The sequence below is a fragment of the Bombus terrestris genome, chromosome 17 (assembly GCF_910591885.1).
Source record: "Bombus terrestris chromosome 17, iyBomTerr1.2, whole genome shotgun sequence".
NCBI lineage: Eukaryota > Metazoa > Arthropoda > Insecta > Hymenoptera > Apidae > Bombus > Bombus terrestris.
Window position 1 is genome coordinate 6,396,549 of NC_063285.1, and position 72,089 is coordinate 6,468,637.

The 72,089-nt window shown below is 36.1% G+C and overlaps 2 protein-coding genes and 2 long non-coding RNA genes across 4 annotated transcripts; 3 read left to right on the forward strand and 1 right to left on the reverse strand.

Annotated features, from left to right (window-relative positions):
* The first annotated feature begins 15,345 nt into the window (after window positions 1–15,345).
* On the forward strand, window positions 15,346–16,647 carry LOC125386661. The gene is made up of 2 exons (XR_007227010.1): window positions 15,346–15,525; window positions 15,586–16,647. It is a non-coding gene; the product is annotated as an uncharacterized LOC125386661 (long non-coding RNA).
* A 107-nt stretch (window positions 16,648–16,754) lies between these two features.
* On the reverse strand, window positions 16,755–20,618 carry LOC110120099. Its single transcript, XR_002308706.2, has 3 exons — window positions 19,054–20,618; window positions 18,262–18,483; window positions 16,755–18,155 (listed from the first exon to the last, which is right to left on the reverse strand). It is a non-coding gene; the product is annotated as an uncharacterized LOC110120099 (long non-coding RNA).
* Window positions 20,619–34,579: 13,961 nt separating this feature from the next.
* LOC100647400 (odorant receptor 4) lies at window positions 34,580–45,958 on the forward strand. Its single transcript, XM_048413672.1, has 5 exons — window positions 34,580–34,619; window positions 34,713–34,906; window positions 44,999–45,229; window positions 45,318–45,431; window positions 45,520–45,958. The coding sequence occupies exons 1-5, from the start codon at window positions 34,580–34,582 to the stop codon at window positions 45,694–45,696; spliced, it is 756 nt and encodes a 251-aa protein (XP_048269629.1). The 3' UTR covers window positions 45,697–45,958.
* Window positions 45,959–59,035: 13,077 nt separating this feature from the next.
* On the forward strand, window positions 59,036–70,741 carry LOC100647523 (odorant receptor 24a-like). The gene is made up of 6 exons (XM_003402331.3): window positions 59,036–59,329; window positions 59,399–59,805; window positions 68,749–68,848; window positions 68,912–69,013; window positions 69,100–69,255; window positions 69,342–70,741. The coding sequence occupies exons 1-6, from the start codon at window positions 59,036–59,038 to the stop codon at window positions 69,405–69,407; spliced, it is 1,125 nt and encodes a 374-aa protein (XP_003402379.3). The 3' UTR covers window positions 69,408–70,741.
* The last annotated feature ends 1,348 nt before the right edge of the window (window positions 70,742–72,089 follow it).

Sequence of the window (72,089 nt, forward strand, 5' to 3'; positions counted from 1 at the left end):
CAACCTCAAAAGTCATACGGAGGAGGATCCACAAACCACTATTACCACAACCGACAAGGAATACACCATACCTAAAACAACAGCACAAGAAATTAGAAACATAATCGATAAAACAAAAAACAACAAAGCACCAGGAATCGACCTAATCAATCAATGGTAAAATCTTGAAAAACCTTCCGACAAAAGCGATAAGACTAATGACAATAATATTCAATGCAATTCTAAGAATTCAATACTTCCCCAAACCATGGAAATTAGCATAGATCAAAATGTTACCTAAACCAGGCAAAGACCCACACCAAACTGCATCTTACAGACCAATATCACTGCTTCCAGTATTTTCCAAAATACTGGAAAAAATAATATATTACCGCATAAAAGCAATAATAGAGACAAAAAAACTAATACCGGATCACCAATTTGGTTTCAGAAACAAACACTCCACGATAGAGCAAATGCACAGGCTTATAAACGAAATAATAGTAGCACTAGAAAACAAGGAATACTGCACAGCCCTCTTTATGGACATGGAGAAAGCATTTGACAAAATTAACCATGAAAGTCTACTACAAACAATTAGGGAACAATTCCCGGAGCACCAATACACCACAATACACCAATTAATAAAATCCTACCTAAGCAGCAGAACCTTCGTAATAAAAATCAAGGACACACATTCTGAAGTTAAAGACATCAAGGCCGGGGTACCACAAGGAAGCGTCCTAGGCCCAATACTATACACATTATACACGGCGAACATACCAACAACTACCAACAGCACAGTATTGACATTCGCGGACGACACAGCTATACTAGTCAGGCATACTAACCCAGAAACGGCAGTCAAAATACTACAAGAACACATCGTAAAAATAGAAAATTGGCTACAAGAAAAACAAATAAAAGCAAACCCCAATAAATGCAACCATATTACATTCACGCTACGGAAAAAGACACCACCAAACATCCTATTGAACGGCACGCATATAACGCAAACAAAGCATGTCAAATACCTAGGACTCCACTTAGATCAAAAACTCACCTGGAAACTACACATCAAATCAATAGTAGAAAAAATACAGAAAACAAGAAGACAAATGCATTGGCTAACAAGCCGAAAATCCAAACTAAGCACAGAAAACAAGTTAAAAATATATAAAACGATCATAAAACCAATCTGGACGTACGGAATACCACTATGGGGGACGGCAGCAATGAGCCATATAAACAAAATAGAGGTAATACAGGCTAAAATCCTCAGGACAATAGTAAACGGACCTTGGTACGTCAGAAACGAAGATATACGAAGGGACCTGGGAATGCCAACGGTCAAGGAAGAAATCAACAGATACTCCGAGAAATACAAATTAAGAATAGCAACACACATAAACCGGCTAGCTGCGGAAACATACAAAATCACAAATATGGACAGAAGACTAAAAAGGAAGCACCCAGCAGACCTAATAAATGACATAACCTAAGAAACACGAGGATGGTACCCCGCTGGGGGTAGCCACCAACATGCTAAATTAACCGTTAAAAAATTCCACCAAATGTCCAAATTGGACAAATTGTGAATTTAACAAATAAATAAAAAAAAAATCTGAGCATTCCTTCTATACCTATCACGATATACCACTTCAGTACGTTAGAAACAAGGACATACGTAGGAACCTGGGAATACCAACGGTCAAAAAAGAAATTAGCAGATACGCAGAAAAATACAAAAAAAGAATAGCAACACATCCAAACCGACTAGCTGCGGAAACGATCAACACCTTAAACATGGAAAGAAGACCGAAAAGGAAACACCCAGCAGACGTCACAAAGGATATAACCTAACAAATATGAAGATGGTATCCCGCTGGGGGTAGTCACTCACATGATAATCAAACACTTAAAAAATTCTACCAAATGTTCAAATTGGACAAATTGAGAATGAAAAAAATTAAAAAAAGAATTAAAGAAAGAAAGGAAGGCCTAGGCCATCATGCGACGTTCATATACATATTAGGGAGGGGATACATACTTGTGTGTCTTTTGCTTTACTTTACTACTCTGTTACACGTACAATACAAATGTACTACATATTCAACAATATTATTTAACGAATTATTACGAATTATTAGTATTTCACGAATACTACGTTGACACGAATACGCGGCGGCCATTTTGATGAGGTTGTCCTAAGCATGCCTACGGCACCATGTCGGTGGTATCGCATTGTACTGCGATAGGCAGCCAAACGAACGGTACACGCTGATTGGTCCGCGTCAAACGTATTCCTATTGGCCCGCGAAGAACGTGTTCCTATTGGTCGGCGGTCAGGGGAAAAAAGAATGGCTGACATAGAAAGCTTCAGGACAGAATAAAATGAACATATTGTAAGGAAAAAAACCAGGGAAAACGCTGCCTTTCCTCTTACTACACTCCTCGCTAAAAAGATAACCCAGGTATGCTATCTGTAATTTCTCAATGACGCGTGTAAAGTTTTTCTTCTGCAACGCATAATATCCAAACATTATGAGCTCAGAATATGCGGTTCGTTGAAAATAATTAAAAATATTATGAGGTTTAGTGTGTAACAAAAAAATTGTTTTATTTTAAGAACGAAATGATAGCACACGTACAATAAGAAAATAATAATCAACATAAATTGTAACTAACAATAATTACTTATCAAACGTATATGCTTATTTAATAATGGCTACACCCCCCCCCCCTCTTTATTTTCTATTACTTCTATTGCACGATTTGCTATTGGTTGATATAGTTTCTGGATATAATTTTGATTTAACGTATTCCATTCGTGTATACGCCGTGAACAAATTCTGCCCAGCAATTTTTAATAATATTAAGGTCCCGGGAGCGTGCAGGCCACGGTAATGTCACGAAAAATAAAAAAAAGGGAGGCTCGAACGAAAAGAAAAAAAATTAAGGTAACAAAAAAACAAGAGAATTTATTTCTTGTATTCTGAATTTACACTGACTGCGATTTTGTTCCGAGCTCCAGCCGTGACTTTCCAAGACTGAAGCTCTTACAATTTGGCTTTCGGTGGGATCTGTTTCTTCTTTGTTTGTCATCCCTCAATATCCCCACTACCCTGTAGACGTACGTGACCGTTGCCACGCTTCTAGAACATTCGGTGGAAGGACCGTCAGGATATAGATGGCTCATTAGGCACTTCGGCGATATATATTGTCGCCAAGGCCGCCACATCTCTATCTCCATCATCGGTCCATCGGATTTGAAGTATGCCGGTCGTGACAGTAAAATAGATATATTATTTTCATTAAAATATAATTGGACTTGATGTGTGTGAAGTGGTATGTCGTGATAGGCGTAGAAGGAATGCTCAGATGTTTCAACAAAAAACGTTTATTAACTTAGTAACAACTAACGTCCAATAACAACTGGCAACAAACAACAATTAACAACAATTAACAATTAACAATTAGCAACGCTTGGTAACGATCAATGTTTGACGCAGGTTATAGGAAGTCGAGCGCTCGTTTCGCGTGATCCTTCGCACTTCGCAGCTCGGGGCAGACTGAATCTCATTGATTCAAAAGCCACGCCGATTCTTTTCTTCGTTAGCCATCGATATCGCGTGCGTTCGTTAGAAGTCCGCGACGACTGCCACGTGTGCGGTCTCCCGAAAATTCGGCGAAGGAGCCGTAGGGATATCGATGACACCTAAGGCTCGTCGGTATAGCGCTTTTAAGATAAAGCGCCTTGTGCCGCGAAACCGTTGGAAATTTCCGAGGTCGAGTGTCGCCACATGCCAATGCTTTGTTCAATTTAAAATTGGCCAATAAAAGAAATTGATTAGCGACTGATTATGAAAGTGGTGCAAATCCAATTTCTATAGACATGGGTGGTGGGGCATTATTTTGATTATTATGATATCATAAAATAATGTAGGCAAAATAACAAACTCGTTTTACTCGAAATGAAACGAGAAACTTTTATTTCAACAAAAAATCTACAAAACGTAATTTGAAAATGGGTAAGAAAAAATACTAACGGGGGAAACGTAAACTGGCTGAAAATATGTTGGATGAGGTTTCGCAAAAGTGCACCGTATACTATTTTATATAAAACATCGATAGAGGATACAGAATTTGAAAGAATTTGAAGAATCGAAAGAATGACATCTTTGCATAACGATGCCAGACCCACTACATACGAAAAAGGATATGGATCAGTTATCACTTTGTATAACTCCTGTGTATCATGAATATTACAAAACATCGCCACATACAGAGCATACATAAATAATATCAATATCTTATGTTAAGCTTAACAATATATATGTCGGGTTTCGTTAGAAATTTTAGGCGTGAAATAATTAATAAGTATACCAAAAGCTATTGACAATATTCCTGAGCTCAATTACGAATCCACGGTCAACGGGTAAACTCTTTGTACAATGGAATGCATTTTGTAGCACGCAGACCCGTTAACTCAGACGCTGGGTTACTTTCAGACAGACTCCAAGTCGATGACAGAAAACTCTCCAAGGAGATCGTAAAATAAAAGACAGATACAGTCACATATGTCAAATACATATCGATCGGGAATATCAACAAATTCCCAAGCGCCGTAACTAGGCAGTCCCGCGTAAACCAACATTGCTTCTGATCGAGACTTGATTGTTTATACAGCGTGTCCTCAACATCGGTACCTCCTCTGTAAGACATTTCGTTCATCCCGTGGCCGTGGCTACGTTCGGCGACCAGTTATGTCACCTCGAGCCCAAGTATTGGGGAAAGTCTTCCTAAAGAAAGGCCCATGTCCCTACATCTTCGACATATAAATACGATTAACGTTCAAAATAAAAAATACTACTCCTATTTTATTTCTTGTTATTATTTACAAAGAAAATTGGATTAATATAAAATATATTTTAAGTGATATTTAATTTCTTATAATTGAAACTAAATGACTTTTACAACTGACTAATTATGAAAATGGTGTAAGTCCATTTACAACCTGTAAATATATATTATTTTTGTTTTCACCTAATTCGCCCAAATGAAATTTATATAATCAAATTACATATCGATAAATTAGTGGAGACATTGACATAATTAATTTATATCTTTGAATTGACTAATATGATAACCTTTAATTTTCTGGGAACAACGAAAAATGGATTTTCATCACTTTCAAAATAAACGGTCCATATGTTACGGAAAAAATGACGATCTAAAAAATGTATCATGTATTGAGGAAAAATACAGTTTGGAGAAAATTCAAAAAAGAGACGTAGAAGATTACAGCCCCTTTCATGCAGCACACATGTTTTTCACCATCTAACAAAGTATAAGAAAAAAATTACTTAAATCAGTCATCAAGGATCGAAAGCTTGATTATTAAAGTCGTGAGAGATCTCGAAACTGTCGGGTTGGGTCAGGCCGAGAATTTTTTCCGGACCGGGACGAATCACGAAGCAATTTATTGGATCGAAAATACCAGAATTCCCGAGAATTTCAAGTACACGAAGCTCGTATCGAGACCAGTTCAAGTCGTATTTCACAAAATAACTTCCCTTTCGTTCGATTTTAAAAAGTTGTCCGAAAAGCGTCTTTCTTTTATAGCCCATCTTTTGCAACGATGCATCTTTATACAAATGCATCTTTATGAAACCTAATTCATTGAACGTTGTGATCTTTATTTTGATAGAACAAAATGGATCATACGTAATTCGATAAAATAATATAAAACGGAAAGTGTTGGGCGTTCATTATTTCCTTATAAAACGAAAGAAACATTTCTGACAACCTAATACATAAAATGACACATAAAAAATATAATTTAGTCCATTAGATAGGTATCACAGTATTTTTCTGCAGTGTGGGATTATCGTAAACGAATCGAATTAAGTACCAGGTATGTAAATATGAAACCGGAATTTTTGTATAGAAAATACACGTTTATTGTATGAAAATGATTAAAAATATTTTATTCGAAGTATTGCCCATCGCTAGCTATACATTTTTCCCACCTGTCTGGCAATTGGTGGATGCCACGCCAAAAAAACTGCCGCTCTTTTGAGGCAAACCAGTCATCGAGCCATTTTCGTACATTTTCGTAAGAAGTGAAGTGCTGGTCAGAAAGTGCGTGTCCCATCGATGCAAATAAATAGTAATCGGACGGAGCCAAGTCTGGTGAGTAAGCCGCGTGCGAAAGTATTTCCCAACTGAACGCTTCGATCGTTTCCTTGACCGGTTTTGCTGTATGTCATGGTGCATTATCATGAAGCAAAATTACTTTGTGTTGCCTTTTTTGATATTCTGGTCGTTTTTCATGCAAAGCTTGATTCAAATCGATCATTGGTAGCGCTCATCGGTAGCAATCAGTATTAACGGTTTCGCCAGGTTTTAACAGCTCATAATAGATCACGTTCCACGTTCCACGTTCTTCGTTCCTCACGTCAAAATTGTCACTTCTGAATTTTTAAACCAGTCAAAGCACTGTGATTTACCAAGAGCATGCTCACCGTAAGCTTCGACAAGCATTCGATGCGATTCTGCAGCAGTTTTCTTCAAATGGTAACAGAAAATCAATGCTGTCCGCAAATCGTAATTTCCAGGCACAAAATTCGACATGTTCAACGCTATTACAAATTATGCTATTGTATGAAACTTGTATTGTTCTGAGTCGAAAATGTTTGTGAGGTGTCAACAAAGACTTTTGGCATCAATGACGCAGTTTAGTGATAACTACATTATCAGCTAGGGCCATCTACAAGCAAATTCCGGTTTCATACTTACAGACCTGATATATGTATCATGACGTACGTGTGTCTTTCTTTAATGAATTCTAAGTATTAAATAATTATTTCCAGTTCTAACTCCATTCATTAGGTGAAAAGTTGTTATGTTTGAACAGCTTCTAACTTACTGGTCATTTTTTTATGTTAGTACCATAGTATTTAGTTTTCTTTACCAGTCTTCAGTTTTCGGATTTCTCGAACTAAAACTCCCTTTTCTCCACTCGAGTTTTATATCTACAATCCTGTAACCTGGCTAGAAACGTCGACTTTAAGTCATTACTTAATATCGTGGATCTACGCTCCAAAATATCGTGTCAGTCCACATTCTCCAGTTTGCTGGTGAGTGCCGAAGCGTGCAGACGTGTGTCCAGTGTCCTGCGAAGTCCACAAAACAGCACGTGACCATCCAGTTGCTGCTGAGTGCCGAAACGTGCAGACGTGTGTCCAGTGCCCTCTGAAGTCCACAAAACTCCACGTGACGCCCATCTGTCGAAAGCGAACCCAACAAACGTAGCTAAGGATTAACAGCCTCTCGACTAGTTCTTTCACACCGAATTAACTAGCTCGATGATGGCTCTAACATTCCAAACAGGCTCTCCGGAACTAAATTATAACACCGTCGTATTTCCTCCCCCGTGGCAAGGGGGCAACACATCTCTCCTGGTTAACGACCATCGCTCGAAAAAACGCAAGCGGGAACCAACCAAGACAAATGTGAATAAGAGTCAAGCTAAACCACCAGCCAGCCAGGTCACCACCTTCAATAGATTCTCAATACTGGAGACTACGGAAGACTCCATGAATACAACCGAAAAGGTAAATAATCTCCATACCCAAAAAATTCCCCCTCCCCCACCAATATTCATTGACGACGTAATCGACGTACAGTCAAGGACCATTGAAAAAGACATCAGCAAAGAGGACTACAAGTTAAAAATTAACAACAACCACGTGAAAGTTCTGCCGACCCACCCAGACGCCTATGGAAAGTTAACTAAGTTGCTAAAAACGTTAAACGCAAAATTCCACACATATCAGCTCAAACAAGAAAGACCTTTTCGTGTGGTGCTACGCAACATCCATCACTCAGTCGACCTAGATGAACTAAAGTACGAACTTCAAAATCTTGGCCATGAGGTAACAAACATAAGCAACATTAAACATAGAATCTCAAAAAATCCACTATCACTATTTTTCATAGATTTAAAACAAAAAGGGAATAACAAAGAAATCTACAACGTCAACCGGCTGATGAACTCCATAGTTAAGTTCGAACCACCTCTTGTAAAGAAAGAAATAGTACAATGTAAAAGGTGCCAAAGGTACGGCCACACGCAGAAATACTGCAACCATAACTTCCGGTGCGTAAAATGTGCAGGTAATCACCCCACTGACCAATGCACTAAATCCCCTGAAACCTCCGCTAAGTGCATCCACTGTCAAGGAGAGCATCCTGCGAACTACAAAGGATGCTCAGCCTATAAAACACTACATAAGTATCTTAAGTAGTACATTAAGTACATTAAGTACATAGTAAGTACATTAAGTATCCAAAAGTGAGACCCAAGGAGATAACCATACAAGAACCTAGACCCCAAAAACTCACCTTACCATCAGTATCCTATGCGCAGGCAACACAAGGAAACGCAAACAACTCGAAAACTCACAGTGTACACACAGAAAATAGTATTCCCACCCCACAAAACACAGACAACTTCACCAGACTCGAAAAACTTATCGAGAAGCAAACTGAGTAAATTAACAACTTGCTGTCACTACTCACACTCCTCATGGACAAATTCATACGCACAGAAGCAAAATAAAACCAATGCGAATAGCTCTGTGGAACGCCAACGGTCTAGCTCAGCACAAATTTGAACTAGAACTATTCTTAAAACAACAGCAAATCGATGTGATGCTCATATCCGAAACCCACTTCACCGACAAAAACTACCTCAAAATACACGGCTACAACTTCTACCACACCCAACACCCCAGCGGAAAGGCCCACGGCGGCACCGGAATCATAATCAAATCAATCATTAAGCACTACGAACTTCCACCATTCCAGAAAGACTACCTCCAAGCAACAAACGTAGCAATAGAAGACTGTCATGGTACAATCACCACTTCAGCTGTATACTGCCCTCCCAGACACTCCATCGCCAAAAAAGACTTTGACAACTTCCTGGACACCCTGGGCAATAGATTCATAGCTGGAGGAGACTACAACGCCAAACACACCCAATGGGGCAGCAGACTGGTTACAGTAAGAGGCAAAAACCTCCTCAACAGCATAATAACCAACAACCTCAACTACCTTACCACATACGAACCCACATACTGGCCCACCGACACAAACAAAATACCCGATCTTCTTGATTTCCTCATAACTAAAAATATCTCGTCAAGACACGTCCAAGTCAATTCCTCGGCTGATCTCTCCTCTGATCATTCCCCCGTGATAGTAACAGTCAGTTCAACTATCATCGAGAATACACCTAATGGCTCCATTCATAACCAACACACCAACTGGCAGCTCTTTAGAGAAGTCTTTACCCACACAACTTCAGCCTCAATTTCACTAAAAACAAAGGAAGATATTGAAACAGCCACGGAATACTTAAACACGAGCATAATAAACGCTATCCGCTCCTCCACACTTACTAAGACTTCTATCAGCAAACACGAATATCCCCATTACATATTAAACAAAATCACAGAAAAACGAAGACTAAGAAGAGTATGGCAGACCCATAGAACACCGGACGACAAACGCAAACTAAACAACGCAACCAGGAAGTTAACCAAAATCATGAAAAAATACAAAAATGACTGTTTTCAAAAGTATCTCGTCAATTTGTCCCCCTCTGCCGACTTCAACTACTCACTATGGAAAGCTTCCAGGAAACTCACGTGTCCTCCGCAAATAATCCCTCCAATTCGCTATCCGCAAGGCGGATGGGCACGAAGCCCTATAGAAAAAGCCAACCTGTTCGCTAACTATCTATCCAACATCTAACAAGTTAAGTTGGTTTTTTAACAATACATTTGGCTTTCCATGAATAAGAAGAACTCACGCTAGACGACGCCTGCATTCTCTGCCAGTGAGTCAAGCTATGCCGTTATGTCCACACGTAACCGTAGTCCTTCGCAGAGTTTGACCACTATTTCGACCACGTACACATTGACCTTATCAGAGGTATAAATCACACCAAAAAGAAAAAAAAATAGAAATAGAATGTGTTACTGTAATACAAATTTCTTTAGATAATTCCGATCACGAAACAGGTACGGAAATGGAGTCACTAAAAATTTGATACGTAAATCAATAAAACGGTCGAAAATATCACATTTCATTATTTTTGGTGGAGAAATATCTAGTTGTTTATCGTTAGAGGTGCAAGATATTTCGCGGTTGTGTTTCTTTCGTTACAAAATATGTATGCACTCTTTCTTCTTTTATTCGAATCAACGAAATTCATTTGAGATGTGGGAAGAAATAAGACTCCTATATCCCAATTTATATGTATATTATAACACAAAAGCTTCTTTCGCCTGAACTTTTATCAGTGCTAGCAGAAAGATTATTTTCAAAAGCTGGTTTAACAATGACTCAACGTAGAATCATTTGATTGAAAACATCTTAAGGAAATTAGTACATTCAAATAGTTTATCAGATAAATGTTGGGCTGACGAAATAAGCCAAATAAGTTAAACTTAAACTTTACCTTAGTGGGCCAAAAATTACTAATTAATTTTTTAATCACCTGATAGTTTTCGCCTTGTAGAATCATGATACACAATTTAGGAATTCACTGGTTAAAGAGATAACATAACATTATTGTTGAGAACCATGTTGTGGAATAAACGTGAGGAAAAAGACTTAATTCTATTGGATGATGATAATTAAAATTTTGGATTATCTTCTCGTTACACTCTGTTCGTCCTCTGAATATATATGACAGGCGCCTTGAAATCATATACTGTTGACCGCACAATATAGGGATGATAATCTTAAAGAAAAAAAAACTCTACATATCGCTAATCTATGCTAAAATTCCTAGCATTTTTTAACTGATGGATTCCTAAACTCTAAACTAGTATTTTTGAATTCTATTCGTTGAATATTATCAATATATTATTATTATGTACATAAAAAGAAGTCGATAATTATTTATCGCTAAAAGTTAAATTTAGTCATTAAAATCAATGCATCTCCACACAGTCAAAAAATATTGCAAACGAATGTAAGGCTTTAAACACCTGAAGCGATTGCCTGTCTTCACCTCCCCCATTTTTAAGAAAAGTGTTACGTTCGGAATAAAATTTTGCTTTTTCTCTTTCATCAGCTTGAATACACATTGATTACGTTTCTGATATACTGGGAACGCCCTAATTGAGAACAGCAACGGTCTTTGGGGTTTATAACATAGTTTATCGCATTGGTGACACGAATCAGTTGTTCAAAACAAGCATTCTCTCTTTGGAATCGTCGTGGTCTTACACTCGAATTACCTAATTGCCTAACGTAAACCAATGCCTCTCATGTGATTCGATAATGCTAAAACGTCCTTGAGTTCCGGATTCTCCTCTCCATTCAAGATTCCCCGGAATCCTCCATTGGATTCCCGCGAAGAGAATTTCGAATCATATTTAATACTGGTGTGGCGCCACAGGAGTCAAAGGATGACACGAGTCGAGAGCGACTCGTGCTGTTGTTTTGCCTCAGGACATTGACTTAGCCTTGACTCAGAAATGTAACGATAAACAAACTCCGGGCAAAACAATGTCGCCGCTACATGCAACCGTCAAATGAAGACGAATATGAATTTTCTGATTCTCCCTCGACCAGTATAAATAAACGGACGCGATCGTGAGCGATTTAGTATTGAACAGTATCGTAGAGTATCATACAGTATCGACAGAATATCTCCGAGTATCTATCAAGTTACGCGACGAGCATTAACAATATTTATTCCGCGATTTATATTTTGTACTAACGCCTCGCGTTTACATTTGTATATTAATTTATTTATTTATCCGAAATATATTTGACGGGTTGCGACAGCAATATCTCGCTCTCGTTATTTCACGATATCTATCCTCGACTAATCCTCCACACTGGCTTAAATTTTGTAATAGAAACGTTGCGCGTTCTATATCCGTCGTTGCACATTAGTCAGTTCATATGAGATTTTATATAATCTGTAATAATTTGTACCTATATAACTGGGTTGGAATTGTTCATAAGGAAAGGCATTGTTGTTGAGGGAATGTTAGGTTCGTATGATCACTAGTTCCTAGATGCTAAATTGGTACGATTTCTAACGACGCTCCTTTGTCTTAGGCGTCGACCACGTGTTAATTATTTAAGTGCATCCGGTGTGTTCATATGGCTGTACATAGTGGTGAAATACAAAACGTAAAAACTGAATCTGTGTGAATCAATTAAATATCAAACTCTAAAACCTATTTAATAACAATTGTTAAAACAAAATTTCTTTTATAGAATACTATTGTAAAGCACGACATTGTGGGGAAACCTTACCACGAGTATTTCTTGATGTATTTCTCAAAAGTGAACATTAATGTTAATATTAGGTATATCCTCTCTTTCTATTAATAACATATTTCATTTTGAATGCGGAGTTACTGGTATGAACTCGAATCAGCATTTATGTTAAACACATATATATGTCGGAGATGTAGGAACATCGGGCCTTTCTTTAGGAAGATCCCCAATACTTGGGCTCGAGGTGACATAACTGGTCGCCGAACGTAACCACGGTCACGTGATGAACGAAATGTCTTACAGAGGAGGTACCAGTGTTGAGGGATACGCTGTATAAACAATCAAGTCTCGATCAGGAGCAATGTTGGTTTAAGCGGGACTGCCTAGTTACGGCGCTTGGGAATTTGTTGATATTCCCGATCAATATGTAATTGACAAATGTGACTGTATCTGTCTTTTATTTTGCAATCACTTGGAGAGTTTACTGTTGGACGTTTACTGAACGTGTCTGCGTCCTACAAAATGTATTCCATTGTACAAAGAGTTTACCCGTTGATCGTGGATTCGTTATTGGGCGCAGAAACATTGTCAGTAGCTTTTGTTATACTTATTAATACTTATTAATGTTATACTTATTATGATTAAGGTTAGGAGTGCAAAGTGAATCTTCATTTGGATTAGATATTGTTGTTATGCAATAGAGACGATATTTACTAGCGCAAATACGATTATTACAGAATTTGACAAGTAACCGTGGTAATTAGATACTCGAGATGCTAATGACAATGATCCTAAGTTCAATAACGAATCCGCGGTCAACGAGATAACAAAATCTGCTTTCTTACAAAGTCTAAGTTGTACTCAACTTGCTTGTCAACGGTACAAGTATTACTGAACTAACTCTTTGTTAAAACGTAGAATATCCACCAAGCGTAAAGACGCTATGTATCTCGCTAATGCGATCCCACGAGAGAATGACTTTCCGTCACGAGGATGCTGCAGAGGAAAACTATGATGGGGTATGTCTAAGGACACGAGATCATCGGATTCGTCGAGGAAAGTCTCCATTCGGAAAGTGAGGGGAATAGACGTTCCTGTTAATTGGTTAATTTCTATGTTAGTGGTTGAAGAAGGATGCTAACCGCCCTTGAGAGAAAGTTGCCAACGGGTAGCGTCGTTCGTGAGAAAAGCAGATTTCCCGTATCTTCTCGTAGTAGGTGGAAGATTTAGGGACTGTTAGAATAAAGACTGTTTGTCCGTTTGAAGGACTTTAGTTAACTAAATCCTGAGATTCATAGCGACTCCTTAAGCTAGCCGAACATCATACAGGATGATCCAGGTGCTCATGGGACACGGCGTGTTCGGCGAATACTTGAGGAAAATCGGATGGGAGACGACGGACATCTGTCACCACTGCGGAGAGAGCAGGGACACAGCGCAGCACACGCTGGAGCTTTGTTCGGCGTGGGAACTGTCTCGCTACATCCAGCGGCACGTCATAGGCGAAAGATTGACTCCCTCAGCGATTGTAGAAGCGATGTTGAGCGGGCCACAGGAATACGAGGCTGTCCGCCTCTTCTGCTCGCGATTTATGCTCGCAAAGAAGCGAGCAGAAAGGGAGAGAAATAAAAACTCTCACCTTTGTAGGATAATGCGATGTAGGGGGATGGCGGTCAGGCGGCCTAAAGCCGTTTCATCGCCACCCCAACGGACCATGACTAGAAGGGGGGATAGCGCTAGGGGCAATGCCCCCCCCCTAACGCCAAATCAACAGTCGGAAAATTATTAGGACTGACTCGAATGGTTTTTGTCTTCGACTCCGTTGACAAAGAAATGTGCGTACCAAGTCTACATATACGAATTCGTATGAGGATTACATAATTTTGTCTAAAGTTCAATCTCAGTTAAGGCGCTGTCCAGAATTGTTACATGCTATATTCCCGCAACACTGAAATATAAATCTGTGAAAGCAATAATATTAAACCATTTTCGTAAACATTATTTGCAACCTTCAAAGTGATACGTAGTTTGATAATGAAAGAGCAAATGATACCTAATCGATCATCAGTTTTCTTTTTTGACTAATACACTTAGAAGGTGGGAAAGAATGGAACCGTCATAATTTCTTTTTTTCGTTTATGTATCATTTGTCTGTAGCGTTGGTAGGTGCACGTTTTGTTATACGCACGCTATTCTACTTTTTTTTTTTTTTTTTTTTTTAACTTCATAACGATTTCCACAAATTATTCATATTCCCAATCGCATGGACAGATGTTACAAGCTCAAAACGTTGCTATGCCACCAGTGATCCTACATAAAATTTTCAATAATATGATAACTGTTACGCCACGAGGCTTACCACAGGCTGTATTTTCTAACCGTCGCTCGCGGCCCTACAACGTCGCAGTCAGATCGTCTTATCTGACCGCCGGATCATATACAATGTATCGACGAGCGCATAGTTGTCGCCAAGCAGCGAGCTCTCGAAACGTCGAATTTTGTCCGTTACGTTTTCCACGCAAGAACAGACATACGTGATCATAGGCGCGAACGGTGGCGTGACCTAAGTGTATAGTGGGGGTCGTCTTAAAAATGAGACAAAGAAATCATCTAAAGACGAACAGTTCCTTGTGACGCGTCGAACGTTACACATTGAATCAAATCTAACGCCTAACGTCTATCTCAAGCTGCGAAGTGCGACAGGTCTCGTTATAAACAAACCATTAACCGAATCTTGACTGTTATATTTTCGTTTTTAATTGTTTATCGTTGACTGAAGTTGTTGATTCGTTATTTTTTATTAAACTTTTATTAACAAATCCAGTGTAGTTGTTCGTATGCACTCAAACCTAACCACCTCTATTCTCGTAATAGAAATAGGGGATCAATCAGTTCGTGGCGTCGATTGTTTAATCGTAACGAGAATTTACGACTCTCGTTGACGCGTTATCTCGCGATCGCGTCTCTCCGCGAACGGTTGAAACAATAACTAATATCCGTATCTTCAGATTTATTAAAAATATTTCAAATATATGTTGATGTAGAACATATTACAATATAAGGTTTTGTCTAAGGACTTCTTAGATATGCTACAATTCAGCATGAATTCTTTTTCACCACTGAATGCAACTTTTCTTTAAAGCTTCCTACACTGGGGACACGTCTACACGGGGGAACAAAAAGATTTATAGACGGAAGAGATCATTTCGGATATTACAGTATCGGAGAGTAAGAATTTAACCTTGTTAAGAAAAGGAACAAAGGAAGATGACAATCCCTTTATTCCAGAAAGAAGCCTAGCGAGAAGTCCAGTTAACTAAAACAAATATACTGATGAAAGTGAATTGGATATCGACATACCTTTGAAATGTTCCGAACATAGTTGATTATAGCACCCTAATAGCGATAAAAACAAAAAGAATTAAGGAACCATTAATCTATCGGCTACGAGGAGGCAGAAAAATATAAAAGATCTTACGAAAAGGGATAGTGAGGAAGAAAGGAGAATCAAAAAGAGAAATAGAATACTCCATTAAACAATTGGAGGTGGATGTGTTAATTAATACACTAATCGAAGTGATCTTAAACACAAACAAAATAAATACGAGATTCCACTTATAATCCAAAAAAGATCAGGAAATAGCCAGTCACTAAAAATAACGGACATGCAAGTGGCATTTCTGAGTGGATCCAAAGATTAAATAAAAAAAGAGGAGCAAGGATTATATCGATCAAGGAAATGGTTATTCATAGAAAGCTGGTGGTAACCCAAACGTCGCCTCCTAAAACAGAACATAGTAGCTACAAAATACAGACTGATACAAAAAGGAAAGAACACTACCAACTCAGTGAAAGGATACAGACCTTCCCAGCAGAAAACAAAGAGGAGGAATTTAAGGAAAAGAGCAAGGAAAGGAGAGTTGGCATACGCGGACGTATGCAAAAAGATTAAAAAGAAAAGAAATCAACGAATATCAACATCAACCCAAAAGGAACATTAGAGAAGCAAGAAATCAGCAAAGAATCCACAATAGACCGGAGGCAATACTCGTTGAGGTCGAAAGAGGAAGAGAATGACTCGAAGCCTATAGAGAACTTATAGGAGCAAAGGAAGCTCTCAAGGAAACGACAGGCGTAGGAATTAAAAGCTAAAGCACCAACGAGTGAAATATTTGAGAAACTAAAAACGGTGGCATTGATCCACTGACGAGCAAATAAGAGCTCAGTAGTGATATTTGTCGAGATTTAGACATAAGTAACACGAACTGTATCGACGTCAAGACACTACAAATAATTCTATGGGGAACACAACAGTTGTTACCCCACATCAACTGTACCTACTGATTATAACACTCTAAAAATCAGAACGGGATTAACAATAACAAATATAACAATTTTGCCGAAAATCAGTAGATGTTTTAAGTGCCATAAAATTGGACACACTTCAAATCATATAAGTCAGCCCAGGAAAGGAGCTCTGCAAGAAATGTGGAGCTAGGGACAACAATAAGGCATATTGCAATAACGAATCGTACTGCACCACGTGCAGTGCACAAGAATCAAAAAATAAAATACACGTCACTGGGTCATTGACGTGCATTATATACAGAAGAGCGATGAAAGAGGGCAATATTAGACTAAAAAGATAAAGATCTTGCAGATCAATTTAAATCGCTGCAAGTTAGCGCAGGATTTAATGTACCAATACGCTTGCGAAGTTAGAGCAGTATTGTTACCATCTCTGAACTTAATAAAAAACAGACGTACTGATACAACGACACAAAAGGAGATGCATCCATATGGGTTATGTTATTTAATGGCGCATACCCATGTGAAGATACCATAATTCAGGAACACGATATGGTGGGAATAAGAATAGGAGAATTTTACTGTGTGAGTGGATATTGTTCCCTAACATCAACAAAGATAGCTATTACAAATACATTAATAAACTAGAAAGTTTAATTAAAAAGATATATAAAAAACAAAGAAAAATAATTATTACTGCCGATTATAATGCAAAATCGGCAGCGCGGGGCAGAGATAAAACCGACAAAAGAGGTAGTACCTTCGCTAGGTTTAGCTAGGGTTAACTAGGCTTTATAAAAGAACAAACATCCCACAAATTTTTAATACTTCAGGTCACCTTTATGCATTACACGAATTTTAAAATACGACGATCAACAGAAATTGAGGTCATTATAAATTTTCGTCAGAGGCCTTTGATTCGGACAGGTTTACTAATAAATTTGACGAAATAAAAAACAATCTAATAATAAATTTTATAATTGACAGGACGAATCATGGAGAAGTTCTCCAAAATATTATATAAAAAACGTGTGAAGTCAAATTAAAAAAGTCTTCCCATCAAGGGGTAAGAAGAACGAAAACTATTGGTAGAATGAGGATATAGCCTCACTTAGAGAAATAGTGAATAAAAGTAGAGGGGTTGCCCAATGAACCTGTATTAATCTTAGTCAGCAATGCAGAGGATCTTACTAAGATATGTAAGCAAAAAAAAAGAAGAAACTGAAAATATTAATTCAGAAAAACAAAAAGCAAGCATGGAAGGAATTCGTTGCAACCTTAAAATGGGATCCATGGGGTAAACCCTATAGAAGCATTATAAGTAAACTAAAAAACAAGAAACCAACAGATAACGAACTCAAATAAAATTAATAGCATTATAGATACACTTTTCACCACAAAAATAAACATAACTGCCGAAGAAAGGAGATGGGATAGCAAATACGAGGAAGTAACAAGCGACAATGTATGTGTCACCGTCCAAATGGAGGAGTTAGCGAATGCCATCAGACAATTAAATTCTACAAAGACGGCTGGCATGGATGGGGTTCCTGGAACAGTAATTAAATTATTCTTTGAGCGTGAAGCTCACAACATACTAAGCATGATTAATACTATATATAAAATAGATAAAATACATAAAAAATGGAAAATTACCAGAGTAGTATTGCTAGCAAAATCAGGAAAGGATCCTCTCCTTCCTACTTTCTATTGCCCCATAAGTATCCTACCTGTGATGAGCAAGGTATGGGAGAATACTTTTAAATCCTCTATTAAGAAATAACTGGAACAGGATCCACATCACAAAAACCGATATGGTTTTCACAGATGCAGGAGCATGGTCGATGCCATCACAAAAGTTAGCAAATTTGCAGATTTCTGAAAAAAGAAAAATTTAGTGTGTATCCTGATGGCTCTCAACATTAAAAATGCTTTGCACGCCCTTTGATGGGATACATTAATTAACAAAACCAGGCAAAGAAAACTTCCAAGATACTTGTTGACATTATTATATGATTACCTGAAGGATAGGGAGATTATAATTAAAAGCATAAATAGAAAATTTGAAAGTAATGTCCACATAGGAGTCTCACAAAGTTCCCTAGTAGGACCGTTATTATGGAACTTAGTGTACGTTGGACTTCTTAATAAATTTACTACTATAAAAAATTTTAAAACTGTAGCTTTTGCAGATGATTTAGCAATTCTAATGGATTTCAATAAAGAAGAAACCATAAAAAATAAAATAAACATAAACATAAGCAAAATTATGACTTTAATAACGCTGGATTGCAAATTACAAAAGAAAAAGCAGAGATTATTCTATTGACTGGTATGCGAATACCTAAGATAATAAATGTAAATATTATAAATATGCTAATTACTACAAATAACACTATTAAGTACTTGGGAGTAGCAATTGACAACATCAATAAGTACACTATGTACCTGGAAACAGTATGCGATAGAGCCGATGCATTAGTCGGAGTTCTGAGAGGACTCCTTACCAACGTAAATGGCCCCACTAATCTCGTTAGAAAATTGTACTACAATGTCTGGGAATTGGTGATACTATAAACCTCTCCTGTATGGGCTGAGGTTCTAAAAATGACTAAAAGTAAAAAAATATTTAAAAAAGCACAAAGATCGACCCTAATATGGACATCAATAGCTTATAATGGCAACATGTCAATATACATTAAAGCACAGCTGCAAGGAAAGGTGTATGAGGTGAAAAAAGGCACACATTAAAGACGGTAGGAAACATAACTGATAAGGTGCAAATGTCACTCAGGTAAAAGATAGAATAATTGGAAGAAACAGCAATAGAGGATCAGAGGAAGGAATGGACCCTGTATAAGAAAGATAATTAGACAAGAAAATTGATAGACAATGCAGCCATCTTTATAAAGAATAAAAAACTTATTAAACATTGTACAATGCAAATGCTTACCAGACATGGTATCTTTAACATATACAGAATAACAATAAATAAAGAAAACAATAACCAATGCTGGTATTGTAAAGAAGAGCTAGATGATGCTGAACACCCATTGTTTAAATATCCAAGATGGGCCTCCCAACGTACAGCTCTTGAAAACCATGCCAGTGATACTTTAAACACCAAGAATATAATTACCTTAGTTACAGCAGACAGTGACATATGGAATCACTTCCAAGCATTTTGTGGTTCCATAATAAAGGCTAGGCAACCAAATGAAACAGAATATAAACTTTCTATAAGGCTTAGATACAGGGTATAGCTCATAAAAACTATTTTAACCAACAAGTAAGAAAATTAATTATCTGTGATCTACTTTTATCTATTCTGTTTTGTCCATCTATTTAATTAACTACTGTAATTATTTATTTAGTAATCTTTTATATATTGGTTATTAATTAATTAATTAATTTATAATTTGAATTGCATGAACAATACGTTATATGATTAGCTATTTGTGGATGAATACAGTGAGCTGACAAAAATACTCAACTAAATAACATATAAGAATAATAACATAATTTAATAAATAATTAATTATATACACAATTTAAAAACTATTTTGCTATGTTATTTATTTATCTAGTATTTGTATATACACTTATAATTACTTAATGGATGGAAAAATAATACAGATTGATATATTCCATAACTTAACCTATACAGAATGGAATGGTAGTAGCACTGTTATAATAAATTGAAAGTCTAGTAAACTAAACACTGTTTATCGACATTACATTCACCCGCGATCAGCGATGACTACTTAGAAATCAAGTGACCACTTAATTGATGTATGAAAGTTTAATTGTAAATGTTATATCTAGTTAGAAACTAGATATAAAACTAGCACGTGGTGTTACAGAATGCCACTAGTTATATTGAAAGCATTGAATACGAATATAACCAACGTGACTAGTTAATCAATCATCGCAATATTGTCACCAGTAATTATTTATTTATTAATTGTTAATTAGTGATGCTTTATCTACCAGTTAACGTCTAAACAAATGCCATTAATTTAGATATATATTTACACTACTAGAAATTATTCAATTAGTAATTTCTCTTTTCTGGGGTATTTTCATTTATAGGTACTTTACATTCGAACAAACGTAATAATTTAGACATATGTTACATATTACCAGCAACTTAGATACTTTATTACATTTTATTAGTTATTTTATTTATTTTAATATTTAACCTATTTAATATTTAATAATAACGAATTCTGAATGTACTCGTTTCAATGATATAAATTAGTTAGTTAAACTAGAAAACGTTGAATTATTATCTTAGCTATCGAACAAAGTGCCGCAAATTTAGACATATATAACACGTTGATACTAAATTATTCTAAATAATTATTATTTATTTTGCTGACTCATTTTATTACGTAGCACGTTGCTAACAACATAGCTATTTTATTATAGCCATTTGTTTTATTCTTTCATTTTAATTGTAACGAGTACTGATAATAATACTCACATTAATTACATAAACTAGTTTGTTAAATTGATAAATTAGTTAACTTTGAATTATTATTTTAATAAATGAACAAAGTGCCACGAATTTAGACTTATGCGACTCTTGTTGGTAAACTACATTTCATTACATACATGCTGAGCTGGGGAAAAATAATAGAGGTAGTAAATCAAAGGAAATTTCCCCTAAAAATAAAGAAATTAATTTGCAACTACTTATTAGACAGGGGGATTATTGTCAACAACGCGCACCGTATGGTGGAAAGCTGGGTATATGTGGGTGTACCGCAGGGATTGCGCTGGGATCGTTATTGTGGAACATGGTTTATGATGAGCTGTTAGAAAATTAAGTAACATAAATAAATTAATAGCAATAGTATTTGCAGATGATTTAGCGCTCGCATTTGTAATGAAAAAGGAAGGAAATATTGGCATCAGAGTAAATGAAGCCATGAATATCGTTAATAGATGTGAGGTGATGTGCGTGATAGGTGTAGAAGAATTACTCGATATTGTTCAACAATAAATATTTATTAGCCTTTGTTCGTGATATACACTTATGCGTAGAACACGCGATACAATTATTGGTTCGCGGTTACAAGTTCGAACTCGGTGCGATACGCTTTGCGGTGCGATTCAAGTTGGGAGATGATTGCACCAGAAGTCGAGAAATTCGGATTCGTTATCACGGCCAACTACCAGTGATCAATTCGAATAGGCGGCTCACAATTCGTCTAGCGACTCACGACGGACTCACTTTTCGTCACCATGCTGCTGCTTAGGAAAACTGTGATTGGGTGTGTCTAAGGATACGGAATCATCGGATTCGTTAAGGAAAGTGTTGGTTCGGAAAGTGAGGGAAATGGGCGTCGCTGTTAATTGGCTACATTTTGAGCTGGAGGTTGGAAAAGGATGTTAACCGCCCTTGAGAGAAAGTTGCGTGCGAGAAGCGTCATATGTGAGGAACAGCAGATTTCCTGTGTCTTCCCGTAGTGGGTAGTATGTGTAGGGACTGTTGAGACAAAGACTATTTGTCCCTTTGGATAACCTTAGCTAAATAAATCCTAAGATTTATAACGGATCCTCAGGCTGGCTGAAAATATTTGGTGAGAAAGTATCGACATCTGGCAATCATCTTGTTCGAAGGGTAAAGTCTTTGTGTAGCGAGCCACGGGACAGAAACCGTTGGAAAGATTGCTGTCGAATTTTTTTTTTTATTTATTTATTGAAATTCACAATTTGTCCAATTTGGACATTTGGTGGAATTTTTTAACAGTTATATTAGCATGTTGGTGGCTACCCCCAGCGGGGTACCATCCTCGTGTTTGCTAGGTTATGTCCTTTATAAGGTCTGCTGGGTGCTTCCTTTTTAGTCTTCTGTCCATGTTTATGGTTTTGTACGTTTCCGCAGCTAGCCGGTTTGGATGTGTTGCTATTCTTGATTTGTATTTTTCTGAGTATCTGCTAATTTCTTCCTTGACCGTTGGGATTCCCAGGTCCCTCCGTATGTCTTCATTTCTGACGTACCAAGGTCCGTTTACTATTGTTCTAAGGATTTTAGCCTGTATTACCTCTATTTTATTTATATGGCTCATTGCTGCCGTCCCCCATAATGGTATTCCGTACGTCCAGATTGGTTTTATGATCGTTTTATATATTTTTAATTTATTTTCTATGCTTAATTTGGATTTTCGGCTTGTTAGAAAATGCATTTGTCTCCTTGTTTTCTGTATTTTTTCTACTATTGATTTGATACGTAGTTTCCATGTGAGTTGTGTATCTAAGTGGAGTTCTAGGTATTTGACATGCTTTATTTGTGATATATGCGTGCCGTTCAGAAGGATGTTTGGTGGTATCTTTTTTTCGTAGCGTGAATGTAATATGGTTGCATTTATTGGGGTTTGCTTTCATTTGTTTTTCTTGTAGCCACTTTTCTATTTTTATGATATGTTTTTGTAGTAATTTGACTGCCGTTTCTGGGTTCGTATGCCTGACTAGTATAGCTGTGTCGTCCGCGAATGTCAGTACTGTGCTATTGGTAGTTGTTGGTACGTTCGCTGTGTATAACGTGTATCGTATTGGGCCTAGGACGCTTCCTTGTGGTACCCCGGCCTTGATGTCTTTAACTTCAGAATGTGTGTCCTTGATTTTTATTACGAAGGTTCTGCTGCTTAGGTAGGATTTTATTAATTGGTGTATTGTGGTGTATTGGTGCTCCGGGAATTGTTCCCTAATTGTTTGTAGTAGACTTTCATGGTTAATTTTGTCAAATGCTTTCTCCATGTCCATAAAGAGGGCTGTGCAGTATTCCTTGTTTTCTAGTGCTACTATTATTTCGTTTATAAGCCTGTGCATTTGCTCTATCGTGGAGTGTTTGTTTCTGAAACCAAATTGGTGATCCGGTATTAGTTTTTTTGTCTCTATTATTGCTTTTATGCGGTAATATATTATTTTTTCCAGTATTTTGGAAAATACTGGAAGCAGTGATATTGGTCTGTAAGATGCAGTTTGGTGTGGGTCTTTGCCTGGTTTAGGTAACATTTTGATCTATGCTAATTTCCATGGTTTGGGGAAGTATTGAATTCTTAGAATTGCATTGAATATTATTGTCATTAGTCTTATCGCTTTTGTCGGAAGGTTTTTCAAGATTTTACCATTGATTGATTAGGTCGATTCCTGGTGCTTTGTTGTTTTTTGTTTTATCGATTATGTTTCTAATTTCTTGTGCTGTTGTTTTAGGTATGGTGTATTCCTTGTCGGTTGTGGTAATAGTGGTTTGTGGATCCTCCTCCGTATGACTTTTGAGGTTGCCGTTGTTGATAATGTGTGGTGTGAATGTGTTGCAGAGGTGGTTGGAGAATTCTTCAGCTTGTTCTTCGTTGCTTCTTGCCCATGTGTTATCTGCTTTTCTGATTGCTGGGACGGGTATTATTGGCTTCTTTATTTTTTTCGTGGCTTTCCATAGTGAGTAGTTGGAGTTCTCGTGTGTAGAGAGTGTCCCTATGAACTTTGCGAATTCGTTATTGTTGTGCTCTTTTATTTTGTTCTTTATTTCCTTTGCAAGTTTGTTTAGGTGTTTTTTGTTTTCTCGAGTTCTGTGTTTTTGCCATTTTGCTTTCGCTTTTCTTTTTTCTCTAATTTTGTCGAGTATTTCTTGCGGAATTGTTATTGTTTGTCTGCCGGTTGATTCGGGTGTAGTGGTTGTCCTTGTTGCTTCTTGAATAGTTGCTGTCAATGTTGCTACTGCCTGTTCTATGTGTTCAGGAGTTTTCAACGGGATGTTGCAGTTTATTTTGCTTTCTATTATTTCTTTGAAAGTTTGCCATTTGGTGGTTTTATTGCATAGTGTTTCTGGTTTGCTATAGTGTATTGGTTTGTTTCTGTATTCAATTATTATGGGTGTATGATCGGAGCTGAGCTCGAGGTTGGGTGTTATTTTTAGTTTGTTTGTATTTAGTCCCCTTGTAACTGCAAAGTCCAGAAGATCTGGTTTTCTGTTCAGGTCACTCGGCCAATATGTCGGTGTATGTCGGGATATAATGAAGATCGAATTTTAGCGGCTTTTTATTTAATATTTTATACTTTAGTATTTTCTTTGCCAATATTATATTTAATTTTTAAATTATTAGAAAATAGTGGAAGAATACATTTTTTTATTAGAGGTAATAGAAATTAAATCGGATCATTTTAATTTTGTGTATTTGTTAATATTTTTTTTTATTCCAATATATATACGACCAAGTATAATTGATGGCTCTCTGAAAGGACCATGTTCTGGTTGGTTAGAGAATATTTCTGCATTGACTTTCATAAATCTTTTTCATTGATAATTCAATACTCCTTAATGATTCGTTGCATGCTATGTTACGCTATATCGTGATAATGAAGTTACGGTTGAAAATTGCAGGCGTAACGCATTTTTTCCACCAATGTAATTTGATTGTTAAAGTATTCTAAAAGTTTCAGTTTATTTAAGTACAATGAAAGCGCAAACAAATGTAGAATACAAAAGTCCACTTTTACTCTCAATACGTTAATTTAGAAAAATAGTGATATAATGTAACATTTATTTAAATTGCATAATATTTCCTGAGATACTCGGATAGTACTAAATTTTACCTTAAGCGTAATTCCATTGATTGTACAAATGTAAATGTTTCAATTGACAAGATGGGGTCAGTGGAAAGATACCATTGTGAAATATAGCATAGAAACGTCACTGAACGACACGGTATGGTACTCGGGTTGTCCAAGAGTAGCTATTAGATATATTTGCGACGTTCTGAGTATAATTCTGCATGTTTTGCGTTTGTCATAAATATCCAATGTCAAAGATTACCAATGTGAGTATTCTGTCGATTCTCGAACAAGAAGAACAATCTTTTTGTAATTATTTCTGTTCTCATCTATAATAATAATTAAAAGTGATATTTCAGAATGATAAAACTTTTCAAACATGGCTATAAGTTGTTCACACCGGTAGAATATTTCACCTTGCACGAATGGAATTTCCAAAGGAGTAATTTTTCCGACTTGGTGAAGAATGTGAAAATGTTGAACGACAGTGATATCGTCAAATTAAAATTACATGATATGAATTGGGAATAGTAAGTTGCAATTTATATGATAGGAATTAGGAAATTTATTCTGAAAGAAGATTTTAATAGCCCCCGACAACGGTTATTAAGGTGCATATAAATGTATCTTGATATAAAAAGATAGAAATTAATATAAATAATTGTATATGTATATTCGATTAATGATATTTTCAGTTGTTTCAAGTTGTACTGAATACATCAGATAACTAAAATGTCTGATATAACAATTTTGCTATGGATAATATACTGTATCGTGTACTGACTATTTGAACGTTATTCTTTCTGTTTGAAGCAAAAACGACATAAATAAAGTTTTATGAAGGAAGGATTCATCAACCGTTTCATTTTACCATTTCATTCGTCTCGTTTCAAAATCTAGTCTCCTCCTAATAATTCAGGACCTAGGCACTTTGGATAACCGAATATTTCGGATAATAGAACCTCACCTCACCCGTGAGCTATCTCCACCCGTTGTATCATAAAAGTACTACTTTTACTAGATAATGCACCATTTCATTCCGTTTTAGAATTAAATGCATTAAGAAATGAAATGTTTAACATAATGTTTCTTCCACCAAAGGTAACATCGCTAATACAATCGATGGATCAGAGTGTAATCGAAAAATTGAAGCGACTGTATTAAAAAAAATTTCTTAAAAAGATGGTGTTTGAAGACGCAGAAAACATAAATGTAGTATTATTTGCAAATAATTTAACATTAAGAGATTGTTGTTATATATATGTCGGGTTGGCGTTAAGATTAGAGTTAGGGATGAGGGCGTGAAACGAATCTCTATTGACCCCAGACGTGATCATTATGCAATAGAGGAGATATTTACTAGTGCAAATATGACTATGATGGAATTGGACAAGTAATCGCGATAATTATATACTCGAGAAGCTAATGACAATGATCCTAGGCTCAATAACGAATCCACGGTCAACGGGATGACGAACTCTACTCTTCTTTAGCGTCTAAGTTGTACTCAATGTTAATGGGGCAATCACTACGTATCTGAGAGTTACTTGAATCGTCGTCGAGATCGTACGGGAGAGTGACTCTCCCCGTCTCGATGATGCCGTCGAGAAAAACTATAATGGGTGCGTCTAAGGACATGAGATCCTCGGATTCGTCAAAGAAAGCTTTCGTTCCAAAGGTGAGGGAAATTAGCGCTGTTGCTAATTGGTCGATCTCCATATCGGCGTTTTGAAAGAGATGCTGGCCACCCTTGAGGGGAGGTTGTTGACGGGCGGCATCGTTCGTGGAAGATAGGTTTCTCCTATCTTCCCGTAGTTGCAACAAAATCTATTTGAAGGACTTCGCTTGACTAAATCCTAAGATTTATAGCGGGTCCTCACGTTAGCTAAACATACACTGCAAAGGCATGTCGACACCCGGCGATCATCTTACCCGGAGGACAAAATCTGCGTGTGGCGGGCCGCGGGACAGAAACCATTGAAGTATTTACTGCCACGTGTCGCTACGACTATTTCTTTTAAGGAGAGGTATAGAGTTATTCTGTGCCTTTGTTAGATAAAACGTTCATCCCTTTGACCGCGGCTACGTTCGGAGACTGATTGTCGCCTCGAGCCCAAGCTCATAATTATAAATCTCGAACAATCGGAGCGGCATTTGTTTAATCTAAGTTACAACGTTACGGTATTCCCGCGAATCCAAGGAGGGGTTCCGGTGTTCTTTCATCTCCGACATATATATTGACACGTTGACGCCGGCGTACATTATCGATGGGTCATACGAGTCTATCCCATGAGGCGGCGCGCGTCGCGTTAGGTCACACTTGAATTTCACAACATAGGTTTATGTTATTTTATCTCAACATTATAAACAGACATTCAATAGTAAAAACATAACAATTCAATATTATAAACTTAACATAATTATTTACTTTTTCAGTGCAATTTTTTAAAACATGTTAGACAGAGTGCCGGCTGGCCCTTACAACGATCACAATATGTTGTTACTTTTTTCGCTTTATTCGCGGCATACTCTCTACTATTTATTCAAGAAATGCGTTTATAACATTGTTTACACCGCCATCTCGTTTTATATGAATGTTTTTCGGGCAGTACTTCATTTTTACTTGGCATTTCTTTGTGGGGATTCACTGTACTTTCAAAAGGTGATCAATAACTTTTTTCCCTGAACAATAACACACGTGTGATTTTCGGAAATCCATTTCAAAAATTTAACGTAACCTAACACTATTTTCGTCGTGCATGTTCCTTACGCGCGCTGTCGTTCTCCGACGAACATGCATGACTATTCCTTTTTTCCTGTCCGGAATTAAAAAATTTTTTTGATTCGCGTTATGAACGTTTCTTATATAAAAATTTCACAGAATTGCGTGTGATGGTCAGAATTCTCGTCAGACCTCTGCTTTTTGAGAAAAATCGAAAAGAGTACTCCGGAATTAGGGCCAAAGCTAGTCCCGTCAGCTTTACTTAACAGTTACAGATATGCAAATTGATATTGCCAAACTATTTGATATCAATGTATTATTTGAAGTCCGCGGAATTTATTGAACTCGACAGGAATCGTATAGATTTTGTAATTTTGCTATAAATTGGGATCAAATTTGAAAAATTGCGATGGTGTTGACGCTACGCTGGCCCACGAAGTAGACCGTGCATTCGAGCGCCGCCTGACAAAGAAAATCGTGATTATCTGCACCAGCGTCAACGATGCATGCATTTATTGATAACGGAAAATCTTCATACAGCATGCAGGAAACTTCATTCCGAGGAAATAGAAGAAGAAGTGATCGAAAGGAATAATGATAGAGAGGAAATTTCAGATATTCATCAAATTGATTTTTATCGATGTATCTCTTCCTATGCAGATTACGAAATAGAGAATTTTCCATTTTGCAGAATGGACTAAAAGTGATAGAAATGAGCAAAGCCACAAAATTTTAAACGATGAAAAAATTATATGGAAAGTTACAGGACATAACACACCTACTGACGAATTAAAAGAAGAAGAAGAAGAAGAAGAAGAATAAAGGAAAGAAGTAGAGGAAGCAGAATGTAGTACTAACAGCAATGATGAACAAACTTCTACCGACATGGATGCATTAGATGCTTCAAATACAGATATACAATGGTTTCAAATATAGCCAGAATCGAATACAACTCATTTATAATAGAAATCCTTAAATATATAAAGAAACTCGCAAGGCTAAAGATTTCAAATAGAAGTTAATTATTTTCATAGATATTAATTATATTATTTACTACTTTTCTTAATAAAAAGTGGCCTTTTCATTACGATTTTTATTGTTATTAGGAATTAAATATTTTGTAAAAATTGCAACTGAATATTGTACCATATATGTATGTATTAAATAGCAAAAATTTTGGAAAAATTATGTAAGAACAGTGATTTTCACAGAATACACATTCGTATAACCGAGATTTAATTAAAAAAGATTTAATTAAAAAGATTTAAGATTTAAGATTTAATTAAAAATCTTTTACGTACTATCCTTTTAAGTATTACATAAATCCTTTTAAATACTATGCAAGTTACTCTGAAACTAATGGTTCTTGAATCTATATTTATTAAAATCCGTTTACTTGTTTTTATCAGTACTACCAGAGAAGAAATTTCGAAAGGTAGGTTCCTTCTGAAGCGAGGGAGAAGACAAAGAGGAAACAACAAAATCGAAAGACGCAGTAAAGGACACAGAAGGAATAAAACTGTTGGAAATAGTGGAAGAGAACGGATGAGATATTCTAGACGAGAATATGGAAGGAGATGAAGTAGATTATAATTCCATCGGCGAGACAGACAGTTCAGTAACCGATTACGTAATAATGGGGCCAATGACAAAATAACAAATTAGAAGTATCAGAAGGGAGCATAGTGTAGAATCAGACCACTTACCGATGGGGGTGCAGAAATATAGAAGAAGTAGCTTGAAAATTCAAAGTGAAGAGCAATGGAAAGAAGGAAGGTATGGACGGGAGAAGGAGTAGAATAGATTTCGAAAAAGAAGAAATAAGCGAAATGATGGAAGAAACGATAGGAAAAATAAAAGAAGTGACACTACAAAGAGTAACAAAATTAAGAAAATAAAAGTAGATTTGGAAAAGTAGTGACAGAAAGAAAATGGAAGCAAAGAAAGAGAGAAGCTACTGTTCTGGATTTGTATTTATTACCCACCGACTGCATTTATCGAGAGAGCGTGCCATCAAGGGGGATCAAGTAGCTGCGACGCTGGTGTCATGTAGAAGACACAAGAAATCACTAAATTAACTGATCACCGGTGATCTCCACGCGTTGTAGTTCGAACGTTTCACAAGTAAGGTAAAAAATATTCGGACTTTAGATATGATAGTAAAATTTATTGTACGAATCCAACAGAGTAACAGTTCAGAGTGTTATGACGGAGTGTTAACGGTTCAAAATCTCGCAATAGAGTGTGTGGAGTGATGATTTTGGGAACGTTTATATGCTAGGGTTTGGACCCTCTGGAGGGGTTGCCGTCAGACGCAGGTCAGAAGCGCCCATCCTACAACTGTTCCCTGGGTCTGGCACACCATCTGGTCACTGCCTAGATAGCCGTGGCCCTGCAGGACGTTTGTAGCGGCACATGAGTTAGAGGACAATTCAAATCATGCTGTTGTCTTGCCTCGGATTATCAAGATCGTTAGGATACACGTAATGTAAGAATAAATAAACTCCGAACAAAACAATGTCGCCGCTACGTGCAACCGTCGAACAAAGACGAATTCGAATTTTCAGACTCCCCCCGATCAGTATAAATAAACGGACGCAACCGAAAAGAGTTACAGTCAGTTGTCGATCAGTTATCACTCAGTTATCAACGAATTATCAGCGATCTAATTAACGAGTCATTAGCAATCCTATTTTACGACTTGTACACAGTACGAGCGTCTCGGCGAACATAACCTGTGTATTAATTTATTATTTTTAAATACATTCGACGGTTTCAACAACGAGCAATCTCGTCTAATAAATCTCACGATCAAACATCCTCTACACAAGTCCTCTACTACTGTATCGTATTGCTTATTATATCGCGCAAAGAACTTTTTTTCATTCTTTATTTATTTATTTATTGTGCGGCACCTGTTGAGAAACGTTAAGTTGGTGTCACGTAACTTGAGGGTTGGATAAAATAAGGTAGCTGTGTCGTAACACAACTATTACTTTTAGTTGAACTTTATTGCGAATTCAGCAGTCACAACGGAATACACACTAAGTTACAATGTTAAATACGCGACTGTTATAAGAGTAGAGACCGGTAAGGATAAGTTGACTATTCCAAGAGCATAGAATAAGTGCCTCTTACTGACGATACTGTGTCTGAGGAAAGCTAGACGTGGGCGTGTCTAAGGACACGGAACTATCGGATTTGTTGATGGTAATTTTGGTTAAGGAAGTGAGGGCAGTAGACACCGTCTCCGATTGGATAATAAGATGGTTGGTGGACCAGGAAGGGTTTTTAGCTACCCTCGGGAAAAAGTTGTTAACGGAATATACTAGATGTGAGGAAGGCCAACTTTCCGTGTTAATCTACAGATACTACGGTAAACAATAATCGTAGAAGTAATTTAGAAGATCCTCGCTTGATCTGAAGAACCTTAACCATAAAGTTCCATGGTGGATACTTAAGATAATTGCAAACATGCGGGTGCCATCCTGCCCGCGGTATGTAGCCTGGTCTCTGATGTAAATTGACGTTACATTAGCGTGATCGCCAGTTTCTACAAGCTAAGTTGGTACGACTTCTAACGATGCTCCTTTGTCACGTGGAGTCGACCACGTGTTAATTATCTAAGTGTATCCGGTGAATTTAGACGTTTTATACAAGGTGATGAAATATAGAAAGTAAAATTCAATCTGTGTGATTCTATTAAATATCAACCCCAAACCTATATTAACAGCAATTAAGTTAATAACAGCACCTACCTCGGTTCAAATCGAATAAAGATTTGTTGTGTTTTGCATCGCACGAAATCCATCGTCGCCATTCCTCTCTTCATCGTAAATCATTCCGAGTCGAGTAAACGACTAGATTTTCGATTCTCGTGATTTCCTTTGGGTTAGATTATTCGCCAGGAAATTTTAAGTGACGATCTCTTATTTTTAAAATCGCGTTTTCGTAACAGCGTACGACCTATCACAAGATGTTGGTCAAAGCTTCGTTTCACGAAGCCACCGAAGATTCTGCATCGCTCAGTAGTGAATATCTCTTCAATTGATTTATTTGTGTAATTTTCACATGCAATTTAATGCCTTATATGAATCCGAAAAGAAATGTTAGATATTTCAGTTGAAAACTCGATGAGAAGGTAAAGTAACAACACACCGATTACAGCTCTGTATGTCTTTGTGGAAATTGTGCAACCTTTGGAACATTTTTTCGTGCAACAAATAATTCGCTTATTAATTCACTGGTCATTTGAAGTCGTCATGTATGAGTCATCGTATGTACAGAATATTATTATAGTCTTTCCTTCAGAAGTTAGGAGTATCGCTATAAAATTCGTGATAATGCGAACGCAAGCAAGATTACATGCTCTTATCGCTTCAATTATAAATGAGTGGACTTCTTTCTTTTCTTAAAGTTGCAGTTATGGAAAATAAGTCATTTCGCTTTTATTATTGATACCTTAGGATTATTAGTGTAATAATGCTAGGTAATTTCATCTAATCGATAAGAACACTGAGAAAAGTTTAGTATATAGTGGACATTCAACCTGTGCAACCTGCAACTACGTTAGAGAAATTACTTCAACCTGCACTATCGATTTTATTTGAATTGTCACTACAGCGGTATTACTCGAAAAGATTTTGGAAAAGATTAATTAAGCTGAGGAAAATGTTAAATAAATAAATAATAATACGAGGTCTCCTACAACGAGTTTTCGAGATAACGAAATTGTTTGACTTTTTAAGTTTTACATATAATATTAATTGATATGATATTTAGTGTCAAATTCCGTGCTTTATTATCGCATATTAATAAATCAGTGCGATTACAGCTATAGTAATTATTAAACTGGTATTACATTCTGTTTTAACGTAGACCAAAAGTTGATGAAGATGACTTCGAAAAGTATGATCAATCGTCCTTTGGAATATAGTCTTCGCTTGTTCGGTGTTTGGCCAGATTCTTCTTATCCAATATTAAAAATTATCATTTGGACGACAGTAATGTTAACGTTTCTAGTATTTCAATATTGGTATTGTATTACACATATTAAATCGAGTTTAATTGAATTATTAGATGGATTGAGCATTACTTTATCAAATTCACTTTTTTTCCTCAAATTTACCATTATTTGGCTTCATAAACGGTAAGATATAAATATATTGTATAACCTATTTACTTTTTATAAGTAAATAAACGAAATATATTCATTAGGTTACGGTTATACTGGATGCGTATGCGGACGATCAGATCTATGACACGGATTTAACAAATGTTTACTATTTCTTACTAGTTAAACCTAATCGCATAACATCGCACTTCATTTTAACGAGAAATACCGCGTTAATATGTTAATGAATTTTTGATTAACAAGAGCCAAAAATAAAAAGTCCGTTGGCTGCATTAGCGTTGTTTCGCCTGAGATGTAGGCTTTTAATCTATTATGACTGTCGTGACTGTCGATCACTCCATCTCTTCTTTCTCTGCTGTCTGTTTCTACGTCCGTCGATGCAAAATATAATTTGAATGTGTGTGTGTGTGTGTGTGTGTGTGTGTGTGTGTGTGTGTGTGTGTGTGTGTGTGTGTGTGTGTGTGTGTGTGTGTGTGTGTGTGTGTGTGTGTGTGTGTGTGTGTGTGTGTGTGTGTGTGTGTGTGTGTGTGTGTGTGTGTGTGTGTGTGTGTGCAAGTGTATATAAATATTTTGTAGCGGTCCCAAATTTTCAAGCTTTATGAAGACTTTATTGTAAACTGCAAATTTCAGACTTGTACTTGCATGCGCTCACACATACTTGTCACATTCATCATGAAAGTTTCTAATTGTGGGCGTCAATTATTTGTGCAACGCAAAAATATCTATACATACAACGTCTATTTCTAAAATTATTCAAATCTTTCACTTCTTACATTGATCTTCCATTTTTCTCACATCGTGAACAATTTCAAATAGGAAGCTCGCTTGAAAAATGCGGGTTATATATCTTCAGTCGCAACAAATTGGACGAAAGGATCGAATTGATTTGATGCTTTGCGTGTAAAGACGATATTGGACGTCCAGTGTCCAGACGACAAACTAATCATATTCCTAGTCGCAAGAAGTTGAACGAAAAAATCAAAGTGATTTGGACGATCAATCGTACGTATACGGTTCAACAGCACACGTACGTTCGATCGGCAGCTCAGACGCAGATTCTCCCCGGCGCCGCCTCTGTTTCAGTTTATACTCTCCAATACCATTCTTTTCGTTCATCGTGAACGGTAAGTTTTTCAAATTGGTATAAAATTGCGGGAGCTTACAAAGCAACGCAACTGACGCAACTGAGCAAGGTACTTTGGTACTAAATAACAAATTACTGCTCAAATAATGAGATAAATTGTTGGCGACAAAAAGCCGATTAATAGGTTATCGGTCGGTAAGCGTCGGCGACAAAAAACCGGTTAATCGGCTATCGGTCGGAAAAGTGTTAAGACTTTCAATAGATTGGTCGTATATGAACGGCGAGCTAGTCGTTCCAATACGCATCCAGTATAACCGTATATTCATTTAGATGAAACAAGTATCACGTCAAAATTACAGTGGCACTGATAATTGAGAAACGTTTAACGGAATTCAATTTTCGGTATATATTTCTTATACTTGATTTAAAGAAAATATTATTTTGCAACAGAACGTTTTATGAAATCCTGACGACCATGTTTGAAGACTGGAATGTTGATAACTCTACCGCTCGAAGTAAACGAATAATGTCGGATAAGGCTATATTATCTTTTCGCATTTCGAATTTTTTAATTGGTTATTTCGCGATTACTTTCTTCGTATATGCAGGACTTGCTTTAACATTATTTGACGAAGATCAACTTGCATCAGACTCAAAACAAAGGAAGTTCTTAATCAGAATGGAATTTCCATTCGCAGCAACAATCTCTCCACGTTACGAGGTTATTCTAGCTATACAGTTTATATTCGAATCAGTCATGGTTTATGGAGCAGCCACGTCGATAGCACTAATTGCAGCATTAGTAAGTAATTCTTTCCTATTATGTTTTCATAAATTGATGTTGTAAAATGTTGCATAAAATGCATTTATAACAAAGAGGTAAACAATGCAGATACTATTATTGCTATTCTATTCAATTTCGTAATTCGAATGTGTAACATTTGATATATAAATTAATATGATTACCATATCATTGTGTTGGAACAAAAGTTCATAGCGTTTGTTAGGTGAGATTCGAATACAATACGTAGATTTAGATACATAGATTTTCTGTACATATATTTATTCAACAACGTATGTAACATTTCTCGTGTGACTTAAACTTCTGAAATGCTATTTTAAACGTGTTGGTTTGTTTTATAGAGAAAGGAGTAGTAAAATTGTAATAGTCAATTATATTGAAATCAATGTAAGTACAAGTACAGAAATACTGTATGCCGGTTGTAATCGTCGCTCGCTCGAAATTCATATATCGATAACAATTCAACTCTGCTACTCGCTAACTATTCAATTATTATGTCGACAGATGTTATTATAAAAAGTTCAAAGTTAGATTTCATATGTAATTCCGGTTGACGATTACAAATAACGACAATAATATTTTGTCTGAAGTTTGTTTGCCTTTAGACTTTGCAAACCAAAACAACGTTGGTATTCCAAAGCACAATAATACGAGTCTCTCCCGATTCAAATCTTCCGTTGGCTCGTGTGCCTCTACAGTCCTTTCAATTAGTGTTACGATTTGGTCATCATCAACGACTGTAGGCCACCTCATCAACATATCCACTTCGAAACTGGACTAACTCTAGAAGGTATTCTCACCTCCAACACTATTTGTATAAACGGTACATTTTTCCTCTTCTGTATTAAAAGAGCATCAAACGACGAAAATGTACCTCGCTTCTCTACATTTTTACTTATAAATACGCTTGAAACTTGTAACTTAGAATTCACAAATACATGCATAAACAATCGAGAGCGGCGCGTTTAAATATCATTTTTCACGATATGAATATGTATGATTCATTTCTATTGTAAACGTAGACGTTCCAAACGCGGTCATTCAAAAACGCTGCGAACTTTTGTTACGACTTAATACAGAGAATTAAATTTTGTATTTACAGTGTTTCACAAATATTTGTAAATGTCGCCAATACGTAATGTGTTCGACGAACTAAAAATTAGACGAAATTGTCATAGATTCTTAAATGAAATACAAAGAAGCAATTTTTGTGACTAATATTATACTTTCTGGACAATCGACCATTGCGTAGTTACTGATTAAATACAGCTATAAATAATACCTACGAAATAACTAGGCACTGATTTATTCGAATACAATGATTTTTTCGGAAATATTTTATTATTTAGCTATCGAAAATAAAATTTTCTATATATTTTATTTAAAAAAAATTTTCCCAATATAATTTCTGAAACAATTTCTCCAAACAATGTCAACATCGGAAATACATTCTATAATCATCTTGTTAATAGGTAATTTAAGAGAGAACAATTCTGACTATGTTAGCGAATGTTATGATACAAAATAATTCGGCGCGTGAAATTAAGAAAAATGTAAAAATTAAAATTATCTGTGACAGATGGCTTCTTATTATTAAAAATAATTCTGTTATCGAACCCTGCGCCATTTCGCGATTTTAAAATGCCACTCGCTTGTTTTTTTATTCACGCACTATTTTGATCGACAACAAAAAAAGGGTATACATATGTCCACATAAACAAAAAGACGGAATGGAATTCTTTATGCAGCCATTTCTCTCTGTATGTGCGATTATTATATGAAAATTAATCCAAAGATTAATCCAAAAATTAATCCAAAGAATTAATCCAAATGTATTAAAATACATTTCTCTTTCCCAACCTTTACCTTAATCTGAGTCTAGGTTAAACGCTATATGTCGCAGTATTACGCGAAATTATAAACAATTTCAATAATATAATTTCGTCTATGTTCACAGTTCCAAACACATAGTTCACTCTGATATATCAGTAGTCACCGAATGCATGTCATATTGAGATGTTAATATATGTCTCGACTTGATGTGAATGCCCCCATTTGTATCAATGTTTGCAGTGATACGGTAAAAGCTAACAATTTCACCTCTGGTTACCTCACTTGTAGGATAGCAGGTAGATAATTTAGAATTTTTTGTTTCGACTTCTGATTGTATCATTCATCTAGCAGATCGAAGACCTACTAATTCATTGATCCCTTTTACCGGATAAGTTACTGCATCTATTCGGTGAAACTTGAGCTGTGTTATTATGCACCACTCTTTTGTGAACTAAAGGCGCTTAATCATTCTGTAGATCCCAGTTAGCACCGCGAGAAAATAAGGCGAAAGAGATCAAGTAAAATAGACACCTCAATTCCGCCATGGATTTTGATCTATGCGAAAAGGTTAGGAAATCTCGTTTCGTATAGTTGACTTTATACATATAAACATGATAATGATAAGTATCGATAACTTATTGATGCAACATGTACGCAGCAATGATTGGTAGAAAATTTAATAAGTAAGTCAAATTAAGACGGAACTAAATACATGGAGTAAAAAAAATGCACAGTTCTAGGTTATGTTTATTAGTTCTTAACATTCAGAAGTTGACCTAAATATCTCTGAAATGTGACATCACCCTAGATGAAAGATGTACAGAGCAAAAGAACCATACTCTTTCCACTGCTTTTTAAAAGATGGAATGCTTTTAAATGCTTTTTAAAAGATAAGAGCATTTCGATAACCAAAACAAAACATTGGACGAACTAGTCGATGCTACAGTTTAAATATGTCTTTTATATATAATTTATTTTCCTGTACCTTTGAAATTTTCCTATTCTTTTACTTTTTATTTCATTTGTATACGTACGTATGTATGTGAATATCATACTGTGTAGTGATTATTATCTCTCGGGTATTTTTATGCGTATGTATAGCATGCATAATGTAAATACAGCACAATGTACATGCTTTGCATATGCAGCGTGGTGTGTTCTGGATCGATGAAGGTTTGTTACAAAGGCTAGCCGCAGAATGTGATATTCAAGGTTAACGTCTTTTGCTCTTTCGAAAAATGTCAACAAATCGATTGATTTGCGATCTATAGTTCATCATTCCATTCAACATCATTCCAATCTCTACAGTACTAACTGTCCCATTTGTAAGGATTGTCACGTGCCTATACGGCACGTAGCGCGCGCAAGCAAAAGTTCGCTCGGGCTGTGCAAGGCGTAAATATTGTAGTATCGTGGACAGATTGTCTAAGAAATATCGGGTGATCCATAAACAATGTTGTGCCGACAGGTCAAAAGGGTCTGGAAATTTCAATGGAATAGTTGCGCGGAAAAAAGGCCTACATGACGATGGCCGCGGATCTTAAGTGAGATCTTTAAGGGAGAAAGACGAGTTAACAGTCAATCGTGAGTTGAGAAGTTCGAGTGTGGTCAGCGTTGTCGAGGAGGGTGGTCCGCGTGAAAGAGAGCGTTGGAACCGTGGCGACGAGAATTGTAAATTAACTATTTAGTTGTCTTAGTTATGGTACATTACTGTATTTAGTTCACGTTAAATAACCATCATTTCCTGTTTAATCCACTTTTAAATAAATAAAAAATCCTACAATATACATGCGTTTTGCGTGCAGTACGGGAGAGTGTGTAGGTATCTCATCCTGGAACAGACGTATGTCAACGCCCGGACAAGCACAATATATCCTAACTAAACGAAATAATTTAGGAAACGAAAATAAACTACTTTAAATATAGCTGTAAGATAAGGTTAATCTGCGGAAAGTTTGTAAGTTCGAAAATATTCTAGTCCCATACGAGTCCTATTCACGAGATCGCTGTTTGATGAGTGGGGTTGTTAGAAATAAAATAAGATAAATGGAATATTAATTTCAATGTATATTGCGATCAAAAAAAAAAATATTTAAAGTATAATGAACGAAAAAAGTAAAAGTGTTACGATAATTACTGTATATACCGAGAATAAAGAAGAAAGAAAACGGTTGAGATACAATAAGGCACCTCACGAAATTCATGTTTTTAGATAGATCAGTTTTAAAACATATAAATTATCTCAGCCCTCGTATTGACTACAATACGAGGCACTAGTCTGGTTCATCTTCGGATTTGGTGGTGAACAACGAAAGTTGTTTATCTAAGAACGATAAGAAGCCGAACTTGTATTTTTTTTTATTATTATATGTCGGAGATGTAGGGACATCGGGCCTTTCTTTTGGAAGATTCCCCAATACTTGGGCTCGAGGTGACATAACTGGTCGCCGAACGTAGCCACGGTCACGGGATGAACGAAATGTCTTACAGAGGAGGTACCAGTGTTGAGGGATACGCTGTATAAACAATCAAGTCTTGATCAGGAGCAATGCTGGTTTACGTGGAACTGCCTAGCTACGGCGCTTGGGAATTTGTTGATATTCCCGATCGATATGTATTTGACATGTGTGACTGTATCTGTCTTTTATTTTGCAATCTCCTTGGAGAGTTTTCTGTCATTGACTTGGAGTCAGTCTGAAAGTAACCCAGCGTCTGAGTTAACGTGTCTGCGTGCTACAAAATGTATTCCATTGTACAAAGAGTTTACCCGTTGACCCGTTGACCGGATTCGTAATTGAGCCCAGGAACATTGTCAATAGCTTTTGGTATACTTATTAATTATTTCACGCCTAAAATTTCTAACGAAATCCGACATTGTTACTATAATTGTTTTTATTATTGTTGCTATTATTGTTACTATTATTGTTACTATAACTGTTACTATTATTGTTTCTATTATTGTTTCTATTATTTGTTACTATTATTGTTTCTATTATTGTTACTATTATTGTTTCTATTATTGTTTCTATTATTTGTTACTATTATTGTTTCTATTATTGTTTCTATTATTGTTTCTATTATTGTTTCTATTATTCTTACTATTATTACTATTATTATTATTACCTTATTTATAAAATTTCTAACGAAATTCGACATATATTATTTATGTCAAAATATCGGAAAATATTTAAATTCTGAATAAAAATAACAGTTAAGAATATTTTTATTATTGTATAATAATAAATAATAGTGAAAATAATATTTAAGCACTAATTTTGCTTTATTTCTACAAAATGTATCGTGTGTTCAAAAATGATTTCTCCCGAGCATCATAGCCTTATTCTACACTTATAGGTCAGTGTAAGAACTGCATCGATAAGAACAGCAAAGGAAGTAGCTGCACGTTGACTTTCGCCTTCAATTCATGGCGAAATTCTCTTATTGCTTTGTGTTCTAGTCATCGTGAGGATAAAAAGTCTGAAAGGAACCATGGGTCTCAACGTAACCGTTCTCTTGGAAAAAAATGTTAAAGTATGATTAGCTTCCGAACTCACTCTATTTGTAATGTGCTTATATTTTGCAATCGGATGAATAGATAATGGCATCTATTGTCGCGCGTAGATAACTCAGATCCACCATTATACAGAATGTAATTGAACTGGTGGTACTAGCGAAAAGGAGATAATTTTACGTGAACGAAACAAGTTAGAAATATACAACAAATGTTTTTTTGATTGACGCTTCGTTTTTGACGAAATGAAAATTTATCAAGTATACTTAAATTTGATGAATTACCTACTTAATATGAGTAAACAATCAGGCGGAGGTTATTCTACATCCGAAAGCAAGTCAGAAATGTAAAATAAAATTCTTATTTTTGCAGATCTTCACCGATCCAAAGGTGTGGAGTAACGCCGTGATGCTGTACGAATCAGTGCTTTGAGTACAAAGTGGAGACTCTGTATCAGCAAAGATTTTCGTAAGGCAGCGGTGTTTATGTGAAAATGTTTATCAATATTACCTGCAACGTCGCAATCGCCTATTATACCCGTGATTTAGTGCTCAAGCTATCATCGATGTTTATATATAAATATCAGTAAGATAAAAGCAAAAGTGAAATTTATTAATAGCGAAAAAAGATATGCTGTTAGTTTATGGTCCGTGCGGTGAAAATGCAACAGCAGCTCGAGCCATCTATTTATAAATGCGGTTAAATATGTCAAAGAGACGTATAAGTAAATTCAATTAAATTTTTCATGAATATCGTGGATACTAAGGCCAAGCGGCAATGACATGTATAGCGAAAAGTTATTCAGAATGTTGATCTTGACAAGATATTTCAAGGTCATCGAAATCGGTGAGGTGTTCTCTGAAGTAAGTGATCATTCATTAATAAAGTATTAATTGGTTGCCGAGTATGCCACACTACATATTACTTTTACTATTAACGCTCCATTGACATTGGTAGTCCAACTTCGTTAAGTCAGTGAGGATTTTGTAGTATCCAGTTGTACATGTTTCTCAAATTAATGTCCCCGCAATTACTAAATATTGCTTCCTCGATAAGTAACATTTTTGTAAAAAAAAATCATCATTGTGTCATTGATCCAGAAAACACTGGGCGGATTCGTTCCGTTCAGCTCCTAATGAGGAACTAGGCGATATATTAGGTCATCCCATAAGTTCGTGCCGACTTTTGTGTATACATTTCATGTGTCGATTTATAAACATACGGCGATAAGGGACCAATGCACTTGAGCTTAGCTGATCGAGAACAGGCTAGAGCAGATTTCGTGGGTATAAGATCGTAATATAGTGAACACAGTGACTTCTAACAGTAAAAAATCATGAGTGAAATGCGTATCCATTTTCGACATCTCACGTTATATGAATTTCGGAAAGGAAGTTCTGTAACAATTGCCACGAAAAACATATGTACTGTTTACGGAGAAAATGCGCTTTCATCTCGCACCTGTAGGAAGTGGTTTCAACGTTTTAGAACTGGGAATTTCTGTTTAGAAGACAAGGAACGCTCGGGGCGTCCTCCTCAGACAGACGAAGATAAAATTCGGGATCTTGTTGAAAAATCACGAAGTTTGACAGTTCAAGAGATGTCAAATGTTCTGAAAATACCTAAGACAACGATTCATAGGTGTTTAAAAAAATGGGAATGGTGTCAAAGTTGAACGTTTGGGTGCCCCATGAATTTACGGAACGGAAGCGTTACATAATAACCTAATGACCTAATATTATATGTCGGATTAAAATCAGGATTATGGAGAGGGGCGTTTGATGAATTCTCATTAGAATTAGCCATTGCCGTGATACAATGAAGAGTTTATTAGCACAGGATTATTAACAAGATTAGGCACTCGTAGCACTAGTGATAATGACCTTAGGTTCGAAACGAATCCGCAGTCACGGGATGATAAACGTATGTTCTCGCATAGTTCAAGTCTGACTCTTTGTTAACTAGACGTGAGGTATTCATTGGTTGTAGGATAGTACTGTCACTCGTCAATGAGATCGCACGAAAGAATGACTCTCCGTCTCGATGATGCCGTCGAGGAAAACTATAATGGTTGTGTCTAAGGACATGAGATCCTCGGATCCTCGTCAAAGAAAGCTTTCGTTCCAAAGGTGAGGGAAATTAGCGCTGTTGCTAATTGGTCGATCTCCACATCGGCGTTTTGAAAGAGATGCTGGCCGCCCTTGAGGGGAGGTTATTGACGGGCGGCATTGTTCGTGGAAGATAGGTTTCTCCTATCTTCCCGTAGTTGCAACAAAGTCTATTTGAAGGACTTCGCTTGACTAAATCTTAAGATTTATTGCGGGTCCTCACGTTAGCTAAACATATACTGCGGTGGTATGTTGACATCTGGAGATCATCTTACCCGGAGTATAGAATTTGCGTGTGGCGAGCCACAGGACAGAAACTATTGAAGTATTTACTGCCACGTGTCGCTACGACTATTTCCTTTAAAGAGAGGTATAGAGTTACTTTGTGCCTTTCTCAGATAAAAGGTTCATCTCTTTGACTGCGGCTACGTTCGGCGACTGATTGTCGCCTCGAGCCCAAGCTCATGATCATAAATCTCGAACAATCGGAGCGGCATTTGTTTAATCTAAGTTACAACGTTACGGTATTCCCGCGAATCCAAGGAGGGGTTCCGGTGTTCTTTCATCTCCGACATATATATAGCCCAATACAAGATTAATTCATTGATGCTAATCGTTTTTAATATAAATTGAGGAGAATCAATCGGCTGATAATACCAACATGATTTAATGTTTATTTCATTCGATTTTTTAAGCGTAGCGTGTAGCTGTCTAAGTAAATTCGATTACCACGATTTAGTACTATTTACATGTACTATCAAACATATTGTTGTGTATAACTCAACAACTAAGACACTATGCAATTATCACTAGGTTCCATATGGAAATGTATACAATTTATATATATTATCTTACATTATCTTGATCAGTTGAAGATCAAAATTAAGTAGAACATTCTATATATCGGTAAATTCATCGAAAATTATTTCTCGCTGTCACTGCCGGCCATCTAATGGTGGTCGGATGCTATTCTAATCAACCCCATAACCGAGCCTTTCTAAAGCACGGCGCTATTCCAAATATTCCAGATGGTTGTGCTCTAATTACTTTCGCGACAACTGAATGGATTCAAAACTTGTCGCACCTTTCTAAAGCACGACACTATCTTGAATTTGTAAACAGTTGTGTCCTTGATATTCTAATTCATAACCGTATGAGTAGTGTTGACTAGCGTATCGATGCAACTGATAAGTAGACTCCACGTTTCGGTTTACCCACTGTGTGCAAAAGTACTAGCACAGGAAGGATTGAAGTGCTTTTCAATGTCTTCTTGATTGTTCAATTGATATCTTATTCGAGTAGTACATATGGTGCAGATCCGAAATTGAATAAGAATATTACAATGTTTAGATCCTCACTTTGTTTATGTGTATAGTTGACGACACTCATGGAATATTATAATAAATTAATATTATTGTTTGAAGACTATAATTCGTTGACAATTAACGAGGTTTTATTTCTTGATACAAAGAACACAAAGAACTAAACTGACTGACTGATAATTGAAAACTCTCAACTCAAAAGAACTCAACTACTAACTGCTCGACAACTTGAACTCCCTGCTGGATAACTTGAACTTGAACTGAACTCTTTGACAACTTGAACTTGATAGCTTGAACTCATAACTTCAACTTCTTGACAACTGCGAAACGCTAAGTGGCTACGCTTATTTATGCGAAAATTTATGAAATAATTGTCACGTGACGGGTTATTCCATGAATACGCGGAGTTTCGACATGTATTACTTCCGCAGACGCTGCAATCTTCATTTTTGCTGATATCCTTCCAAGAAGTGTTAGGATTTCCTTTCTTCGCTGATATCGTTTTCATAGAACTATCTTGAACCTTTTCCTTTCTGAAGTCTTTGTTATTGCATTCCTCTTAAAATTTTTATTTCCGCTAATGATGAGTCGTACTTTCCTTGACCTGATATTGTCTTATGCTGATGCCGATGTTTGATTCTTTAGCACGTGTATGTAGTGGGAAGGGCGCGCGCAAGACGACGTGTGTCTCATCGTTCCATGTTTCGATTTCGATATTCTTAAGTCAGATTTTAATAAGTATTTGTACGTGTCGTATCTTTTATTTCTCTTGAGTTTTCTGTTTTTAATTCTATTTGCCTAAAGTTGTGGTTCGCACCATTCGTGAGTTATGACGTGTTCCTTTACTGCCTCACATTACGATTCGGGTGGAACGCGAGACGTGACATCACAATTCAACGTCCTCCGATACCTTGGCATAAAAAATATAGCATATCATTTGAAATAATGAAGTTGAGTTTAAAATTTCCGAAACATCTCCACGTATGTATGTATTCTAAAATACATTTTTTCATACAACGCTTTTCTTTAGAAGTTATTCGAGCTATAGAAATTGCTTGAGTGAGTCAGCTTGTGTATTGAATGTCACTAGTTATTACATACAAACATTTATATGTTGTTGACGTTCATTAAAATTGGCACCATTTTTTTCATATTTTATCTACCTGATCATGTTTACGTGACATTTTCGTCTGAATTTTAGCTGTGTACAACGTTATTATATTGAAAATATTAGATGCTTCAAATATTAAAGGTGTTATATTATTAATATTTATGCGGTATTTTTCAATAACCAGCTGGAGATTTTTTTACGTTTCAGATATTACACGTTGGTAGTCAGATTGACTTACTTTGCTGCAAATTGACAGAAATTTCTCATAATTGTGATAAAGAAAAATTGCAGAAACATATAATAGATGACATCGTTGGAAAACATCAACGAATCATACAATTTTCAAAGAATATTGAGAAAATCTTCACTTACATATCGTTATGTCAATTTGTATCGAATATGTTAGTAATCTGTTTCATAAGTTTCATTTTGGTGGTCGTAAGTGAATTTGACTTATGATTAACAGTAACATTGATAGATAATTGAACTGAGTGTATATAACACAAATGACTTTCATTGATAACAGTCTTCACATATGGATCAAGCGACTGTGATAATAATGAAATGCTTTCCGTATTACATTGCTGTTAATTGTGAAGCATTTATATTATGTTATACTGGCGAATATCTTACTTCTAAGGTAAGAAATGGAAATACAAGAAATAAAGCAAAATAAACTACTACATACGACATAATAGTTTACTAATACGTATATACCTTCTTTTCAGAGCGAAGATATTACTAAATCTGTATATAATTTTCTTTGGTACGAATTAAAACCTCAAAATGCTCGTGTTATATTATTAATGATATTGCGATCACAGGGAAAATTGACATTAACAGCGGGAAAGTTTCTTTGCCTTTCTCTCGAGGCTTTTGCGAATGTAAGACACTTGAGTTTATAATATGAAATGAATACATATAAAGTAAGAATGTACATACGTTCCGATTTTATTATTATTATTTTTTTAATTTTTGTAATTAGTTTCTATGTAAACGGATATTTCGTTTTTATATAATTATAGTAAATTAAAATTTTTAGATGTTAAAAGCATCTGCTTCGTACGTGTCTGTTTTGTACGCAATGTACTGATTTGTTGAAAAATCGTTTCAAAGTTTTATAGGTTTTATTTGAGCACGGAAAATTTTAACAAAGGTATCATGTTAATAGACTGATACATTTAATTTTCTTTGTAGAGATATGTAAATAGAAGAACTTGAACGTAATTGATTGAATAAAATTTCAGTTATTTAATTTCCCTAATATTTCACAAAATAAGTGCACAAAAGAAAGATATCCCGAATAATAAAGATTGTATAAACTGTTTTATTTAAAGCGAATCGTGATATACGTTTACAGTGTATTCTCAAATTATTCACCAATAACTGCGTGTATGTGAAGCATTACCACTTTTCATGGTTAAAATATAACCAAATAAATGAATTCTAAAACGATACATACATAACATTGGTCATTATTGACAGTATTATTGATCGCGTGTGGTCTATATTGAAATACGATATTGTAGTATCGGAAAAAGGATAGGATTAGGATAATTTAGATTTGTAAAATTCTCCTAATACTATTTATTAAGATAAATGAAAATAACAGAGATTAATTGGACAGAGAACGATAAATGTTCAACTTGAACTAAAACACAAAAGTCTTATTCCGCTCAAATCACTCTCGCAACTCTATAACTCTAACAACTCGATCTCTCTACAACGCTAGCAACTCTACAACTCTCGTCTTCGGCATCTGCACTCGCACGCTCTCGCTTCTCAACTCATACTGCACGCCTTTTGCATTCGTTCTCGCTGGCGTCTCAACTAACTCTATCCTTAGCGTCTCTTTGTCTTTTCTCATCCCATCGAACACGTGTCCCGAAACCCCGTGGCCAGGGTCACGCAGGTGTAACGTAAATTACATCAGAGACCAGGACACACACACACACCTCGGGCAGGATGGTGTCCCGGTCGGCATACTTCGCACCCGATGCACCGAGGAGAGGAACACATGGTGACCTTGGCGACAATGTATATTGGCAGAGTACCTAAGGATTCATTTATGGCCTAACGGTCCTACCATAAAATGTTCCAGAAGCGTAGCAACGGTCACGTACGCCTACAGGGTAGTGGGGGGTAATGAGAGAACAGATGACCGAAAGTAAAAAGCTTGTAGGGACTCACTCTCGTACGGTCACGGCTAGAGTTCGGAAGTGTCTTATACTTGTATAAACGAAATAAGAATAAAGTGTTCTCCTTCCTAATAAAATTTCTTTTTATTTTTACGTGACACAGGCTCTTTCCACAAAACTGTTCACTCGAAAGGACCGACGGCGTGATGTACTCGACGGCGCCACGGCTCTCGCCACTTTGTATACGGTTCGGCCGATATCTTGGGCCTTTTGCCCACGATACTACAATATAGATTACGTCTTACTGAATGGCATAAGTTTCTCAATTTGTCCGCTGAACAGTAAGTTTTAATCGCTGTGTTAATTGCTTATATAAGACCGTCGGATATACGTGAAATATGACCGTAGCGTACAACGAAATGTAGATTGTTTTCAATAAAGCACAGTTCATGACGCTATGTTATGACGTGATAGCCTTTCACGAGCATTAAATATACGACCTTAGTTGAGTTTAATTACACGCCATTATAATACGCCACTTGGTCGAATGTAGAAGAATGTAGTATAAGTGAAAGAGAAAGAAATCCAAAGTTTTGATTAAAAACATATCAGTGAGTGAGACAATAAAAATGCAACGGTTAAACTTTTTTATTGTTCATTTTTGTTGTATTAACTTTTCACCATTGTTGATGAGAGGTTTTTCTGATTAAAAAACAGACCATGCACGATATAATACCACCTTCCTTGGAGTATATTTACTTATTTAATGATATTAACTTATCTCCTTTTTTATTAGATATTAGTATTATGATTATTAGACATGTTATCACGTTCGCAGCAAGTTTCCTTACTTGGAGATAGTATAATCGGCTAGAGATGGAAAATACACCAATTTCCTAGGTGGAGAACCGCTCTCGAGTTATAGAGCCGGTACTTTGCTGCTTGAAGGGCCGTTTCTTTTTTATATGAACTCTTTTAAAACGTTATTTATGCGGTTTAACTTTTTCTTCTAAAATTGCTACATTTAGAACATTTAGAATTTTAATAAATAAAAAAAAAAAAAAAAAGAAAAAACATTTAGAACAAATTAGATGGCAGTTTTCAGGATATTACAAGACAAAGATTTTGTGTCTCGTCATTAAGATCTTTGCATCCCTTTAACACTGATTTTAATTTTTATAAAAGAGATACGTGTCGAAAGTCGATTCATATATAATTTGAAAATGAAATTTGAAATTTCATATTACTCTTTAACTATAGAAACATTCCGATAACTTGTGCATAATATTGCACATGAGATCGTTCTCGAATAAACATTTTATCATAACATCAGAGAATGTAATATATATTTATAAGGTTCAATAATTGGATAATTCAGGGATCGATTCTGAAGTCTGAAAATCGAGATTTTTTATTATGAAGTGATTTGATAAAATACAAAAATGAACAACAATTAATATGCGTCTATAACAATCAATAACGATGATTATCTAAACGGGAAATTATAAGTCTTTGGTGCAATGTTTACCTGAAAATCGAGAATCGATTTTCAACGTCCTGAGCTACCGATCTTTCTTCTTCAGTCTTTAAATCTTAAATCTTCAGTCTCTAAAATCTTAAACAACTATTCTATAACCTTGTCTGTCTCTCTAATGTAACTCCCTGTCCGTCCGTCTGGGGAACACGTGCTTCTTCAAATGGTCGTCCGTACAACAAAGGAAGATCGTTCTGTCCGTCAAACACAGCTTGTCGTGCTACCCGTAAAACAAAAAAGAATCCCTATCCTACATGAACTCTAGGGAGTTTACATATTGTATAACGTAATTAATGTATACTGATAAATGCTGACGTTAGCGTTTCGCACGTAACTTGTCGCTAGGTCACTGCTTTCCTTGGAATTTACAGTGGCTCACGAAAGTATTCGAACTCCTAAATTTTCAAATTTAAATTAATAAAATGAGGCGTGCTAAGCTAATTTGTTAAAACAATTTGGTATCTATAGTGACGGGAAAGTCTCAATATTACATCAGTAAAATTTGAAAACGATTCAATAATATAGACAGGAGTTATGATACATTTATTAGAAACATTCACGATAAAAGTATTACAAAAGTATTCCACGCTGTAACACTGTTGATAGTTTTTCATCTTCCTTTGCACCGAATGCAAACACATCATTGCTGAATGAAAATATTGGTACGTTCACTTGATGTTAGGATATCGTTTCAGTAACAGTAACGTAAAAGTGTGCACAACAGTATTTAAAATGAATACCAAAAAGGTCGATCAGGTCAACCAAAGAAATTGACTGGAAGAGAAGAGAAAGTTATTCGCGAATTAAAAGAAATCTTACTACATCTGCTCCTCGACTCGTAAGTATGGTAGCTGATATGATTCATAAAGAAGTTCACCTGGAATTGTTGACTAATCTTACGAAACAATGATATTCATGGCAGAGTACCGCGAAAGAAGTCATATATTAATGCGGTAAATCATAACAAAAAATTGACTTTTACAAGAACCCTCTGTTAATAAAGATAATTCTTTTTGGGACATCTTTTCAGACGAGTCAAGGTTTAAGATTTTTAGCTCAGATGGTCAAAATTATGTGTGAAGGAAACGAAATACGGAATTGGAAATTCGACATTTACATTAAACAGTGAAACACGGAGGTGGATCGGTCATGGTGTGGTGATGCATGGCTGCAAGTGGCACCGGAAATTTGATATTTGACATAAATATAAGTATTTAAATATTTTAAAAAATAACCTTAAAAGAGAGTGCCCGTAAATTACGATTATTGGAAGATTTCCATTTCCAACAAGATAATGCTTAAGCATACTGTTAGAATTGTGAAGGAATGGATCGTATAAAACACACCACACATGTTAATTACTCCACCGCAAAGTCCAGACATAAATCTAACACTTAAATCTAACACATAAATTAACACTTTAATCTAGATTCATAATGTGGACCCGACATACATAACAATAAAAAATAATAAATAGCTAATGCAAGTGGCTTTTAAAATGCATAACATGCATTTGATGCATAATAGAGAAAGAATTAAGCAGTAATTGTTTAATTATATTAATTAATTATCCATGTGACATCTCTCAGAGGGATGGTTTTCTGTTATACGCATGATAGAAGTACTGCAGTTCTTTCTCTTTTTTTAGATAATATAAGACTGAAACATACACAGTTATGTTTGCAGTTTGTCGTTTGTTGTCGTTATTTGTGATTAAAACCCTTCCATACTGTGATGTTTTGTATTCACAGAAATTGTCAACAAGTGATATGACTATTTACCGAATAAATTATTAATGAGTTATTGGTTTAATATTGCCATAATTACATTCCATTTTGTATAAAATGGACGAATTTAAGCAGGACATTTCTATTCGCTCCAAGAAAAATTCTGCAACAGTTATAGAAAATCGTATTAGACAATGATAGAACTCGATAAATAATACAAAACTTTCCTCTACAATTTCTTTCTATCTGCAGTAGGGGCAGGATGATACTCCGGTTCAGCTGCTAGTGTGGCGGCACACGAGCACGGAACTTTCCAACGGCTTCGCGACACAAAGCGCTATATCTTCAAAGCGTAAGGCCGACGCGCCTAATGGCCATCGATATTCCTATGGTTCTTCCGCCGAATGTTTGGAAGAATGCACGCGCGGCAACCGCCGTGGTACAGTAATAAACGCGTGTGTAGTAGGGATATCGAAGGGCAACTAAGAAAAGAATCCGTTTGGTTTCGAACAAAGAGTCATTCTGCCTCAAGCCGCGAAGTGCGAAAGGTTCAGTATCATAGCGACGCAAACACAAGCCGAGATACACGATTATAAACTCTCGATGGTTAATCATAAGTGTGAATCGTATGAATTGTTGACTCGTTGATTGTTATAAGTAATAAACTTTTTGTTGAACATCGGAGTATTCCTTCTGCACCTATCACGACATACCACCTCACTAGATTCACTCTATATGCTATAACGTATAATAAAAGTATTGGTTTATATAATGACGAGACGAGTTGATACTTGATATAGTCAATTGCATTTAAGACTATTTTAAGTACAGAGTTAATCGTCGCTCGCTCAATGGCGCTCGATATACGTATACTAAGTAATGCTTACGTTCGCTCGATACTGACTGTCCTAGAGTGCGTGTTCGTTTATTTATACTGGTCGGGCGAGTACCGGACAGTTTAAATTCGACTCTAGTTGACGGTTGAACGTAGCAGCGATATTGCTTTGTCCGGAGTTTGTTTATCATTACGTTTCGTACGTCGAGACGGTGTCAATGCTCTGAGGCAAAACAACATGAGTCACTCTCGATTCGCATCGTCCTATGACTCATGTGCTGCTACATATTTTTGATTTAATACTAGGATACTATGTTATAAATTTGGTTTGGCAAATTCGTCATGTCAGTAGATTGATCTAACAATGTATCAGGCCAACTGTATAAACACACTCCACTCTCTTATAATACATATTATGTTATGTTTATTACCATGTTATTGTTATTTTGCATTACAATAAAATTTCGTTTATTCGCCTCCTGTTTATCCAAACAAGTTAAACGTCCTGAGGCTCAATTATGGTGCATTTAGATCAGTCTGGTGAATATTTGCTCTTCCTTTATTGTAACAAAATTAAAAGATGAAAATGTAAACAAGAATTCGTCTGCCATTTGGCACAAGAATAAGAGAATGATTTCACGACACATTCTTGAATATGATTAAACTTAAATGACAGAGTTTTTTAAATTGTTGGTTTTAAGGAGACGAAGAAAGCTTAATGTCACCTTCCTTATAGTATCCTTCGATACCTGTTAATCAGCGCCTCGGGACCACCAAGCCTTCCGATAGAGGAATCAGACTGCCTTGCACGGCGGCTCCGGCGACGAGGCGCGGTGTGACGTGACCGCATATCGCCCATTAGGTGATGCATGTTATGCGCGGGGGGGGGGGGGGGTCGCTCACACCGGTTGCCGGGCCTCTCTCGATCGCAGTCGGGACGGTCGTCGTAGAGGTTTTAGTCGGTTGCCCCCAGAAGCAGCCTGGTGTCCGTGCGGATGTTAATGTTAATGAAAAAAAAGTTATCGTCATAATACGGATAAATTCACTGAATATGTAATTAATGTAATTAAATGCAAAACTCACTTTTGAAGATTTTGCATTTACATTGATCTGACTATATTGATTACTTTGATCGATTTACATTAATTGATTTACATTGACTGATTTACATTTGCATTGATCAGGACTGCTGTTACTTAGTAGAAAACAGTATTTAGTAATAAAGTACTAATTAATATGTTCCATTAGCACGTGCCTAATACCACAAGTCATATGAATGTGTTATGCCACTAATAATTATCATCTTCAAGTCAGATAACAACGTTACAGTGATACGAAGGAAGTTATTGACCGTTACACTAACCGACATATCATGCTGACTGAAAATGAGTGTAATTTGAATATAACGGTATCCTGGCACTCAATAATCTGCGTATATCGTTTTATCTTACCAGTTAAATTTTATTTCATTCAATATCCTTCTTCTTTTGCTGAAGAAACATTATTCAAATATAATAAGTTTATGTATCACATGCTAATAACAATCTAGGGCACGGAACACAAATCGTTAATTAACTTTTACTTGAAAATTAAATATATATCGGAGACGAAAGAACACCGGAACCTTCCCTCTGGAACTTTGGGAAGACCCCTTAGTACTGTAATCTAGGTTCCACCATAGCCGTATTAAGAAATTGTTGTCATTCGATCTGACTGTATTTATTTGAGATTTATGACAGTGAGCTCGGACTCCAGGCGATAACCAGTCGTCGAACGTAGCCGCAGTCAAGGGATGAACGCTTTGTCTAACAAAGGTACAGGGTAATAGTATAGCTCTTCTTAAGAAAAAGAAATAGTTGTAGCGACACTCGACAGTAAATATCCCAATGGTTTCTGTCCCGTGGCTCGCCACACGCAGACTCTATTCTTCGAGTAAGATGATTATCAGATGTCAACGCATCTCCACAGTATATGTTTAGCTAGCCTGAGGACCCGTTATAAATCTTAAGATTTAGTTAACTAAAGTCCTTCAAACAGACAAATAGTCTTTGTCCCATCTACGGGAAAATATGAGAAACCTATTTTTCCACGAACGACGCTTCCCCCTAGCAACTTTCTCTTAAGGGCGGCTACTAGCACCCTTCCCTAACCACCAACATGGAAATTGACCAATTAACAGTAACGCCAATTTCCCTCACTTTCCGAACGAAGACTTTTCTTTACGAATCCGATGATCTCGTGCTCTTAGGCACACCCATCATAGTTTTCCTCGACAGCGTTACCGTGATGGAGAGCTACTCTCCCGTACGATCTCAACGACGATTCAAGTAACCCTCAGATACGTAGTGAATGCCCCATGCATTAACATTGAGTACAACTTAGACGCCAAAGAAGAGTAGAGTTCGTCATCCCGTTGACCGCGGATTCGTTATTGAGCCTAGGATCATCGTCATTAGCTTCTCGAGTATCAAATTATCACGATTACTTGTCCAATTCCATCATGGTCATGTTTGCACTGGTAAATATCTCCTCTATTGCATAATGATCACGTCTAGCGTCAATAGGGATTCGTTTTACGCCCTTAACCCTAACTTTAATCGTAACGCCAACCCGACATATATATATCATTTAATTGTTTAAAGCTTTGTTTATTGGCATTTAAAAATTAACTTAAAATTAATCCCGTTAAAAATTAACGAGAAACACGGCAGTCATCAAATACTGATGATTATTAATTTAATAATTAATACTTAATATTTAATTATATATATAATAATATATAATTATATAATATGTAATTAAACATTAAGTTTTTATTATTAATTTTATTATTAATTTAATAATTATTATTAATTATTAATTTAATAATCATCAGTATTTGATGATTGCTGTGTTTCCCGTTGCTTAAATTGCATTACGTTCGTTCATATAGACGAATTTTTCCTGGCCTCAAGGACATGTTCGTTAATTTTTAAAAACCAATAACTAATAAACAAAGTTTTAGTGCAACATTTTATTCTTCACTTTCATTTTATTTTAACTTGCACAGGTACTCTAGATTTTCGGTCATACGTTATGGTACACACTGTACATATACAGGAATCAACAATATTCATATTTTCATGCCATCTTATCGACGTGATCTCGATAATTATTACAAAAAGTTACAAACCGATAAAAAGCCTACCTTTACAATAATTAATTCACTATTAGTGATAAGATAAATATTCAACCTGATTCTCGTTCATAGCATTAGAAGAAAAAATAATACATGGAAAGTATGCTGTTCAAGTTCGCATTCGTAAAACGTGCTGTTAAAACTTCTATTGTTGCTGCTATGTTTTCTAACGTTTAAGTTAATTAAAAGATAGTACGCGTAATCAATCAATGAAATGGGGAGCTACATATATCAAAGAAGCAACAATACGCAATAACACAAAACAAATTTTCTTCGACATGACGCTAATATAATAAAAATAATAATGAAGAATTTCTGCAAGTGTATTGCAAAATGCAGCATCTTTTAAGGTAGCTGTATGTTATTCGCATAGTTCACTATGACAATTTTTCGTTAGGATTAGTAATCTTACCGATTACTTTTCTATGATGCCTTTTCCAAATGCAAGGTAATCAATATCGACTTGCCGAAAGGGTCTTACGGTGATCTTTCAATGTAATTCGTTAACCCTTTTGGGATCATTACGTAATACGTTGTAGTTCGCATGATCTCTTATTATCGTCCTTAAATCCTGGTCAATAACGAGTCACCAAACAATATCAACGCATTACAGATTTAATTTTTACAATGTCCGGATGATAGCTGTGTAGTTCACGTAAAACATAGCCTTACAATGTTCGTGACACTACCACACGATTGTCGCATTACACGACTGCCTTTCGACAATCAAATTCCCTTGTCGAATTTTTCAAATGTAAAATCTAGTCATCATTTTCAACTCAGTGCCATTTTGTAAGCCTTGAAAAAGTTCTTGTAATTCAATATCCTCCGCTGTTTCTGCAACCAAATAGTTAAACATCACGGGTAATGCCTCAATAGTATTAATTTCGAATTTATCGATTGCGTTGTCACGACCGGCATACTTCGAACCCGATGGACCGATGATGGAGACACATGGCAGCCTTGGCGATAATGTATATCGCCGAAGTGCCTAAAGATTCATCTATGTCCTAACGGTCCTTCCACCGAATGTTCTAGAAGTGTGGCAAAGGTCACGTACGCCTACAGGGTAGTGGGGATATTGAGGGATGACAAACAAAGAAGAAACAGATCCCACCGAAAGCCAAATTGCAAGAGCTTCAGTCTTGGAAAGTCACGGCTGGAGCTCAGAACAAAATCGCAGTCAGTGTAAATTCAGAATACAAGAAATAAATTCTCTTGTTTTTTTGTTACCTTAATTTTTTTCTTTTCGTTCGAGCTACCCCTTTTTTATTTTACGTGACAGCGTCATCGTCTCATATATCCTCTGGCTTAAGTGAAAGGAATGAAAGCTCGTCTACATTATTACGTAAGTTTGTATTTTCGTACTTGTTATCGTTACATTGGTACGATGTTTTTTGCTTGCCGATAAAAATTCTATTGAATCGAATAGTCTTACGTTTAACTGTCACATCTAATAATTTCCGACACACTGAAATATGCTGTATCGGTATTCGTGCGTGTATTGGAACATTTGAAGCTGGCCTGCCGTTTCCCGTGTGATTGAACGCGCCTGTTTAGTAATCCAAAAATCAACTGTTTGCATAGCGCTGTATATATATGTCGGAGATGTAGGGACATCGGACCTTTCTTTTGGAAGATCCCAAATACTTGGGCTTGAGGTGACACGACTGGTCGCCGAACGTAGCCATGGTCACGGGATGAACGTTTTTACCTAACAGAAGAAGTATCGATATTGAGGGGCACACGCTGTATTAACAAACAAGCCCCGGTCAGGAGTTATAATGTCGGCTCTACGCGGGTCTGCCTAGAGTAACGGCGCCTGGAATTTTGTTGATATCTTCGGTCAATATGCAATTGACAAATGTGATCGTATCAGTTTTTTATTCTTGTGATCACCTTGAAGAGTTTACTGATCGTCTTGTGAATCAGTCAGAAAATAACCGAGCGTCACAGCTAATGTCACTTTGTGTTACAAAATATATTCTATTGTACAAAGAGTTTCCCCCGTTGACCGTGAATTCGTTATTGAACCCAAGAACATTGTCAATAGCATTCGTTAAACTTATTATTCGTTTGACTTTGTAAAAGTCATATTTATACGTGTAAATATAATCTCTGTTGTGCAATACGATGGATAATTCAAATGAAGAATTGTTACGCGCCCAAAATTCTAACGATAACCCGACATATATATAATCTTCAAAATAACAATGGATACTTAACTTCTAATTTACATTTTGAGATGTTTCATTGTTAGTCCAGAGTTAAAGGCACAGACAAAAGAGGATCAAATGCTTGAAATAATGTGAAAAGGAGATACATAAACATCTAAAGTTTTACCATCAATATCTATACAAATCTATACGAACTATAAGCTGTAAGATGCGGAAATTTCAGTGTCAGGCATCGATGTTCGCGGCGGATCGAGCGCCGATAATCTAAATATTTCCCCGACACCGAACCGTCGATGATCGGTTTAGTTAGTCGGCGAGAAAACGTCAAGAGGTTCAGATTTGAGACTTCGGTCGCCTTCAGCAAATAAAACACTTAAGCAGACTGTATTTTCGAGCTATCGCGGGGAGACGCGGTCGTTAGAATACGCGCCAACGGGAGTCGTAAATTCCCGTTACGATTAGAATGATCGACACCACGAATAGTTCGATCCCCGTATTTCGGTTAAGATAATAGGGGTGATTCAGGTATGATAACACTGTGGCTCACAGAGTTAAAATTTATATTTCCAACACTTAGTATACACGATTGAATAGATATAAACACTTAATAACTTAGCACGGTATGAGACTTAATGTTAGAAGTTAGGCGTTAGATCTTTGACTGTGGTAGGAAAATGTGAGAGATATAGGAACGGTGAGAGTTATAGGGAATGCAGGAACTCTAGTCACCGTGAGAGACGATGGAAAACTCTGAAGCTTATTCTAATGTGAATAAGGAGGAAAGCTTGGTATGGGCGTGCCCTTTGAACGAAGAACGCGGATTCGTTGCTTACATTTTTAGTTAGTAGAGTGAGGGCAATAATCCGCGATGTCGATTGGTTGGGACCAATGTTAGGAAGGAAGAGAGGAGGAAGAAACCTCCTACCAACTTGGGTCCTAGGCGACATTGTTTACAGGGAAACTCAGATTTTTCGTTAGGTATATCTCCGCTTTCTTCGTAATTCTTAAGAGCACATAATAAACCCAAGGACCTTTCTAAAAACCGGCCGAAAATACTTCTGGAATTAGAAAGTCTCTTCTGGCAAACAGATGTGCTTAGACCATGTGTGCGAACAATGCAGCTAGAATTGCAACTTTATCGTGGGTCCTTGGGCCTTTGGAGTGTTAGAAGGACGGCAGGTAGACCGGTGGTTGGCAAGCCGCGCGGGATGGCGTGCAGATGTGTTGCGCGACAGAACACAGACAAACGTGACTCGTTTTTTTCGTAAAACTATTTAGCCCTCTTCCTATGAAACATACGTATCTAATGTAACCATCAATTGTTTAGAAGTAAAGAGCCTTTAAGAATTTTTTGCATCTGACTCCTTGAGGAAACAGAATAGGTTAGGAAGAGTTCATAATAATTTAATCAGAAGAGATCAACTTTGCATGTGACTGCAAGACAATATTTTCAACAATTGATGACTACATAAAATATAAGAGCACAAGTATAAAAATATTGCAAAGCAAAGATTTTGCCTTTCGTGCGCAATGTGCATCCTTATCTCGTACTCTTCGACAATACCGTCAGTAAACCGCCAATCTAGGTTATTTATAGCTACAAGTACAAACCGAAACAAGAATGTAGAATGAGATGCGTAAAGTCGGCACACGGTTGAGTGCATGTGTAAATTTGCGAACCTGGTTTTTTCGAAAATGAAGCCTCGGGTGAAAAAAATTTACTCTTTCTTTTCGACACACTGCTGTATGTGGAATCACTTCCAGCCGGTACTCCGATTCGCGAGATAACATATAATCTGTATAACACATGTGGATCGTACAGTGCTGTTTCCTATAACATGGAACGTATCCACGTCATGTGGCGGATTCATTATATTTCGTATTAAACAATGGTTTTGTGATCAGAATTGGTAGCTTAGTCAGACGATTTTTTATATGTTTTCTTGAAAGTAACTTTTTCCTCCTCGCTGCTCATTGTCAACGACAAGTTCTTTATAAAAAACCGTCAAATAATTTTTTCACTGTAGATGTAACTGTTAACCTTGAATTACAATTGCAATAGGTATTTAAAACCCTTTTAAGGGACAATGCATTTGTATTTTGTAGTGATATAGATTAAGACTAGCAGACGTTAAAAGATGCTTATCGATAAAGCGATACTGTAATTTTCAGCTATTACGTAGTTACGTTCTCTTTCTGACTATTGTCTTTCGTAAATATTGCGAGCACGCTCTTGTCTTACTGAATGTTTAATTGAATGTATACATACATATGTATATTCTTTTCCTAAGGTACGGTGCTCATGAACTCTAGCATTGTTGCATGATAGCCTCCCCCTGCACCTGTCTAATAACATATGCACCGCCAATGTATCATTATCAACACAGCTGTTAACGTCAGAAATACTATTCAAAGAAAACTACTAATCGATATCTCGCTTTTGAATGTTATGCCGAGTATAATTTATTAAATTTCTCATGCATGCAACAGAATTTTATACGGGTAACATCTGTGATTATTCAGATGCATTTAAAGCAATGTAACGGTTTTTCAAGTCCCAACAACTTGCACATATTGTTATATCGTTCCTATCGTTCTATCTATCACTTTAATTCTATTTCATTCGATTCGCAAAGCAAGTACTTTATTGTAATTATGTTGAGACAAGTGACACCGGAGAAGGTTATCCACATTGTTTGGCTTAGTGCTGCTTTATCTTTCTGTTGGCCGCTTCCTATTAGTAGCAGCAGAACTCGAGTCCTTGGTTTCAGAATTCTACAAATAAGTGCAATTATTAGTGCTTGCATGTTACTTCTGCCTATGTTATATTCGATTTATTTGCACCCTGATGATCTGGTCGTTGTTTTTAAATGTATGTGCATGTCAACAGCTTTGTGTCAACTTATCGTTCAGACTACTATGTGTTGGATTAACCAAGACTCTCTACAAGTAAGTTTCTATTTGCTTACCTTTGGCATTCAATGTAAACAGATATGTGTTTTAACTATGAATTTACAGCGTACAGTTAGAGAAATGATGACTTATGTTAAAGAAACGCAACAGTATGAAAAGGAAATTTTCTATAAATATATCACGAGATGCGACATATTGTGCATATGTACCATAGTATGTATGTACGCGACTGCGACTGGTTTTTCATTGGGACCTGCAATCTTGCCAATTTCTTTTCCAGCCGATGCGGAATATCCGTTTCGCGTTAATTATACGCCAATGAATATTATTATATATGCGCATCAATCTATTCTTAGCTACCAATGCGCTGCACATAGTTGCGTGAGTATATTTGGAGCGCTATTACTTTGGTTCACAGCCGCAAGATTCGAATGTTTGGCTATGGAATTAGAGAAAAGTACAACTATCAATACGCTAATTGTTTGCATTAAAAAGCAATTATCTTTAAGGAGGTAAAGGCAACATTTGGTAATTATATCGATCAGAGCGCACATCACCAATTTCAAGTATTTTCAACTGTGTTGTCAAAGCTGTAGTTTTCAAAGTGCTCGTAAAAATGTTTTGTAAACTTTTTATTTCGGTATGAGTTATCCGGTTAGTTTCTGGTTACCCTTGTTGTTTATTGTTTTTTTCGTGTATTAACTAACCCAAAGGATCCAAACCTAAAATCAAACCAAAAAAGTTGGTCATTTACTGAAGTATTCATTTCTTTTCTTTCTCTGTATACAAAATAAAACGTGAGACGTATAAATGCATCGCCGTGGAAATATACAGAGTAAGTAAAAGGAAACTATCATATAATATAGCTAGAATTGTAATAATAAATAAAATAATAATTATAAAAAGTGTTTTAAATGAATTAAGTTGCATTTGAAGTGGTCTGTCGGATGGATGCAATCTGATTTTTTTACACCTTATATTTTCTGAGATATCAAGGCGACCTTGGATTTTTCAAGGTTAATGTGTTTGTTTTCTAACACGATTTCGTAATTCGCGGGCCTCCAGTGAGTCGTTTGTTTGTCGTAGATCGCAGGAGCCTCACCATACTCTCTTATTTACACTCTTCACGGTAACCCACGGACCGCCTTTTTCGCTCTTGTCACGTAAAATAAAAAGCAGGAGGCTCGAACGAAAAGAAAAAAATTAAGGTAACAAAAAAAACAAGAGAATTTATTTCTTGTATTCTGAATTTACACTGACTGCGATTTTGTTCTGAGCTCCAGCCGTGACTTTCCAAGACTGAAGCTCTTACAATTTGACTTTTGGTGGCATCTGTTTCTTCTTTGTTTGTCATCCCTCAATATCCCCACTACCCTGTAGGCGTACGTGACCGTTGTCACGCTTCTAGGACATTCGGTGGAAGGACCGTTAGGATACAGATGACTCATTAGGCACTTCGGCGATATACATTGTCGCCAAGCCCGCCACATCTCTATCTCCATCATCGGTCCATCGGATTTGAAGTATGCCGGTCGTGACACTCTCGTCGCTCGCATTCTCGATGGTCTGATAATCGAGAGGATTAGTCGTGCGGTATTCGGCGGAGAAGCTCTGCGCCCCTGTTGTAGCCGATGAAAAGATGAATTCAAGTTTTAAAATAAGGTGGTCTTGATTTGTCCTTGAAACTCAAAATTACGCAAAATACTGAGTGCAATAGTATCACTCTGCTTTCTTTCAGAATTCTCGTCGTCTACTTTACATTTCTCTAAATAGAATCGGAATGATTGATGAACTACTCTGAGTGCGTCTGATTTCATTTTCTCACACGCTCTTTCAATACGTCATCGCATATCTTCTGTGCTAATTGGTACTTTTTGACAAACAGCGGGTTTTAATGTCTTCCGCAAGAAGAACTGTAGTTGATTTAGACTCGACGAAAGTAAGTCCGTTTAGACGAATCCATCTATTTGAAAATAGCTGTTGGATAATTTTCCTCGAAATTAAAGTGTAATGTGTCGCGTACTAGTCTTGTTAGTACATTATAAATATAAGTAGAATGTAAATTTTGCGAACATCGTACGAAAGCTCTTCTAAGAACAGATATGATACATTCATCAGTAATCTAACGTATTTGTTTCGTTTATCAAGATGTATGGATTGCTATAGAATGCATATGACACAACGAATTAGAAAAAATGTGCGAAATAATCGGACTCACTCAGAATAGTTCACCAAATATTCTGACAGCGTTTGAAGAAACGCGAAAAAGTGAACGACGAAAACTCTGAACAAAAACAATAAAACAAAGTAACACAATTACACTGGATATCTTCTCTCGTCGTACGGTTCAATGCCAGCTCAAGGACACCCTATTACAGATAATTGAAATTGTATTTTACTGGCTAGAAAGTAACATTAAAATAAAGATATGTTGACCTTGAAAAATCCCAGTGACCCTGGTATTTAAAAAATATAAGATACAAAGAAATCATTCAAATGCAACATTTCGAACGTTATTTGATACAATTAATAGATAACGAACTATGTTAGATAATAGTTTTTATTGAGTTATCTTATGTAATATAATCATGACCGTACAGAAACCCTATCTCAATCTATTGTTTCAATGTGAAGAAGATTTTAATAGACACTTCGTAATCCCAGCTTCACAACCTTTATAACTGGCTACCCAGCCACCCGTTTCCCGTTGCAGTTATAGCATCTAACTTCCTCTATTTTTCCCGTGGATGGGCAGTGTATCGTTAGATGATTTTTTGCGCATTTAACGCATACCGGGGTTCTATTGCAATAGATTTTTGTGTGGCCGTATTGCTGACACCTTATGCATTGTGGGATATCTTTTTTATGTCTAGGTGGCTCCGCTTTTACTATTGTGTTTAGTAATTTTTCTATATCGTATTTGTCTTTGTTATTGTTTCTAGGTTCTAGTTCGACTAGAAATAGCGGTAATGGTTGTTTGGTATCATACTTGTTTATGTTGTTTATTGACCTTACCTGGGGTCTGATTTTTGCTAGTTCTTCGCTTATTTTGTCGGTATTTGTTTTTGGGTGTAATCCCCTGATTACTGCTTTGTAGGTTTTGTCGGATTTGAGCTGGTAGGTATGATACGCTGCATTTTTATCCTTTAGTGATCTTGTCACTTTTCTGAATGTGTCTGGGGTGTTGGTTTGCACTTTCACCTGATCTATTTTTGTTTGTTTAATGGCGTAGTTTTCTTTCCCTGCCGTGTTGTTTAGCAGTTCAATGAGGGCGTCTATTATTTCCGCATCTATGTATATTGATGGTGGTTTAGCAATGCGGATTGTCGGACTTTCCATTTGGTCCGTTGCTGTCTCCTCTGGCAGAGCGCTGAATGGATTATGCAGTTTGATATCTTGAAGCCATTGTTTTTTTTTTCAAGTGTTTCAGTTTTCCTCGCGCTTGCGAACGGGGTTACCTTGCGTTTTTTGCTGGAAGTTGCCACCGTCCAGCTTTCTTCGTGGTGTATTGGTTCATTGACCTCTCCGTCGGCTTGTGTTGTTTCCATGATATCGTCTTTTTTCTCTACATATGTAGAGTCTGTAGCTCTATTTATAAAATATGTGTCTCCTGCATTGGTTATTTTTATTGGTGGAATCTGCATGATTCCACGTTTTGTCGATGTGCGTTTACTTTGCCGCTTTCTCTTCTCTCTTGCCGCACTTTCACTGGAGCACTGTTTCGCACGTCCGTTTAGGTCGCCTGCACAGGCGGAACTGTTCGAATAATTTATCGTTATGTATTCGAATACATTATTCAAATAGCGATTGCTATAGTATTTGAATAATATTGCGAGTAACTGCTTAATTATTTTCGATTTCTTTTGAATTTTGTAAAATTCTTACTATTCTACTGATAATATTTTATCTATAATTATATACATACTTGACCTTTTGTATTGAATTAACAGAATATTCGATGCACAACGTTGTAATACATAAACATACTATCAGCATTAAAATAGTACGAATTACCTACAAGTTTCAAATATGAAAAGTCGATATTTTGAATGAGAGTGAAAGTATTTTATTTTGAGGTTTTATCTCGGAATAAAAAGTGCAAACGTGGATGAATGTATTTTATAGAACTTCGTTATTCAGAAATGTTAGAAATTAGGATTTCCAGTGGTTTCTACCCTCTATAGTAATTTATTGATAGATGGATTTACTACAGTAGATTCAACAGAAAACAATGATTATTTAACTTGAACTTAATGCAGTAGCGTGATATGACAACTCCCAATTAACGATTCTTGACTCTTCGCTCTCTGGTGGCTAACTGACGATCAACGACTGCGGTGCCGATATATATTGAAGTTTTCCGACCCTTTCGACTTGTCGGCATTTGCACTTTATCGTTGACATTGTCTGTATGCCGGTGATCTTTCTGCAGTACTATAATGAAGACCAAAGAAGCTGCTGTAAAGAGAATCGTTATGCCACAAAGTAAACACTAAAGAATATGTAGAGTTTTCCTAGAAGTGACACCCATTTCAATATTCTATAAGAAAGGAATTACAAAAGAAATATTTATAGTGATTAATTTGAAAAATTACGTAGTGTTTATGTATGTCCTTTTTATGGAATTTAAATATGATTAATATTGAGAGACAGAACGTTTTCGAGACATTAGTGGCATCGGCTGAAGGAACAGCTTTAACTATAAATCATATTGAAAGCGTAAACATGACGGTACAATTCTTTAGGAATATAAAGGTTGTTGTTATTTCTATATTTAGAGGTAAGATCACAATAGTTATTAATTTATTCTTCGGATAAATCTCTCGTACCGTTTTGAGCTGAATAACCTTTATTGCACTTTCTTACATAGACTAGGGATAAAAAATAAAAGAATATCTTAAACCTTAAACCTTAAATCTATCGATTATATCTAGAATTATCTTCTAGTTACTATATATTGTAAACGAGTCACCATCCACAATTATACGCAGAATTTCAAATGGTTATTACTGACAAGTATAGACAAAATAATTTTCGTATTATTATTGTAATAACGTATGCAGTATTATTTTTTCACGCAACTTGTCTTCCATTTCTTATGTTCGTTAGGGGCCGCCAGAGGATATTGATAGTGCAGATGATGACTTTTTCGATTTTGGATCATCACAATCTGAAACAAATAATTGGGTTTCTATTAATACAGAATTGGAAGTCACAAAATTTTTCTTCCTTGAAAGTCGTGATTTGCATATATTAAAGTATTACCCATTGATTCGACGTGTATTTTCTTTGATATGTACCGGTCTCTTCTCCTGCGCCCATGGAGAGATTGTTCAGTTATGCGTCAATGATAAATTTTTCCAAAGAGCAAAAATCTGCTATATTTAACGTTTGAAAGAAAGTTCATTGTAAAGGTCAATATGAAAAGAAATGTACAATAATGCGTGAAAAAGTATTTTATATTCAGTATATTAAACATATTCCTCCATCTGTAACATAATATAATTAAATACATATAACAAATACACATATTCTAATTGGAATAAATCTTTATCCGATTAGATGATATTTCTTTTAGATTAGATGATATCGGCTTTTTCTTTCCTTTTCTTTTATATATGTTCGTCAATTTCTACGAAACGCCTTGGCTAATCTTGATGGTCCTTTTCGCATCTTGTAGGGCATATTCTCCCGTTGATCTCATTAAGAAAACTTTTTCGATTTGTTTATTTTAAACTGTTTTAAAACACTAATTTCACAAATGAATACTATACCGATTTCGTGTATGTTCATCGATTTCTATGGAACGACTTGATCAGCCAAAACGGTTCCTGTTGCATCTCATAGAACATGTTTTTCCGTTGGCCTCGTTATATAATCTTTTTGCATTAATTTTCTGTGAACTAAATTTTTGCAAAAATCAACATTTTATGTATGTTTATCGATTACTTTGAATTGGATTGAGTTATCAGGATGAAACCTTTTGCATTGCATCTCTGGTAGGGGTAGTGCGCCAAGATTAGTCTCATCTGCAAAATTTGTCCAATTTATTTATTGTTTACTACTATTATTGCAAAGAATTTGCTGATCATCAATTTCAGTTACATATGATCAGTGAGATCTCTGCAATTGTTGCATCTCAAGATGATTCTATTTGCTTCGTGTAGGGTATGTCTTCTATTGATCCCATTACAGAATTTTTCACACATATTTATTGTCAAAAACAAACATTTAATTTTTATGTATACGCATCAATCGCTCTGTGCTAGATAAAGCTGTCGGTGTGAAACATCTTGCATCTTGTAAGGATAGTCTAACAATTGTTCTCGCTTGTGAAATTTATTCAACTTCTTTATTCTTAACTATCGTTATTGCAAATGATCTGAATTATTCGTCGTTTCATTCGGTTCTATCCCACCATTTCTGCACAAACTCGTTGCTAAAAGCGATGAAATTGAGCGGTTGCTTTACAAAGTTTTCCGTGAAAGAGTATATCGCTCGTTTCTAAACATAGGCTTGTTATTCAAAACTGACTTGTTCCGTGTATTTTATTACTAACTCTTCGTTTCAAAGATACTTGGGTCGTTTTTTTACACATTGATCATAGGAAGTAGGCTTCAGCTGTTTTTTTGGCGAAGGAAGTCTTGGTAATCTTTGCATTTCTGCAAGTGCTTTTTCGTCATGCGAATCATGGAGAAATTTGTTAGGCGCTAAATCAGATGTAGCTAGACCGTCTCACGTTTTAACACGACTAACAGTGTTACGCTTTGCCGATCATCTTTCAAATGAAGCATTCAAGTAAACTTTAATTTGTGGCGGCATCGACCACGGAACTTTCCAACGGCTTCGCGATACAAAGGGCTATTCCGTCAAAGCGCAATACCGACGTGCCCAATCTACCATCGATATCTCTAAGTTTCTTTCGCCGAATTCTCAGAAGAACGTATACGTGGCGACCGCCGTGGTACATCTAATAAACACACGTGTAGTTGGGATATCGAGGGGCAACAAAGGAAAGACTCCGTGGTTTCGAACAAAAGCATCAGTTAGTCTATCTCAAGCTGCGAAGTACAACAGGTCTCGTTATAAGCAAACCACTAACAAAACCTTAATTGTTATATTTTCGTCTTAATTGTTCATTGTTCATCGTTGACTGAAATTGTTGCTTCTTTATTTATTATTAAACTTTTGTTAACAAATCCAGTGTAGTTTTCCGTATGCACTCATTCCAACCACCTCTATTCTCGTAATAGAAATAGGGGATCAATCAGTTCGTGGCGTCGATTGTTTAATCGTAACGAGAATTTACGACTCTCGTTGACGCGTTATCTCGCGATCGCGTCTCCCCGCGAACGGTTGAAACAAAGAGCAACACAGATTTGGTCCTTTGAAGAATTCTTTTTGCCAAGACTAATTACAACCCTGGTTAGTGTAGTATCTTGTAATTTATATACAGTCACTACCGCTTAAGATAAGGGATAACATTCTTCGTTTAACATTAATTCCATAACCGTTCGTCGCCTGAAACACTGCGTCCGGGAATGCTTCGTTTTCTAGCTGATTTCTTCAAAATGTTGACGATGTAAATTTTTTACGATTCCCATTGCACCGTTCATCAAACCATCAGAAGTTGCTATGTTTCGTTTTAACATAATTAATGATCTCTCAGTTAACGGTATTGTATGCAACATTTCGTTGCATTTATTTACATTTTCAGAAATAACATCGTCGTCGAAACTCGTCTACTGAATCAATAATGTATATATAATAATGTGAATGTATATGTATAATAATGTGAATGATCATCTATCATTTTTGTATGATATTCGTCCATTAATTTTGCTGTCGGGAATATTCTTAGTGTTGCACCGAATGTTGAATATTCTTAGTATTGCTTGTTGAGGAATTTTTATGTCATCAAATCGTAACTTATATAATAGGTCGATAAACTCTTTATCGTCCTTCTGCCTTATATTAGTGACGAGTTTGCAGATTGAAAATTTGTACCAAGAATTAATCTCTGCGCTGTGATTGTAATAATCACGGGGGTAGTTATATGATAAATAAAATACATTTATGCGAAATAGTTCTTCGCTGGTCTTGAATTCTTAGAGTCTGTGTTCTCAATTCCCGTTTATATAGTATAGACAGTATAGACGGAATTCAATGTGTAACACCGAAAATTTTTTAGTAATACCTCGGAAACTAATAAATACCTGAAACTAAAATTTTGGATCCACCCTTCACCTCTTTCCCATCTCTCAAATTTCTTTCAAACTTCATGATTAATTATTGATGTCTTTCGAAACTACGTTTGAATATTGCTATGCATTATATACATTTATCATGATAATAAAACACTGTTTAAAAAGAAAAGTAACTACGATCATCGACCATCATTCTTAGAGAGGTTCACGCCTTCCCCTTATGGTATGCCACACTGTATGACATTTCCCGGCCACGCCGTCCTTATTCGAAGTGTCCGTAACAACGCTTCATCGCAGCAGGCCATAGCCATTTGAAAGGAAGGACACAAGTTCGCGACTAGGGCCAAATTAAACCCTTTGAGTGCTGTGGGCGCATATAGGTGTCTGGCGAAAGCTATCGGTGTGGACTAAGGATATATATATGCGCTTTTTGTAAGTGTCCGGCATGGGCTAAGGACGCAGGTATGGGTTTTTCAATTTTTCCGAACACCTACGCAGAAGTAATACTATTACGTTTGTGTGAAATAAATATAAATGCATTCCTTACGGCAGTAAACAAATGCCAATAGTGGCTCGTTATTGTTGAAGTGGTCACCACTTGTAAGAAAACTGTACATCTGGTTTTTTTTAGTTTTCTCAAGCACTGAATTTTTCACACACAACTAAATTATTAACTTGTGTTATATTTACTAAATTTAGTTTTCTAGTTTATTGTTTTCTAGTTTATTACCCAAATTCTAGTTAACTGTAAATTTCAATGTTTATAATAAATAATTAAAAATAACTAAAAAATAACGCTCTTGAATCATTTAATCTCGTGCAAAAAAATTACTATAACTTATTACGATTTGCGCTTTGAATAGTCAATCAACAAGTCCACAGCGATCGTCAGCGCTAGACGCGCGCCGTGCGTACGGACGACATAGGCCGCGAGTAGTCAGCACTCAAAGGGTTAATCTCACTCAAACTTAACGCACATTTGATCTATAACAAAGTAAGAGGTATCGAAATAATTTTTATGGACATAAAATTTTTAAATTTTAATTAAAATAAAAACTGTTTCGAAAATTAAAATTAAACAACAGTTATATGTATAAGTGAAATTACTCAGAATAATAACCCTGGCAACTTATTTGAAAATTATTGAAATCGATGAATTGTACTCTGATCGATATAATTACCCAATATTTTACAAAGTATAGATCGAACGATACATTTACGTTCGTTGTAAGTGTTCTATTCTTTTAGATACGCAGAGGAAGTGCTAAATAATTTTCGTATTATGGTACTTTTTTCAATAATAATAAGCACACTTGTCTTGACTTTTGGTGGAATTATATTAATTGTGGTAAGTGAGACTTCTTGTGTTTTACGTATAATATAACGATTTGATAATACTATTTCTAAATAGAATTCACCACTGCTTCTAAAACTGCAGTTCGTAATCGTATCTCTCACTGTACTTACGGAAGTTTTCATGTACGCATGGCCTGCTGACCACTTAAGAGAAATGGTAAATCATGTTCTACGTAATCGTAATTTGTATATAATTTATTTGTTACATTGTCCTAAGTGCAGTCGATCTACCACATTTCTTAGAGCACAAATGTTTCACGAAGTGCATACAACTTGATATGGTATAAACAGACGTTAGAAATACAAAAGAATTTACTGAACGTATTAGTATTTCAAGAACCAATAACTTTGTCCGTCAGTTGCGTGTTACCAGAGCTCTCTCTCCGTTATTATTGTTCGGTACGACAAGTTAATATTCAAATGTCAATTGCGATAAATATATCAACGAAGGATAACATATAAATAACAAATTGATGACGTTTCAGTATCTATCCAATGCCATGTCCATCTTCACCGCTTTGCGTGCCGCGATAGGAGATAATTCTACATAAGCGTATCCAGAGTATTCATTTTATCATATAATGAAGTTTTTGTTACGATCATGATTAGCATCACGATTACGATGTAAGTTCCGCAATTAGTAAAATGTCAACGCTATAATATCGGTGATAACTAAGTGTAATACTTATATCAAACTTTGAACTCGTTGCTTAATACACAAATAGATGAATAAACAGGAATCACTGTTAGAAAATGTGACTCTGTATATTGTAACAGTTACATTACTTATAATTAGTCACATGTTTGATGATTAGTTAAAATTCTTATTCCATTATTCGTAATATTATGATTAATACAAAGTGTTTGTCGTAACAATCGGATACTTCACATCTGTTATAACTGAGCGTATATGTCGAAGGTTGATATAGCATTTAGTGTGAAGCTTAGGGGATTACCCTTAGCTGTAAGAGTAGAGGTAGCAGCTGATAGGGCCGTTTACATTACATGATATTGTTACAATGCTCCTGCACCACATATATATTACATTTCTTTCAAATAGTATATTGTCGATGAATAAAAATAGTGCAGCTTCCAACATTGACGCAGTCCACCGTGCCTTCCGGAGGATGTATTTAGTGGGACGATAGTACATAGTACACTGATGTTGTGCAGATTGTGTTTATCAAATTATGTGTATTAAATTATAATTTGAATTTTTATTACTGCTTTGTGATAGTACCTTCTTTTTGGATTATCATGTGCTAGAAGATTGATTTCTGTATCAAACGCTTTAAGCTTATTCGTAAAATTTTGTAGAAATGAAATCTATTTACTTCACGGTACTTACAAGATATTATTAAAGAAAATGCATTTTGTAACTACATAAATCGTTGTAACTACATAAATTTATTTGTTGTGTATTATCATTATTGCCGTTATTCAAGTAAATGCAAATATATATCCAGAACCATTAAAAGATAACAGGATACAGTAAATATTCTTGATGAACTGAGTTATTCTGTTAGCAAAATGTAAAATTGCGCTTTTATATTTATAGGGAACAGGGACCAAAATAAACACTTAACTTTCATTTCTTGAAAAATTCTGTTCGAACTTATATGTCCGTTTAAGAAAATATCTGTTCCTGTGGAGTTGTTACGGAAAGAAATATTATTCGTAGGAACTTCCTTAAAAAGTGTTCTCGAGATATTTTAGATTCCGTTTAATGAAAATTTCGTAGAAATACGTTATTTTAAGACGTACATTAAAAAGGGTACCATGAGATATATAAAAATACCAAACTATTAAATACTAGTTATATTTCACGATATAATATGTTACGCCACGAGGCTTACCACAGGCTGTATTTTCTAACCGTCGCTCGCGGCCCTACAATATCGCAGTCAGATCGTCTTATCTGACCGCCGGATCATATACAATGTATCGACGAGAGCATAGCTGTCGCCAAGCAGCGAGCTCTCGAAACGTCGAATTTTGTCCGTTACGTTTTCCACGCAAGAACAGACATACGTGATCATAGGCGCGAACGGTGGCGTGACCTAAGTATAGTGGGGGTCGTCTTAAAAATGAGACAAAGAAATCATCTAAAGTCGATCAGTTCCTTGTGACGCGTCGAACGTTACACATTGAATCGAATCTAACACATAACGTCTATCTCAAGCTGCGAAGTGCGATAGGTCTCGTTATAAGAAAACCGCTAAACAAATCTTGACTGTTATCTTTTTCGTTTTTAATTGTTGATCTTTGACTGAATTTGTTGTTTCGTTATTTTTATTAAACTTTTGTCAACCAACCCAGTGTAGTTGTTCGTATACACTCAAACCTAACCACCTCTATTTTCGTAATAGAAATAGGGGATCAATCAGTTTGTGGCGTCGATTGTTTAATCGTAACGAGAATTTACGACTCTCGTTGACGCGTTATCTCGCGATCGCGTCTCTCCGCGAATGGTTGAAACATAATACATATATTGATATTATTCGTATGTTTATTGAATGAAACGTATGGAAATCGTAACATAAGTAATTAGTTGTTTCATAAGAGGTATTGTGCAGAAAAGAGCACTTATCAAGAATAATTTACAAATAACATTTTTTTCTCATTCAAATAAGCTGAAGTAGGTAGCAATTCCATAATATAATATGTGTGGCGGCACTCGACAAGCCAAATACCATCACTCGACACTAATTAGCGCCGGGCGACGGCAGTACAGTGGTCAGTGCCACTTGACCGTGAACCTCCGAGCAGGACGGACCTCTCAGTCCAAAAGGAATATTAGGCGTAGGACCTGTAGAGTGAGCGCATCATCTACACAGTATCCAGTTAGAGAGAAAAAAAGACAAAAAGTGAAAAATAGTGAAAAATAGTGCTCGAGTTACCCTCATTATAAATAAAAAAAAAAATAAATAAATAAATAAAAAAAATAGAAGACAAAGATAGTGAAACCGAAATCAAGGAGACAGAACTCGCCATAAACTCAATAAAACAAGGGATTAAAAGAAGAATATCAAATTAAGAGACAACTAAAGACAGCAACAGTAGCATAAGACTTTCCGCACAAAAGACGCGAAAACTCAACCCTCCGCCAAACCTGATAAGCAGGAACAAAAAAACATATAATAGTCGAGAAAGCATAAACCAAGAAGAAAACGATACACAAGAAGCGTACTGCGAAAAAAACGAAAACATGAAGCAGGCAAGAAGCTCTCCGC

Excerpts from the sequence above, each read along its gene's own strand:
- LOC100647400 (XM_048413672.1), top strand. The coding sequence starts at position 34,580 with ATGTTTGAAGACTGGAATGTTGATAACTCTACCGCTCGAA. Across the intron at positions 34,620-34,712 it reads TGATAACTCTACCGCTCGAA|GACTTGCTTTAACATTATTT; the intron begins GTAAACGAATAA and ends TCGTATATGCAG. Across the intron at positions 34,907-44,998 it reads TAGCACTAATTGCAGCATTA|ATATTACACGTTGGTAGTCA; the intron begins GTAAGTAATTCT and ends TTTACGTTTCAG.
- LOC100647523 (XM_003402331.3), top strand. The coding sequence starts at position 59,036 with ATGTTGAGACAAGTGACACCGGAGAAGGTTATCCACATTGTTTGGCTT. Across the intron at positions 59,330-59,398 it reads TTAACCAAGACTCTCTACAA|CGTACAGTTAGAGAAATGAT; the intron begins GTAAGTTTCTAT and ends ATGAATTTACAG. Across the intron at positions 59,806-68,748 it reads AAGCAATTATCTTTAAGGAG|ATACGCAGAGGAAGTGCTAA; the intron begins GTAAAGGCAACA and ends CTATTCTTTTAG.